At 44.9% G+C, this 71699-nt stretch overlaps 1 protein-coding gene and 2 long non-coding RNA genes across 3 annotated transcripts; 2 read left to right on the top strand and 1 right to left on the bottom strand.

The window, feature by feature from the left end:
• Window positions 1-16166: 16166 nt before the first annotated feature.
• On the bottom strand, window positions 16167-22620 carry SIX3 (SIX homeobox 3). The gene is made up of 2 exons (XM_064414454.1): window positions 20003-22620; window positions 16167-17661 (listed from the first exon to the last, which is right to left on the bottom strand). The coding sequence occupies exons 1-2, from the start codon at window positions 20767-20769 to the stop codon at window positions 17469-17471; spliced, it is 960 nt and encodes a 319-aa protein (XP_064270524.1). The 5' UTR covers window positions 20770-22620; the 3' UTR covers window positions 16167-17468.
• A 1630-nt stretch (window positions 22621-24250) lies between these two features.
• LOC135297174 (uncharacterized) lies at window positions 24251-33626 on the top strand. Its single transcript, XR_010359224.1, has 3 exons — window positions 24251-24378; window positions 25236-25359; window positions 30996-33626. It is a non-coding gene; the product is annotated as an uncharacterized LOC135297174 (long non-coding RNA).
• A 4784-nt stretch (window positions 33627-38410) lies between these two features.
• LOC135297175 (uncharacterized) lies at window positions 38411-51872 on the top strand. Its single transcript, XR_010359225.1, has 3 exons — window positions 38411-38928; window positions 39929-40043; window positions 48396-51872. It is a non-coding gene; the product is annotated as an uncharacterized LOC135297175 (long non-coding RNA).
• Window positions 51873-71699: the final 19827 nt, after the last annotated feature.

The following is a 71699-nucleotide window of genomic DNA, read 5'->3' as shown; positions in this document are numbered from 1 at the left end:
AACTTGTATCATGTCAAAGCTTCAGTTCTAAAATGCACAGTATTTCCTACACCACTTATGATTGCTAAGACCAAATTAGTCCAGCCAGAAGTCAGCAGAGACCAGAAAAATGTCACTTCAATATTTTTGAAGAGAAGATGAGCCATGAAGAATTTTCTGAAAGTGCATATCACAAGGGTAACACCATCATTCATTCAGAATTCATCTATCCAGTCTGCAGCATCAGATTCTGCACAGAGATGCTTTGGTCCCCTATGAAAGCAAAGCTTCATTTTATACTTCCCATTGGTAGAGGCATGGAAAAAATCAAAGAGGAAGGCAGTTGACCAGATGTAGTTCAGTTGAACAGACTGGAAATTGTTTAATGTTTTCTGAATGTAATTTGGAGGAAAAAGAAAAGTTTTCAAGTATTGGAGCAACCATTCATTGGGGTGCACATGTCTGCAAGGAATTTAGGGACTTGACTCTCAAACAGGTAATTCTTAGAATGCACTCAATAACATTGAGTAGATCCACATGGGAAGGCTGAGTAATTCCCAAATGGATGTTCAGTACCAGGAGCTGTGTTTGCAATTCATGTGTAAAGGTGAGCAGCAAATGTTCTCCTCTCCTCTTAACCTCACTGTAGTTCTGAAGACCAAACAGCATTCATTGCTAGACTATAAACAGAATATTGTTTTCCTCTTCTTAAAACAAAATAAGAAAAATAAATCCTATTTATCCTATTGTGTTTTGTCTGACAGTAGGAATATCAGCTTACATGGAATATTGCTTAAGACATTCATATCTCAATGGTTGTCCTCTGAATACTATTTAAATTAAATGTAAGTTCCCTTGTTTCCTAATACATACACATATTTTAGCACATAAATCGTTGTACTAAGAGTTACCAGTTTCAGTGTAAATTATTATTTTGTGGAGCAAACACTTCCTGACCTTCTATTCACTTTATTATCTGATAATTAGAACTTGTTATAAAAGTTCTAAGTTGTCAATTTCAATACTGGTTAATGAAAGTTCTGTGAATGTTCTTTGCAAAGAATACTGGAGCATTTAATTTCTAAGCTCTTGAAGTACTTCCCTTTGGTTTTATAATTTATATGAAGAGAATAGAAAAGTTGATATTATTGAGTCAAAAGAAATCCATACCAGCCTGGAGTGTTGCAAACTTACTGAAAAAGAAGATTCTGGTTGTTCGTGTAGATATTCAGGAATACGTAAAATTTCAAAATTTTGCCTCTTTGTTGTCTTAATAGAGAAGTTTGAAATGTTAACCTTTGCATGGAATAAATTCCTTCAATTTTGAAATCTGCTGAAGATGTTGAATAATAGGCATCAATTGACTTCAAAGTACCACTTACAAGTGGTACAAGAAGTAGTACAAACCATCTCAGAAAAAAAGAATTGTATTACTATGAATTAGTGATGCAGCAAGATGTTCAGGCTACTCATTATGTTTCACAGTGTCATATGTTGAACACTATTTAAAACAACAATAACATAATTTTTCCACTGGGCTTTGCAGAATCCATCTTGATGTCTTTCTTTATACAAGAATCTGGGCCATTCCCTTGAATAAATTAATCTCTGGTTTAATAAAATCTAGCCAACAGTCTCAAAACAAAGCTCATTGCCATAATCCCTGAATCATTTGCAATGTGTAAAATGACACAAATCTTTTTTCTGCACCACAACTCAAGCTGAGAGCACGCCTCAGCTGTGTCCTCAGTATGCTTGCATCTCAGTCACAGAGGACCCATATGATCATATGCTATACTGCCCAAAAAATAATTTTCTCATGTGCAGAGAGGCATTTAACCAGAGATACCGTGTAACATCTTCTGTGGCCATCTGTTCCACCTTGGGAGCACAGGTATTTTAGAGTAGCACACAGGTTAAATGCACACAGCCAGGATGTGCCTTGGCACAGCCCTGTATTGCTGTGATGGGTACATTGGGCAAGTGGAAGTGAAAGTGGCTAGCAGATTAAAAAATGGGTGATCATGGACCATAAGCTGTCATGTGGATGTCACACTGCCAAAGCAGAACATGATATCAATATGTCCTGCTGAAAAAAAAAAAAGCTAAAATCTTCTAAAGATAATGTTCTGTTTGATATTCATATATGCTGAGGCAGGATCTCTTTGAACAGGCAAACCCAGAGTAACAGCAGTAAAAGAAAAGCAGGTAGCTGGTAACTTCCCTGGATGGCTAGCTAGTAACTCAGGAGTCAAAAGCTGTCACATCTGCTTTCTACAGGTGTATAGGTGTAAAAGCTATACTGTCACAGTATAACTTTTTCAGAAACAAGCCACAATTAAAGACAGGGTCACCCGCAGAGATCTCATGGAGATGGATGTGACACTCTACCACTGTGTGAGGCCCTACTCTTCTGGTCGATAGCTCAGGTGCCTCATACCAGACTGCTCCTCTGCTCAGACCTCATGGAAAATGCCAAAATGCACAGAGAATGTAGGGGGAGTGGGAGGGGATCACCAGGGTATGCCTGTTTCATGGAACATTGTAAGTGTCTTTGGTCTTACTTTAAAAATCTACAGTCTCAAAATACATATTATAATTCTTTGCATATCCTTAAAAAATCCTGAATGCTTTGTTTGATACTGAAGCCGAGGCCAGGTGGGAAGCTGTGGGTTGTGCTTTATTCATTGATTAGCTATCTGAAGGAAAGTATGGTGTGTCCTGAGTCCATTTCCTTGTGTTCAGACCATGCTTTTCAGATGTTTTCCATGCTGTTCAGCTGGCTTTTCAGAATAAGGCACAAACAACTTAAGGTCTCTGCACTGCATCACTTGCATTGTTGGTGTTCTCCTGCCAACTGGAGTTTTAAACTCTGCATTCTTAACCTCATCTGGGTGAAGATCCCTGCTACCAAAGTCAGGTGTCCCAGAAGCTGTGACATGATGCCAGGGGATGGTTGAAATAGTCAGGCAGATTTATGGATCAATAAATGCAACTCGGAACTATTACCTCAGAAACCTATTTCCTAAAAATTAAACCTAAGGCATTAAAGGAATTAGGACTTAGATAAGCCACTGCCCTAGAGGAATGTGGACCATCCAGTCAGAACTCCTTTCCTTAAGCTGGAAACATGGAAGTAGAAAGGTTTTCTATGGTTAACTGTGGCTATACCCTGCCTTGTGTGGAGTAAGAATCAACACCAAAGTTTCTCACCTGGCAGGGGACAATGGAAGCAGCAGTACTTTAAAGATGGTAAATTGCTGACCCTTGAGTGAGGCCCCACAGGTGGGCTCTGTAAAGAGATGTTTGACCTAGGGTGGCTGATGGATCCAAGGTCTAAAACTTCTCATTGCCCTCAGAACACCCCAGGGCTTCTTGATGCCTTCAGAAAATTCCTATACACTGTGACTTTAAAGTGTGGGCTTTGTGAAGACCCCTATGATCCCTCCCTTTACTGGAGGGATCAGAGGAACCTGGGAGGCTGAGCTCAAGCCTCCACAGTTAAGTAACAGCCAAGCCCTCAGTGGATCTGGCCCAGAAAAACTACAGGTGGAAATGGAACATACTTCTCTAGAAATTTCTCCTAACCATGCATTCCTCCAAGAAGTTTTTTATGCATGTTATGATTTTCATGGGATATAATTATTAAATGGTGGCATTGTTTCAAATCAGCAGTCATTTTGAAATAAACAGACAATAACCTGAGGTGATACCTCAGGAAAAAATGCTGCTGCTATAAAAAAAAAAGTACTTTCTAGAGAAAGTGCTTGCAAAATGCAGACAAAGACAAACTGATGTTACTCATGCAGAATGACATACCTCTTTTGCCAAGGTTTGGGGGTGGAGTTCAGATTGATACCGAAGAGGGAAAGGGAGTAGGGAAAACTTTGGCACTGGTTGCCTTTAAATCTGACCCTGGTAATGATGTAGGATATCTAAACTTGGGATTTTTCTGCAAAAGGAATATTTTTTCTTAAAAAAAAATATTAAAAGCTCTTAGCACCAAAAATATGAAATAACTCTCTTATTTGTATGAAATCAGCTTACACTTAGAGCTGGATAAAGACAACTTAGTTCCACTAACTAAAAGCATCGTCTTCCCTATGCTTAAAATTAGCGGCGTGGTGACCTCGCAGTGCCACTGGCGACATTATCACGCCTTTCCTCCTTAGGTGCATTTCTCACTGTTTGCCATAGACCTTTTTCTTCTCGGCTGTGAAAACAGAGGGAAATTTCACGGATGAGGGGCTGCGGCCGTGGGACCAGTAGATGGCAGCAAGAACACGCAGAAAAGGCTTTCCTCGCCCAGCTGGGCAGCCTGGAAAGCGGTGCAACTTTAAACGGATTCAGTATTTGTCTTCCATATTTGGAGAGTGAAAAGTATATGTGACAATTAGAGGGTAATGCAATATTACAGTGCAAATAGGAGAGCGAAATGACTGTGTAACCACTGAATAGCTCCCTGATTTAATTTGTTTGTACTGACCTAACTTCTCTGCAATTGCAAGTTCACCTCTGAGGGACTTGGAAAGAGGGATGGAGACCTGACTGCTGCCAGTCACCAGGAACTTCCCCAGCCCTCCTTCTCTGTTACACTTTCTGTGCAGGGTAAAGATGATTAATGCTGTTTTTGGGCTGAAACGTCGCAGAAATCTGCAAATGAAAGAAATATCTCCCTTTACACTCGGCCATTGTGATTTTTTTTCTACATGGAAAATTCTGCTCTCTGTTACAGATCCTTCTTTAAAAATAAAATAAAATTAAAAAAAAAGAAAAAAAAAACACCAAAACGATTAAAGCATGAACACAAGCCCAAAATATGCACAAGTATGTTTTTTTTAATTTTCCCTGAAGGGACCTAGGGTCTGAGCTGACTCACCATGTATTGTAGTAATTGCAAAGATGGAATGCAACAGCTCCAGAAAACTGCCAAGAAGCAGGCATAAAATCTAGGCATCCGGGAGGCAGCTGGGCTTCCTAATTATTGGCAAATATATTTATATATAAATATTTTGCCAAGCGTGATTTGGGTTAAGAGTTCCTGTGAAGTGACCTTTTGCTTTCCTTTGTTTTGTGTCTGTACACATGTCCTAGATAGATACATGGGGAGAGAGAGACAGACACACAGACCGAGATAAATGAACGGATTTCACACAGCCCTCCAAAATCCCAAACGAAGCCTAAATTAAATGAAGAGGGATATGAAGCGAGGCATAAGTGCAAGCACAGATTTCAGAACTGTGAAAATATGTCAGCAGAGCATCATTTTTTGGTTCAGGCTGATAATCACTCCCTGCTCTCATTATAAGATCAGAAGGGCCATCTGTCCTCTCTGGATAATTTGGAGCTCAGATACAGTGAGCACCCTTGTTAGAAAATGACCCTCCTACTCTGTGTAATCACAAGCACTTGCAGCCCTGGATCCGCACGAAGCTGGGGAGGAACAGATTGGTTCCAGATCAGTATTGATTATGTACAGATTTGTGGTTTATTTGGTGCTACATCTGGGTGAAGAGGTTTTTATTTGGAAGGGTGGTGGGGTTTGCTTCCTGCCTCCGTTTTCCAACCTGTCACCTTCACTTCTTCAGACTTTCCTCTCCCCTCCCGAGATGTAACACTCGGGTGTTGCATGAGACGGAGGAGTCTCTTGATTTGGTAATGAGACAAGTAAGCATCAGTCTGAACAATACAGCTCGGGAAGCTGCTTCCTAAGACGCGATCCCTGTTTGCAGGGAGCTGTTTCCCCTCTGATACACGGTTATTCCCGAGTGACTGACTCACTCATTCACAGCCGCAGCAGAGAGCTGTAGAATTCGAAGATTCTTCTACGTTTGCTCTGGACCTGCAGACACAAACAAGTCTTAGTGATCCCACTGACATAGGACAAAGTCGTTAGCCGAAGGGAAAAACCTTCGGAACATAAGCTGCCTTCCTCTTCTGACCCAGATTCAGTGACAAAGTCCCACTTGTCCCCCCCCCCGCCCCGTGTTTCCAGTCGAGGAGACAACTTGATCATCAGAAGGGCAGGACCGGAGTGAAAGTGCCCCTTTTCGGAGAAAGGCTGCAGGAATTCATACGGGAATATGAAATCATCCCACCATTCTTGTGGGGACCGGTGTGTATCGTACTGCTAATAGCAGAGCAAACACGACAAACAAGACGGACAGTTTCAGGACATGAGGACGCGGGGAAGTCGCAGGTGGGAGGAATCCGATTTTAGCGCTAAGAGCTTCGTCGTCTCTAACGCCCCGCTGTAAGAGACTTAGGGTTTCAAGAGGTAGTTTATTATTATTCCGACGGTAGCGGTTTCTCCTCATTTGTAAGACAATGATGTTTAATATTCACCGAGGAGTACTGAGGTGGCATTTGAACACCCCCAGCCCCGCTTTGGGGGCAGGGTTCCCGTTGCACAGAGGCTGCGCAGAGCCCGCAGGCACCGCTCCCGGCGGGGCCACCGGGCCGGGCCGGGCCGGGGTGACCCAGACTCGGCAGCAGCCGTGGGATTGCTCCCGGCAGGCCCGAGCCGGGCATCTTCCCAAGCGGCTGCAAAGCCATCCCATCCGCGGGGGCCGGCAGGTACAGAAGGACCTCTGCAAACTCGGCCGAGTTCAGAGCACGGTGTTCGCGCAGCCGGCGGGGACGGCGCTGCCCCTCCGGCGCCGTCGTGCCCGGCTTTCCTGCGGAGTGGGGGGAGAACACCCCCGGACTGGGGCGGGCAGAGGCTAGGCACACTCGGAACAACATTCAGCAGGCATCCCAAGATCGCTTTTTTTGCGACTGGCATCCATAAAACATGTCTGATAAAAATCAGAACAAAGCTGAACCCAGGTAACTTCGCTGTAGATGCTGGCTGGCCTTAAGGACATTTTTGGGCAATGAAAATAATGTCTCCGTTGACTTCAGATAGGTCTCTTTGTCCAGCAGATAAATCATTTCAAGTGAGGTCTTGCTGGTTGGGATGAGGGGGAGAGTTGTGTTTGGTTTGGTTTTTTTAAAGACTACGAATCTACCTAATCTTTAGCCTCCCTCTCCCTCTTTCCGTAATTTCCCTCACTAGGAAAGCTTGTACGTGTTTGTATAAAACTCGAGTACACAGTGGAGAAGGACAGGGAATGAAAGTGGGTGCAGGACATCCAAATTCTAACAGCAAGTAGCCCCGAATATGTGAGCGATACATGTATTTTTATTCTCGCCGAACACTTCTACATGCGCTACGCAGGGCGTTGGGCTCTCTATCTGCTCAGTCCTGCGTACTCCTGTGGAACAAAACGCAGTGAAATCGCTTTACGTGCTTATATATATGCGTGTGGGACTATACAGACAGATAGGTAGATAGACTGCACTCGCATAATCTGCCCGTGTCTATCTATCTGGGAGGATTAGTTATCTCTGCATCTATTGAGAATTAACAAGGGCGAGAGATTATGTATCAACGTACAGACAACGGCTATGAATATGAAACCTTACGTACATAGGTAAGACGGATTCAGTCAGCCACTCAGCTGCAAAGCTCCTCTTTAAGGCTGCTCTGTCTTATCCTCTCAAAGCCCTCTGACAGCTTCCTCCCAGTACCTTCACCAGGGAATAAGGAGAAGCCTCGGCGCTGCACATCCCTGCTTTTCACATCCGAAAATGACAGACATATGTCACCGCCGTGCCTGGACTTTGCTGGAAATGGGCCGCCTCCCCCGACCCCGCCACACACACCTTTTGTTCCAGGCAAAATAAACAACTCGGAGGAGCTGGGAAAGGGTGTTATGCCAGAAGGGGAGAGACAGCGGGAGGGCCGCGCTTCCCCCCGCCCCGGCCCCGCGGGTGTCTGCGGCAGCCCGGCGGGAAGGGAGCGGGGCGCTGCAGGGCGAGGGTCCCTGCGGGGCGGTGCAGGAGAGGGGCGCGCCCGGCCGGGCGGCGGCGGCGGCGGGGCAGAGCAGCGGGGCTGGCGGTGCGGGCCTGCCGCACCTCCAGCTGCGGGGAAGGGCCGGGGCTGCAGCCGGGGGGGAGCAGAGACAGACGGGGTCTGAGGGGAGCAAGAAGGGTAGCTGTACGACCGGGGGGCCGGGGCGCGGGGCCGGGGCCGGGGCAGGGGTCGGGGAGGCGCACGGCGAGGTCTCTCCGCGGCGCAGGACTGTATTTTGCGGCAGAAACTCTCTTGAGCGCAGACAATGGAGCGGGATGTTTACTGCGGGCGGGAAGACAATTAGCAATTCATCGGGAGAGATGTGTCACCCAAATGTCACGGGGAAGCTAACATGACATCTGTTTTAATGGCTCCGTGCTAATAAACTCCTCTCGAAGGGCGGCTTTGTGGGGACGTCAAAGATTATTTACAGAATGAGTCAGTTTCCAAACGGGCTGAGGCGCCGTCGGTGGCGGCGGGACCGCGGCGCGGCGGGGACACGGCGCCCGGGACGCCGGGCGGGAAGGACCCGCAGGGACGGGACAGCTGCCGGCAGAGCTCGGCCCGGCCCGGCCCGGCTCGGCTCGGTCCCGGCGGGGGGCGGTCAGAGCGCCGAGGGCAGGCGGCAGCCCCGGGCGGGTGTCCTTCCTTCCTTCTCCCCGCGATGGCTGTGCCGCGACGGCAGCGGGACGCGCGCTCCGAGGGGATGCACGTCCGTCTCCCAGGCTTGCCTTCTGCTTGGCTTTGCCCGGAGGATGGGGGAGTCCCGGCCCCGGGAGAAACCGCCCCGTGCTGAGGGCCCCGAAGCTGCGGGGACAGGGTGCGCGTCCTGGGCCGCAGAGGGCGGGCGAGGAGTGGCCCGGCCTCGGAGATGGAAGTGCCTCGGCACCGGGAAGGAGCGAGGCCCCAAAAGAGCGGCCGGATTTTCACCGAGTGCCACATCCTGCGTTATTGAACAAGGCACGCTGCAGTAAAACACATAAGTAGACAAACTGAGAGAATCCATTTAGAAGTTAACGCAGTGACTCGCTCACAAGCACACAGTGGGGGGAGACAATTTAATTTCCCTCAAATCCATTCAAAGATTTTTATGTTTAGATTGTTGTTTAAATGTCATAAAAAGGTTCTTTAAAATAGGAGAGGGGGAAACCCATCGAGCCTCTGGCCACTGGCTTATATTCCTGTGCCTCCTCAATTTTCGTCCTCTGTAAGGACAGGTTGGAGAGGGGATGTGTGAAATATATCCAACTGTTCTTGCAGATACGTATGTGTATAAAGACAAAACGTGTTTCTGTGTTCCTGTCTCTCTATATAGGCATATATGTGCATCTCATCTCTGCAGAGAATGGATGCTGCACCTTTTTAAGACAAGCAGAGCGAGCCAATCCAAAAAGTCTTTACTCGGGCAGAACTGACGCTGAACGTAATAGCAGGTTATTGCAAACCTGTCCTCGGTACTTATTAATCGCCCAGATCAAATACATTAATGGATAGCGAGAATGAAAATAGGCTGAGAACCGTCTGTCGTCCTTTCAAGGGCAGTGATAAGGCGGTAGTGACACCGGCGCTGAACGGAACAGCGTGCTCCGTAACCTGCAGAGGGAAAGGAGGTGGGCCAGGAAGTAGGTGGGTAAGAGGAAAATTGCCATTGTCAGGATAGCTAAATGCAGTTTTAGGTGGCCCACAGGTGAGATGAGTAAATAAGCCTCAGATCTACTTTTCTTCCTGTCTCCAAAGGTATTACAGTCTCAAAGACGGCTAGGAAAGGCAAGCACTGGTCCCGTAGGTGCGGGATTGCCCGGGGGACAGAGCCGCGGGGAACAGGGGCTCCTCCTGACGGGGACCCCGGTGTCCCACTTCCCCCCTTCCCACCGGGTTCATTCTCTCCTAGCCCTGAACACATCTTCCCATTTTAATACAGACCTCGTGGCGGGGATCTGCTTCCCCGGCCTTCGAAGGGAGCGTCGTCCGGGCCACCGGGGACACCGCACCGGCGCTGCCGGGGACGTGGGCCCCGGGGAGCAGAGGAGTGAGGGATGGTGAGAACACCAAAGTTGCTCCTACACGCCCTTTACTTACTTGACTGTCCCCATCTCCCCGCACACGCCGGTTCCGTGTGGTTGCCCGGTGTGTTCCCATCTGTGCCCGTGACTTTTGGGGAGCGGGGAAGAGCCCCCGCTGCTCTCTCCGCTCATGCCCTCGCTGTTGCGCTTCCCCCGGCGCCGAGTGCGGGCAGAGCCTGCCTGCTGCGGACACGGGGGGCAACGGGGCGGCCCCGGCAGGGCGGGAGCGGCGGGGAGCCAGCCCCGGGGAGCTGCGGGTGGAGGGGGCGGCCCTCCTGCACAGCCCCCCCGGCCCCCAGGGCTCTGGGAGTAGGGGGAGGCAGGGGAGGGATCCCGCTCTCCATTCCAGCTATTTTCAGAGCTTGGGAGCAGGGTAAACAAAACGCTCTTGCTATCTCCTCGCGCAGATAAGGCAAGAAGTGGCTTTCTTTAATAATATGATTGAAATGTTAGGGGTATGATGCCTCCTCGTTAGTAATATTGGCTTTGCATGCAGAGCACAATCCCATCCCTCTAGACTGCTTAGCCAAAACAGAGCGTAAACTCTGTAATTAGTAACGTGTTCCATCATTAAAGACCCCTGCTGAGAATTTCTATTTAATAATGGTCTTAAATTAGTTATGATGGTAAATACTCATCTGGAAATTCAACATCTAAAACCATCTACAATCTGGAAATGCTCCAGTGTTGCTGTAATCTCCTGTAACACAGAAATGACTATCACATTCAACCATCGCATTAGAAATTCGTCGTACCGTTTGGTCCACTAATATACAGTATGGATGTGTTAATTAGGTTAACCCATAGACTGTCTGCTTCACAAATATTTAGAAATAAACAATGAAAGCTCCTTTTTAATACGATACAGCCAAGGAAGAGAGGAGGAGGGGCGGATTTGACTCTTTCAGTTGGAAAGTCTTTTGTTTTCTGATAAGGTGGAACTGCAACGTCGGGCCCAAGAGTTCACCAACACAGAGCCAAGGGCACGGACCCACGGGGACGCACCCACGGGCATGCCCGCACACCACCTCGGCCGCTCTCGGCAGCACCCACGGCTCCTCCTACAGAATGAGGCTGTTATCATTCACCTCCTGGCCTAGGCAGACCAATTCATGCCACACCTTTTCTCTTTGGGGTTTATTAGGGTTTTTTAATTTAATTTGTCCATTTTAGGAAACAGCTTATCCCTTCTCTGTCGTGTTCCCTATACAGAGGGGCTTGGCTCCAGCAATCTTTCAAAAAGTGCTTTAAAAGGATCCAAGGAGGAACAAGGAAGAGGCAGCAAAAGAGTAAATAAATAAATAAATAAATAAATAAATCTGGCTTCCCCCCTGGCTGTAAGGGGAATTAAAGTTTCACAGACAGACTGTGATGCAGGTATAAATAAGTCATTCAGGTACGCTTATCCCCACTGGGGATATAAAGAAAACTTATTTGTAATAACAATAGAAAATCAGTAACTGAGATAGCTGGGGGTAATGGCAGGAGCGAAGGGAGGGAAGTGAAGTATGTTTCTGTATTTACCTAGACGTCTAAACGTTTATCCTCTCTAGCACTAACCTTTCATGTTTAATGAATGAATCTGCATTGCAGGTTTTTTTTTCCCCCTCCATGTGCCGGCTAGTTTTAAATCTGCAAGCACCACAAAGAGGCCGTGATCCCATCTGCCTATGATTCCAAATTAAAGTTCAAACGGATGGCTTACACACTGCTGATCCTGTATCATAGCCTCTCGCGCCCCTTCAATTACTATTTAATAGAATTACAGTGTAAAATCCCAATAGTCTTAAAGAATGTTTTATCACAGACTGAAGAGAGAGAATATACAGACACCTCCAATGTTATTGAACTGTATTACTGACCTATTTAGATATTAAAAGGGAATATTCAGTGTTCTACAAGATATTACAAGAGCTCCTTTAATCTGAAAACACGCATATGTGTGTACACATATATATGCCTCTCTGTGTGTGGACATTGTACACATCAGTTCGACCCCACCAGCGAGTGCACACATGCAGCCACGCTCTGTGGGGTGTGGGTTCAACCTTGTCCACACATCCACGCAATAACACACGCTCCTCCAGGTCGTGCTGAAATTCGTGAGTTTTGGTAAACTGCAGCATAACTTTATTGTTGCCAGATATTGCTAGAGAGGTTAATCCAGTGGGGAAGCAATTCTGAAAAAATACTCTAAGTGACCTTATTTTTAAATTAACTTCCCTTAATGATGTTTCCATGACGACTAAAAAAAATCACACCCACCCCCCCCCCCAAAAAAAAAATCCTAAAAACCAAACAACAAACCCCAAAACAACTAACCCAATCAAGTATTTGCGGTATAGCTAGATTCCCCTCTAATAACTAGGACTGGAATTAAAGTCAGTCGCAGTCCGGATTTGGCTGTTCTAAGTCTTGACTTCTAGTGTAGTTCTCGTCTTACTTTTTCTACTTGTTCGGCAAAGGACCTGTCTGCCGCAGGGAGAAACGATTCTGCCACTTCACCTAAGCGAGGTGATTCTAGCCATGCACTTGGGGGTATTTACATCTACACTTTATTCAATACTCTTTAACATCTTCCTTCTCTTGCAGATCGCGAGGTGCCAAGCCACTTCGAAGCCTCCTGGTCTGAAACCACCTTACTTTCAAAATAAAAAAGAACAGCGTCGAAAACAAAACCTCACAGCCCTCCTTCCTCCAGACACAGCAGCACAAATCCCTTTCATATCATTTAATCACAGCTATAACCCGACAGCTCTTGCCTTTTGTCACTACTGTGCCAGAAGATAATATTTACCATGATTGTCGGTAATATCTTTAGTGTTTTCCCTTCCCAACTCCTTGCACATACAGAGACACACAGGCACCCGCCTCCCTGTCTTCTCCATCCTTTGGTCAGTTTGCAACTGGATGGTTTGGTTCATTTCCTCCTTTTTAAAACACCATTTGCGAACTTCTGTGTGTCTGGGCTCTCTGCGGGGTGGTGATGTGGCTACAGACCCTCTGCATTTTGTACCGTGCGTGTGCGTGTGTTGGTGTGTGTCAGTCTGCACACCCGTGAGCGTGTGTGCGCTCTAGAAAAAGGCAATGTTTGTCTGTCCTCTCCCTACACGCGGAATCCAGGCCAGTGCGATGTGGAGCTCAATAAGAAACTGCATGAATAAACACGAATAGAAAGTTGTGCTCAGCTAACCGAGGAAATCAGAGCAATACCAGGGCACCAACGTCCACATTTCTTTTCACTTCGGGCCGGGGCAGTAACCTCATCTGGGTATGCTAAAAATTAAGGGCAACGGGCAAGCAGATCCAAGTCCCTCGAAAAGGCTGCTGTAATTGATCAGACAGAGGGAGATGGGTTGACCGAAGCCCACGCCTGACCGTGGAGGGCCAGCAGCAGCCGCGGCCCAGCAGGCACACAAAGGACCCCCAGCCACGCTAAAGGGCTCGGGCAGCGACCACGGAGAGAGAGGGAGGGAGGGAGAGAGGGAGGGAGGGAGGCAGGTGGCGTCGGTGGTCCCCAGACCTCCTCGCCGGGTGGACCCGCAAATCGGAGCTGGCTGGGAAAGAAGGCAGTGTTACAGCAGTGTTATAGGCGAGGGGGGGGTGGTGAGGGGGTTAACTATCGTCTCCAAACTGCTCCGGAACCGGCTGGTCTCGGCCCGACTTCCGACGGGCGGGGCGGGGCAGTGCCCCCGCGGCGGAGGGCGGGGGGCGGCGGTGCGGGACGGGGCCGGGGCAGCGGGGCCGCCCCGACCGGCTCCCGGGGAGGCAGCTCGCTGGGCTGCCGGGCTCCGGCCATCTGCCTCTTGTCCTCCGGCTTTCTCTTAAATATTGATCTGACGCACTTCAGCTTCTGAGTCATTTCATCTTAATCAGCGGCCGGGCTCGGCGCGGATAACAAACTAATGCTGGAGAGGGCCTGTGGATAATGCCGGGCCAGGGGCAGGGAGGAGGCAGCCCTCGGGTTTGGTGGGGCTCGATAGGCCCTATCTTCCCGGGGCAGATGGACTTAGTGGGTGAGAAGGCTTAAACGCAGCTTTTCATAGATTTACACCTCAATCAGCCATTCAGGTTTTTTATGCAAATCCTAAAACAACATCATTTATCCATTACGAAGCCCGGCTTTGAAACGGCATATCATTAGCTGCGCCCTTGGCACCCCGAAACCATGCAGGCACCGACGCCTCCTGTATGGGATGTGTCCTCTCCCCCCACAAACCCCACCGGCCCCAGGGAGAGGCGGACAGCTCCAGCGCGGCTGGGGCAGCTCCCCCGTCGAGTTTGGGCTGGGGATCCGACCGAAGGAGCAACTTTTTTGGGGATGGGGCTGACAAATGGCGTGGGAGAGTAAAGGCCCTGCCCTTCAGCTTAAGCTGTGCTGGAGCCTAAGGCCAGGTGCCGGTGGGGCGAGGCTAAGGGCGAGCTCTGGCCTCCCCTAGCAGCCACGGCACAACGGGGCGATGTTCGGGAGGCTTAATCAGAGGGAAGAAAAATCCAAACCTATCAGTGTAAGGCTGAGCTGAGGTAGATTATTGCTGCCGGCCTGACGCCTTCTAGCTGCAGCTTCGAGACGCAAAAATGAAAAGAAAGGAAAAAAAGTATGTCCCAAACTTTCACGCCTCTGAATCCTTTCAGGTATTAAATTCTGTTAAAAACACTGCCGGATGAGAACGACGCTGCTATCAGAGAGGAACAGAAATATTGCCCTTAAAAACAATGTACCGACATCAAAGATCTTCCTACCCAGAACTGGGGGTCACTGGAAAGCCAGTTGGTTCTTCTAAAGGCCTCTCCGCTGCCTCTCTGCCGGTGGGGAGAGAAAAAGCAGCCCAAGCTCCAGCGTGAGACCCGGTGAGGGTGCCGGCCGCTGGGGAACCTTGTATCCCCTGCTGGGTAATATTTTTCCCTTCAAAAAGCCGCGTGGGGGGAGGGGAAGAACCAGGTCCGTCACAGCACCCACGCGGAACACGGTAGCCCTATTGTGTGTCTGCCCCCAGGCAATTCCCGTCCATTTCAGTGGGAAAATTCCTACGACGGGAATTTATTTTCTATTAACTCCCCACTCGTGTTGGCGACGGGCCCGTGGAGCGGAGCCCGCGGGGCGGGGAGAGGCACCGGGACGGGGTGGCCGCTGCCTCGGGCCCCGCGTGTCCCCAGCGCGGGGCTCCCGCCACCCGCGGGACGCGATCCCTGCGGGCTCACTGCCCTCACACGCGCGGCTTCCCCTCGGGCCAACCTCAGGTGTGCCAACGTGCTCGCACATCGGTTTAGTCTCTAAAATCACCCATTAGTGGCTCGATCTAAAATCTCGCAGCCTATGGCGGTTCTCCCAAATCCACAGGTAGCCTCTTGAGGCGTGGGGGGAAGGGAGGGAGGAGCGGGGAAGAGCCCAGGCGCTTTCTCTCCGCAGAGCTAGCTCGGACTTCACTTAAAAAAAAAAAAAAGGAGGAAGAGAGAATTCGGGCAACACAAAGGTAGATCGGAAGACCATATCAGTTTGGAAATGGTCAAGAAATTCCAGGCACGTTTCTCTCTAAATCCCTGGTAATATTCAAAATTGTATTTTCAAGTAAAAACAAGTTTAAAATTCACCTCTTGCTAATTCACGGCTGAAAAAATCTGCCCAGAGCAAAGCAAAACTTTAAGGAAAAAGAAAAAAAAAAAGTGGGGGGAAAGGAAAGAAAGAAAGATGCTGAAATACTGTTAGTCATGCAAATAAAGGTTTCTTTCAGCACATTACAATATACTCCGGATTCGAGGGGAGGAGCTGCAACCCGTTAAGGGCGAGGAGTTTTTGTTTTTGTTTTCATTTAAAGCTACAAAACAAATCCCGAAATGTCTTAACCGCTCTCTGGAGACACCCATCCTTGCAGACAGGCGCTCGGAGAAAGCTTTTTCGCTCGCACTGCACAAAAAAAATGACCGGGGTGAGGGGAAACGATGGAGCCCGCCGTGGCGGAGGGGACACGGAGGGACACGGCCGTGCCTCACGCCGCCGCCGCTACCGCAGCACTGTGTCCCCGCTGCCGCCCGCAGCCTCCTCGCAGGGTCCCTCTGTCCCTGTAAAATCCCTCCCGGCTGTCCCGCCGAGCCGGGGAAGGCAGCGGCCGCAGGGGCGCAGGGGCCGCGCAGCGCTGCGCGCCCCGCGGCGGGACAGAGAGCGGGGCCAGGAGCCCACGGGGAAGGAGTGATTTTCCGTGGCGGACAGAAACACCAACATCGCTGGGTAGATAAGAAAATGGAATACTGTATTTGATTTAGAAAGTTTGTACATATAGATAAACACGCAGTTAAGGAAACAATAGTTTAAGCGTCCTACGTGGAGTTTAAGAGACCCCCCAAAGCTGCTATGAAATACTCAAAATAGCTTTTGCATAAGATAACTACAGTTGCACCCTAAGCTTTTTTTTTTTCTTTTTCTTTTTTTTTTTTTTCTATCGCTGAGGTCCCTTTTGGAAACCTAGCACGTCAGATTTTGACGGCTAAGTTTGTGCAAGGAACACCGAGTCAAGGAAAATAAAAAAGGAGAGAGAGAGAAAGGGTTGGAGGGAAATAGAGAGAGGGGAGGAAGAAAGAGGAGAGCAAATATCATATACAAGCATTTCTACACATATATTACAAACTGGGAAAATGACCGCATCATTAAGATATACATAATTCATATAAAATTTTGAAATAAAAATAAAAATCTGTTACAGTCATAACTATTCTTTTTCCACATTTATAACCAGTACCCACACAGGCAGTGACAGAAGTGTAGAAAAAAAGGTGCTTACGAATAAAATGATTGTCTGCGGAACAAAAAAACAGAAAATTGCATCTTGGCTGGACCATCACTCGGACTAAAAAAAAAAAAAAAAAAAAAAAAAGACAAAAAAGACAGAAAGAGAGAGGAAGAGAGAAAGAGAAATAGGACCAACAAAAAGGCGATAAACATTTGTTATTTCCCTCTTCAAGGAGTTCCTTTTAAATTTTTTTTTATTTTTGATTTTTGTACAAATTCGATCGGAGTTTGCATTTGTTTGTCTGGTTTCTGTTTGTTTTCCTTTACTATAGAGAATATTTTTTCCCAGATACAAATTTAATCATCATCATCATGCAAGTGGGTGAAATGCGTCCATGGAAAAGCGCAAAGGAGAAATCGTGCTTGTCCTAAAAAGAATACAATTGTCACTTTTGCTTTGTTTTTTTTTTCTTTCTTTTTATATATATAATAATTATTATTTCCCGCCCTCCCCCCCACCCTTCCCGCTGCAGCACCAGCGTTTGTGACTGTTGAAGTTTTAGCTCCATCTCTTGGTGGTGGTGTTGGCTGACGGTGATGGTGGTGGTGGATTCTCTGATCCCTGTCTGTTTGTTTGCTATTATGTTTGGGTCGGGTTTGGCCTTTTCTTTCCTCCCGGCTGTGTGTGTGCGTGCATGCGTGTGTGTGTCCTGATTCTAGGTTGCCTCGGTTTGTTTTGCTCGGGACGGGGAGAGGGTGCTTGGCTGTTTGGATTTGGATTTTTTTGTTTGTTTGTTTTCCGATATCATACATCACATTCCGAGTCGCTGGAGGTTACCGAGAGGATGGAGGTGCCCGTCTCGGCTCTTTCTGTCAAACTGGAGACGCTGGTGGTCGGGCTGGCCGCCGTGGACGGAGACTCGGCCGAGCTGTGTGTCGGGCAGCCGGGCTCTGCCAGCGACCGCATGCCGCTCTGTCCTATCGCCTGGTGCTGGAGCCTGCATCGCGCCGGGAGACAAAACAACAGCACAGCCCCGCTCAGACACCGGGCGCGGCCGAGGGACGGCGCCCGCCCGGCCCTGCGCCCTCCCGGGCCCGGCCCGGCCCGCAGCGGGAGCCGTGGGGCGCGGCCCGGGCCGCCGCTCTCCGCAGCGCGGAGCGGAGCGGAGCGGGGCCGAGCCGTGCGGCCCCCGCCGCGGGGCACCGAGCCGGGCACGCTCTGCCACAGGGACCGCGGTCTGGAGTGGGACGGGACGGGGAGCGCGGGGACAAGCGCTTCCCCGTGCCCGCCTTTGCAAAGCGCCAGCAGCGCCTTCCCGCTCCGCGGAGCGCCGTTCGCTCATCCCCGCAGCACGGCGGGCCTAGGAGAAACCGTGTGCGGCTGAGCCCCCGTGACACTGGGACACCGCGGAAAGCTTCAAGGAGCAGTCCGCAGCGGGCAAGAATCGTACTGGAACCCCATTTTGTGCTCTAGCCAGCACCTGCCTAAATATTTCCCAGTGCACAGAGACTGTGAGTCTGCGGTAGGGAAGGAGGGAGGTCCTGTCCCAGGGACGCAGCGCTATGAATAAAATAAAAGGAGGAGAATGTGGAACACAGCGCTTCTCTCCCCTCGAAATTTAAGTCCTTTTTTCATCTGAAAACCATAATCAGCTTTAAAGTGCTTGTGCTTTAATTTCTTTCATTGTTAACGCTTAAGGGAATATTACCTTTGAATTTTTATTTATTTTTTTAAGAGGCAATAAATATTTTAGCTACCCTAACGCATTGCAAATATTCCTCTGGGTCCGTTTATTTCACTCAAAACCCAAAGAAAATCTAATTCAGGGATAAGAGGTAAAAGTCCTGGACTGAGCAGCCAGCCTCAACCTCTAGCGCCTAGGATTGTCTGTGTGAATCAAAACACACTCTTCGCTCAAATGTTTCTCACTGGGGTATTTTTTTAAATTTAACTTCCTGCGAAGAACATTAAAAATGTAGCCGGCTTATTCTACATTTCTCATTATTTTAAGTTGTCTAATTTCAGGGTCTTTGATTTTTCTCCCATTTACAAATCCTGGTGCATTCATCTGCTGTCAACAGCGTTGAGTCAACAAAAGCATCCGTAGGCAACTTCTGTTTATTTACAGTCCTAAGCTGATCTGTTTTCCATTTAATGGAAATTAAATAGCGAGGCACTTTTAGGTTGCATTTCTCCTACAGAATCTTTAATCAGTAGCACCACTGCTATAATTAGGAGGAATTTAAGAGACAGCATTTATAAGAACAAGTTTTTGTTTACACGCTTACAGTGGTAGCGAAACTTAAATTAAAATAAAACCAATGTGTCAAACTAAATTAAGGGTCCATTTTCATTTGCAAAATAACTTTTACGACAGTAATGAGAAAGAAAGAAAAAAAAAAGCAAAAGAAAGGAAGAAGGGTGCCTCGCTTTTATCATGGCAAAGCGGAAAGGAAAAAAAAAAAAAAAAGAGAAAAAAGACACCGAGAGACACGCAAATAAATGCAAGTGCAAATGCACAGGAAACACACGACCAGGAGGCCAGGTCGCCATGTGGTGTAAACACAGAAATGGAGATGCAGGGGGAAAAAAGATTCCCGGTCTCTTAAATGTTGTTTTGTTTTTGTTGTGGGCTTTTGGGGGGTTTTGTTTTTTATTTTTTCTCTTCTCCATGAGCCAAAGAGCTCTGGGGTATGCTCGTGCTGGTCCCGCCGCGCATGCAGAGCAGCACGAACAATTGGAGCGGAGCCGCGGGCTCCGCCGAAACCCGCTCTGAGCCGCACAGCCTGCCTCGGCCTTTCGGCCGGGGAACCGCGCCTGAGAGCGGCCAGGCGCAAATCCCGGCAAGCCGAAAGCCAAACCGCAGCCCAGCCAGCCAGGGCCCTGGGGTTTCGCGTCCCCGCGCCTGCCGCCGGCGCAGGGAGGGGAGGGAGGCCGGCAGGGTCGGGCGCTGCCCCCGCCGCAGCCGATGCGCTCCGCGCATATCTGCACACACGCGCGCCCGCGGAGCTGCCCACGCCCGCCGGGAGCCCCAGCCCTGTCCGCACCCCGAGAGCCCGTAGGGAGCCGGGACAGGGCTGGCGGCACGTCAGGCAACTTTGAGCCGTGCCTATCCCCGTCGCGTCCCTGCGGCTGCCGGGAGAAGACCTACCCGCGCGGCGGGGGGACCGATTTCTCCCCGGTGGAGAGGAAGAGGAGGAGGAGGAGGAGGAAAGGAGAGGCAGAGGCGCGCTGTCGCCCAGGCGGCTGCCGAGCAGCGGAGCGCGGCCGTCCGCCCGCACGGTCCCGCCGCCCACCTCGCCCCCCGCCCCGGAGAGCGGCACAGCAGCCCCACTGACCTGTTTTTAGCCGCCGCTGCTCTGTCTCTTTGCCTTCGGTTTTTGAACCAGTTGCCTACTTGCGTGGGGGTGAGCCCCGTGGCCTGAGCCAGTTCCCTTTTCTTGCTGGGGTTGGGGTAAGGGTCCTGCAGGTACCACTCCCTCAGGAGGCTGCGAGTCCTCTCCTTGAAGCAGTGCGTCTTCTGCTCGCCATCCCAAATGGTCCTGGGCAGCGGAAACTTCTTCCTCACCCTGTATTTATCAACCGGCCCCAGCGGGCGACCCCTTAGCTTCTCGGCCTCCTGGTAGTGCGCTTCGAGCCACATGGCCTGCAACTTGCCGTGGGACTCCTTGGTGAATTTGTGGTTCTCCAGGATGTGGTAGAGGTCTCGGAAGTTGCCCGTGTGGAAGGCCACCACCGCCCGGGCGCGGAGGATGGACTCGTGCTTGTTGATGGCCTCGCATGCCCCCGGCGCCACCGGCAGCGACCAGAGGAACCTCCCCAGCCTTTCTATGTCTCCAGTCTCCTCCAGCGTCTCGCAGACGCTGGCCACTTGCTCCGGGGAGAAGTTGAGTGTGGGCAGCTGAAACATTGACAACTCTTCGTGGGGTGCCCGGGAGCTGCCGCCTCCACCGCCGCCGGCACCGGGGCTGCAGCCCGAGCCGCTGCCGCTGCCGCCGCCGCCGCCGCCGCTGGCGAGAAGGAGGGAGCGGTGGTGCGGATCGGCGGCGAAGTTTGGCAAGAAGAAATGGGTGGGATAAAGCTCTAGCGGGGACCTGAACACCATGGGATGACCGGGGAGAGGGGGAGATAAATCAAGGAGAAAAGAAAGAAAGGGAGGAAGAAGGGAGGAAAGGGCACACGCACCGCGCACGCATCCACACCCGCACACGCACACACAGCCACATAGAGGCACGGGGGCACACACACTCACACGCACACGCGGGCACACGCACACGCGCGCTCACACACACCCCACACGCACACGCACTCACACACACCCGGCCCCGCGCCGCCGCCGAGTCAGGATTCAGTGATTCAACAGCGATCGCCCTAATGACAACAGCCTCATAATATCTCCCCTAAATCCACAGTGAGTGCAGCGCTGAAACATTTTGTTTCGCTTTTCTATTGGTCTTCTGAGTGTCGTTGTGGCGTTGCCATGGCAGCCGCTGCCAATCACTGTCAGCCCTGCCAATCATTACGGAGTACGTAAGGAAGGTTTTTACCACTTCGCCCAAATGCACGGGGGGGAGGGAAGCCGGGCGGTTGGTGGAAAAGCCTGGTTTGTTGTTTGGATTTTTTTTTTTCCTCCTTAATCTTTGCAACTCCTAATCTCAGCACTTCCCCTTCTCCCTGTCTCTCCCCCCTCCTTCTCCACACCCCTCCTAAATAAGGGATCAAATAATGCGAAAAGCAGTGTGCACATATTTGTTGAATGGGATGAGCAATTAGAGGGTGGAATATTATTGTGATCTTAACGAGCCTCGTTAAAGCTAAAGGAGATATGGGGGGAAAGTAAATGGGCCAGGCTGGGATACACGTTCGGATAAAGGGCTCCTAACTGAGACAATTTACACATGATTTGCACGTAGTTTCACTTCATTCTGCCTATCTGAGCACTAATAGTGCCGGGGAAGAAAAGAAAGATGAGATCATTAGACCCATCCTCGCGCCGGTGACCCTCCCAGAAGCAGGCACATACAGTACAGGCTGGGTTTAGCCCTGGTTCACCGAAGAGTCTCTCCTCCCCTCTCCCGCTCCCTGCCCCTCTCCGCGGAAGGAGGGATCCGCTGTCTGCGGAGTTCCGCGGCCGCTCCGCCGGGAGCCGCCCAGGGCGCCCAGCCCGGATCTGCTGCGGCCGCCCGGCTCCGCCACCGACCCCAGCGGCGCCCCGCTCGCTGCCTCCCCCGTCCCACTCCTCGCTTCCCCGCCCTCCCGCTCCTTCTCGTCTTCCCTTTCCCTCTCCTTTCTCTTCCTTCTCTCCACTTTGTTTTTCTTGTATTCTGGCTTTCCTCCTCCCACTCGCCTCACCTCCCCTCGCCCCTTCCTTTCTCCGGAGCCCAGCGACCTTGCGAGGTTGTTCCTCACCCCCAATTCCGCCGGGGCTTTACCCCGTGCCTCTCCTTTTCTCCGCTAACTCTGCCCCCCAACTTGCAAGGCTCTCGTGCGGGGAAGAGGAAAGGGATGCGAGCCAAAGTGGTTTTGAGTTTTTAAAAATTTTTTTATTCATTTTTAAAAATTATAATTATGAAATTGAGAGCAGGGAAAATATCCGTAGTGGTGGTTTGAGTCCATCCCTCAGTAAAACACAGCTGGGTCGTCAGACCTTGCTACCGTGCAACTATATTTATTATTAGGTATGTTGCTTTTAAGAAGATTTAATCAGCATCTTGAGCTGGTAACTCTTTTGTTTGGTTTCTGTAGCTATGGAAGTGTGATTTACAGAGATTTGTACGGGTCATGGACATCTTTCCAGACTTACTGTGTATATTTAGACAGGACTTTGCTTGGTGTTAAAAAGTGTATATTTTGAATAGGTTCACACACAGTAGCAAACAATACCGACATTGTAAAGGCATGTACAACGAGTATTGAAACGCAGCATCCAGACTTCAACTAATCTGCCCTCAATAAAGCTGAAATAATTATCCTAAGCCGCCTTTCTAGAAGAAAAATCATTCAGGAATTCAAAACTTTTTTAAAGATCTTTTCTGCATTCCGATGGAGATCGAGGGGTGAGGCTTGGAGCCCAAACTACTTTCAGACATCAATGGAGGGAAGGAGGGGGGGAAGTGAGATATTACAATTAAAATGTGAAAACATAGCGTGACTTGCCCTATCCGAAGGATAATAATAATACTGCTATGGGTGGTAGAAGTTCTTTAGCTGCGCTCCAAACTGGTTGTGATCCTTTCACAGCGCACTCCTCGTGAAATAATTCTAAGTGGCAGATGAATAGGTCCAGTTGGAAGAGCTGCTGGACTGGAAGAAGCTCGCTGTATGACACATTCATCTGATTTCCACTAAACTGTCATCGGTGTGCTACATGGCTTCATAGTTCTAATGGAAATAATTCGCCCTCTTAATTTTTAGTGATCTGCTTAAGCACTTCTGGTAACAGACTTGGGAAAAACTTCTTTTTACACTCCCACCTTCCCTGGCTCACATTTCCAGTTGTACAGCTAAGGAGGGAAAGAGACTTCTCAGCCCCTCTACAAATCGACTTGGAGGTATTAATTGGACAACAATATGTTTAGCCAAAGATTTTAATACACACACACACACAAAATCTTTTTCTTTGTAATCCTTTCCTTTTATGTAAAGGATTATGGAGGGGAGAGTGGGGGGAATTCCTGCGGGAGTTTCTTAATATTTGATTCCATTTTCTTCGAGCTGTAAATTAAACTACCTTAAAATGTATTTCCAGAATAACAATCAAACCGACTCTGTTGTTTTGGGTTGGGTTTTTTTTTGGGTTTTTTTTTTTTTTTTATCTCACAGACTATCATACACTGGTCGTTCAGCTTTAGGTTGCAACCCCTCTATTAGTATTCCTGATGAATCTCTGAAAGCTTCTACATATATTCTTTCTTTCTTTCTCTCTTTTCCTTCCGCCTCTCTCTATTTTCCTTCCCCCCCACCCTTTTTTTTTCCTTTCTCCCCACCAGACATATGAAACATGTAACAGCTGCATTTCTGGAGAAAATCTTTCTTTTACAATATCCTTCCGTAGGGTATTTTAATGCATGTACTCCGTGTGCGTGTGTGTTTATAACCAAACAAACCCACAACCTTGCCTATCAGCTAATACCAAGGTCTTCCTGAAGCCCAGTCTCCTCTCTGAGCCGCGAAGGTCCAGCACGGAGCCCTGCTAGCCAGAGGCTCTTACGAGGACGGAGCCAGCATCCTCAAACATTTCCGCCGGCTCTCGCGGCTGGAAGACGAGGGTCACCGAGGCGCGGTGGTCCTTCGCCAGACCTCGGGGAGCAGCCCCTGCGTTTGCCCAGCCCGGCCGGGGATTCAGCGCTCCCCTAAGCCTGTTAGGGACACACTCTCATGTCCTGAAATGTGCAAGCAGATAATTGTTGGCGCTCCAGCTTTGTGTGAGGAGGCCAGGGTGTAAATGGCTTTTAATGACTGCAGCTGCTGGCTGCAAACTGTCAATGGGCTCGGCTAATACCGAGCCCGGGCGCCCAGCCGCCGCCGCCGCCGCCGGGCGGGCGCGGAGCGGAGCGGCGCGGAGCGGAGCGGAGCGGCGCGCGCAGCGGGTGCCCCGCGGGGCGCGGAGCCGGGCGCGGCCGGCGGCAGCGGGAGCGCGGCGGCGGCGGCGGCGGCGGCGGACGGGGCTGGGCAGAGGCTGCCCTCTCGGCCGGGGAAATCCTTTCCGGATCCTGTAAGTTTGTTACGGGCAGGCGGAGGTCCCGCGGGGCAGCGCCCCGGGGGTGCGCGGCCTCCCCCTCCTCCCGCCGGGCCCTTCCCCACCCCCGCGCTGGGGCCCGGGGTCCGGGGCCGCGCAAGGCGGGGTCCCTCTGCTCTGACGATGGCCGTCTTCTCCAGGCCGGGGAACCTGCCGTCCGTTTCCAGTCAATCTTACTTGGTCCCACATGATTTATTGTTTCAGCTGCTAGAATGATGACATGTGGCTCTGCAGGGCAGGGGAGCAACCCTCCCCTTCTCCCCAAAAACCTCCCCCTAAACAAACCCGGGCAAGCCAGTGCCCTACGAAGTTGTGTGCGTGTGTGTGTGTCGGGCTGCCAACCTGAAGGACTTTTCTGGGGAGAGGAAGGGAAGCAGAGAGAGAAGCTCTTTTATTTCACTGCTTGTTTTGATGGTCGCTCCCAGGAGGCTGCGATTTTCTGCTGCCTAGTTAGTGCCCCTTAATCCTGACTCGGGAGTGACTCAGTAGACGTTTGCAAGCTCTGATTATTTTTTTTTTTAATCGGGGGAGGCAGTGGTTCAGACGGGGCTGGGGCGTAGCGGTCGAGGTACGGGCGAGAGAAAAATGCAGCACTGCGGCCGCGGCGAGGGGGAAGCCAAGGGGGGGAGAAAGGGAGAGCCAGGGGCAGGTAAAGGAGAACCCATCGCCTCGGTCTTGTTAGGCTTTCTGTATCATTAATACAACGATTTAATTGGATTTTTTTCAGTCTTCAAGGGCAAGCGCTGACAAATCTGTACGGATGCTATCTTTAAAAACACATCTATCTTCCTCCTTCCTTCCTTTCATCTTTCTTTCTTCCTCTCTTTCTTTAGTCACGATTTCCCGGGATAAATGAATGCGCATTTGATGGGTGTGTAAGATGTGGCCCATCCGGCTGCCGTAACAGAGCTCTGTGGATGCGGTGTGTGCTGTACCGGCCGTGATAACAAACAAGTGGCAAGTGATGTTTTTTTTTGGTTGCTTGGATTGGCTTAAGAAGTCGAGGGGTATTTAATTAGTGGTCCAAAATACTGCTTCAGCTTCCAAGTTAAACTTCCGGGGACCCCTCCCACGCTTTATTTTGCATAAACACCGAGGCTGGATGAGGGAAAAGTGAAATACCAACAAATTTTAAATTACTTTAAAAAAAAAAAGTGAGAAAAGGAATGCAGCTCGCCTCCGTGGTGAGGTGACGGCTTGGGAAGCAGAAAACTTTCCCGAGGAGGTGAGAAAGCCGCAGCTGCCTCCTGGCTGGGCTGCTTTCCCCCATCCCTCTGGATCTGCTGGCAGCTCCTGCCAGTCGAAAGTTACCTGCTCTGCAGCAGAAGCAGCCGTACAGTCGCTTGCTCCTGAATTAAACACAACTCTTAATGATGTAGCATTATCAACAAGGGACACTTGATTGACTGATCTAGGTATGATATATGTGCTTGGCGTCTAAATTAAATATTAAGTGAAATACTTAGCTCTAATTAGAAATCGTAACCTAGCGATGAAAACTTGAAGAAACAAATTGCGGGGGGAGGAGGGGACAGGCTTTAAACGCTGCGGAGAGGAAAGTAGCGGTGATGTGTACAGAGTCTGACATATTAGCAACAAGCAGCAACTTTGAAATGATTGACGTGTCATTAAAGCCATCAGGCTGATTTTAATAAATCTTCAAGAAAAAAAAAAAAAAAAGGAAAGAAAAGCGAAGTGGAACTTCGCAGACAGGTTATTTATTAACCAGCGCATTACATCCGAGAGAAACACAATTAGAATGGGGGAGAAGGAGAGAAGGCGGGGGAAAGTCTGTTGACGAATTTAGCAAATAAACGTCCGTAAAACAGCGACCATCCAGCTCGGGGCTTCTCTGGGAGATGGAGATGTCAGAGCCAGATGCCTTCTCCCCCGAGTGTGCCTTCCCAAGGTAAACAAGCACACAGTTGTCTCAACTTTCTCCTTTAGTACAAAGTTCCTGGTGCGACGGAAAATTTGAATATTTTATCAGTCTCTTGTAGTGACCCTCATTAGGTGGGCATCCTGCTAAGGCCTTGGCGTTACAAGAAAGCTGCCCAATCAGAGCATTTGCACGCCTTGTTAGCGATGGTTAATGAAGCTTCCCCATGCACTCAAAGAAAGGCCCCCTCGATGTAGATTTACCTTATGTCAACTCGTTACTTCTAATGAATCGCATCAAAATTCTTCCCTGAATGGGGCCGAGGCGCCCGGACCGGGATCCCCTCCCCGCCCGGCGGAGCCCACCCCTGCCACCGCCGGCACTTTAGCGGAGAATCCGGGACCGAGGTGACCAGGCGCAGTTTGGCGGAGGGGAGGGGGAGAGGAGGCCGAGGGAGGGGACGGAGCGGAGAGCGCGGCCGGCGGCGGCGGGGGCACCGCGGCCCGCGGGGGGGCTCGGCCCGGCAGCGGCTACCGGCGGGGCAGCGGCGGCGGAGGCTTCGCTGCTGGCAGGTAGACGTTCGCTCTTCGCCTCTAATTTCCAGGCTCCCCCCCACCCCAACCCCCCACCTCCCCGTCCCTCCGGGCTGGCATTTTAAAATCAATTAGTATTTTCAATTCTTGAGGTGAATTATTCAAACAAATGTTTGGGAGACCCTGAGGGAGAATTTGGCCGTGACAAAAGGTTTGATTAGCTTTATTTCCCCCCAAAAGCAACAAAGGCGTAGGGCTGCGAGAACAATCCGCTACATCAGGGCATGTTCAATTAAATGAAAGTCATTAGCTTCGCCGTGAAAGCACTACCTTTAAAATCAGATGGGGCGGGCGGGAAGGGGGGAGTGGGTGTACTCTGATAATTGTGGCTGGAGGATTTAACACTCCCCCTCCCCCTATACACACAAAGCCCTCCAAAAAGAAGAAGAAGGAGGGGAAGGGGGGGGACCCAAACCCAACACTTCACCCTTTGGAAATTTGTGCTCAGTCTAAACAATAGGAAGCCCATAATGCAGATTATAACACTCACTGACTCGAATCCATTATCTGCCCTCCACACTGTCTATATATTGATTTCCATATACTTTCTATTGCTCTCAATGACTGAGCAAAGCTCCAGTTAAGAGCCCGCGACACACAGGAGCGCTGCTTGAACTACATCTCACCAATACGAGCCGGAGCCGGTTGTAAACACGAAATGCTCCCACTCTCCCGGTGTAGCTGTGAACAAGCACACTGCCACCCCTCCACCCCCGGTGCGCTGCCCGGGGCCCCCTCCCGCCGCGGGGAGCGTGCGGATCCCCTCGGAGCACGGCTAGGTGCGCACGTCCGTGCCCGCGGGAGAAATCCCGGGAGCCCCGTCCCGGGAGCGCCGGGGCCGCATGCGGGGAAGGGGGTCTGGGTCCCCTCGGGGCACAGAGCCGGCATCGCCGGGCGGGCAGGGCTGGGGAGCTCAGCTCCCCGCCCGTGGCCTCCGCCAGCAGCCCCTCTCCCGGAGACCTGAGCTCTTAATGAGGGATGACGGTGGTTTCTTTAACTTTGAGACCTAAGAGAGCAGAACTTTCCCGAGGCAGGATGCTCCGGACGGTAAGTTTGATATTTAGATTAAGATCACTTCCTCACGGGCTCCTGAAGCGTGCGTGTGGGTACGTGAATGTGAGGAAGAAGAGGAGAGGGAGCAAGCTCAGCTCAAAGTGACCATGAGAGAGAGAGAGAGAAGAAACCACCAAGAGCACGACTTGATTTTTTTGGGGAAGTGCTCTCAAAGGGAGGTGGGATGGGAGCGGGAGGCCGCCGAGGCTGAGACGGGGAGCGCAGTCGAGCTGCCCCTGCCCCTTCGCAACCTTCCTCGGCAGGGCATCGCTCCAGGCGGAGGGTAAGGAGGTATCGAGAGGGTTAAAGCGCCGGGAGAGAAGTAGAAATTTGGAAGCAAATATGTGTTGGGGGGAGGGGGAGTAAAGCGGTTATTCTGCTGCTGTAAAGACCCCAAATAATCCACTTGGAACCTGTATAGATCGGAGAGATCCGGGACAGCGTCTTAAATGGTCACATCTCCTCTCCCCCTCCCCGCCCCCCCCCCCCCTTTACTTTAATGAAGATTGTTAATTTGCTTCGAGGCAGTGCTCTGCGTTGATAAGTCCTCCCCAGCTAATATGTTAAAGTTTAAATACCAGCAGGTGCAAATTCACTCTACTTAAGGCTATAAAAATAATGCCGAAATTCAAGAGCACAAGAAGTCAGCCTTTGTATTGTGATTTGTAAAAGGGAAATTGCGCTATACATAGCCAACTATTTACCAAAAAAACCCAACCCCCAAAGCCCTGAAAGTGCTAAACTCTTCTTAATGATGCCGAAGGTGAAGTTGTTTCATATTGGACAAAATGGGAATTATTCTTTGTCATGTAAATCACCCTTCACTTGACCTCAGGTTAGAGGATAATGTTCATTCTTAGTTCACACTAAAAGTTATTTAAATTAGAGAGCCTGAAGAATCATTTCACCAAATCCGTGTAATAAAGTGAAGAGGACTTAGGGATCTTCATTCAAAAAACCCATGGGTTAGGAACGTGTACTTTAAAAATTGGTATTTGCCACAAACCTCGAGGATTAGGAGGTTTTTATTTAATCAAGTTATGCTCCTAGGATTTCCTGAGAAATGTGTATATAATTTCGCGTAACAAGATTAAAAGAAAGGAAAAGATACGAATCAAAGGAGCTATAGATACACAAAAGACCTCCAAGTAACAATTACTGTAATACATATTTTAAAATAGGAAAAGAAATGAAAAGATATTTAACAATTGGGTAAAACAGAAATGAAGGTTTGATAAAGAAGATGCAGCTTGCGGTGCTATTTCATTCGATAAATATACTTTTGGCGTGGAGTGACAGGATGTGTTATTTTGACACAAAATGAAAGCGTTACTGCAGATACAGAGACACAGATATACACGAAGACAGCTGTATACACTCATTTATAAATTAGTGGGTGCACGTGGAAGGAAATCTGAGCGTCTCTACTTTCCAAAGCAACACTGAAAAATATCCCATAGGTGAGGTACTGGGCTGAGGTAGGTTTAATATTGAAGTGCTGGAGATTATTGGAAATCAAATAAAAATTCGACACGCACAAACCCATTAGAGGATTTAGTGGTGAGGAGGGAGAGATTTTCCAGGGCTTTTGTTGCTAATGTTTCAATGCTAGGCGCTAACTTTAAGAAAAGTGTCAGTAGAATAACAAATTGAGGGCATGAAAGGCCACGGAGAGAAAGCAAGCAAGGATGCTCTTGACTTCTTAGCAGTTGCTTAGAAAGGATCTCGAGCTTAATATGGGGACTCAATCAGCGGAGAGCACAAAGCTGGGCAGAGGGAAGTTGGGCTCAGCACGTGCACTTTGGTCAGGTCGCTCGAGCGAGCACCGGAGGGGGGAGCGGAGCCTCCCGGGCTGCGCCCCCGGCCCCCCGCGCCCGGCGGCGGCTCGGGCAGCGCCTGCCCGCAGCCCGGCCCGGGGCTGCCGCCGCCGCTGGGGACGGGGGTGGGCACACGCACGCCAGGGGCTGTGCTGAGCCCCTCTTTCGCCTCCGAGACAGGGCAGGAAAAAGCCGCCTGCCCGGGACAGGCGCGGGGGCCGCGGTGGGGGACTGGATGGAGTGCAACTTGTCCCCTTGCTGGAGCGCCAGCAGTAGGTTTTGTTAAAAGACTCTGTCATCAAATTCGGTCTTTCTGCGAGAAGCAGCCGATTTTAAAGCCCGTCTGTAAAGATTTTTAACAGCTTAACGAAATATCTGAGATAAGGGAAACCTGGAAGATGCTCCCAGGACATCAGACCTTAATGTGCTCCTTCAGCGGCGGAGGGAGCTCCATTCTGTTCCCTGTACGTATTATACTGCAGACAGGGTTCGATATATACTCTATTTAATCTTGCTCTGTGACAGAGCTGTTTAAGTGTATACCATGCCTACGTTCTTTGTATCAAGACCAAAAGGATGCATTGTTGAAAGAAAACTATTCAAAATCTTTCATCTGATAGAAACGATCCAGCAACTGTGAGGCAGCTACAGCACAATGGTTCTGTCTGCATAATAGGTATCTCATAAAAATACAGCATGTCATTGCAACAAAAAGTTAAAAGTCTTAAATGCATCCATCTTATATATTGCATGAAGTCAATAATATTCTAACCTCTCCTGCACCCCGCCATTAAATGGTACACGGCACTTTAAAATCGAGGGCATTGTGATTGAAATCCCAGTCTCTAGCAGAGAAAGAGGGGAGCAAGGTAAGTTAGCAAGGACCATTACGGATGTAATGACCTCAGGGTAAATATTCATTAGGAAGAAGGGATTCCTCTTCTAATACCCAGTCTATTTTCTTTGGAATGCAATATCACGGAGAATAATGTGGTAGCAAGACCCAAGATTTAAAAGGAGATTATTACCAAGTGTCTTGGGAAGAGTTTGGGAGACCTTTTTTTTTTTTTTTTCCCCAGACACTTTTCTCAAGTGGGACACAAATGCCAAGAATAGCGATTTAAAAAATCATCTTCCTAATTTTATTCGGAAAGCTAGAGAAGCTTGCTCCTTGCTTAGCCCCCGGCAGCAGAAAGAAGAGAACATTTAAGCAGCTCCGTGAGCAGCCCTGCCTCTCTTTTCCCTTGGTAGGTGCACTTAGACGGCGGCAAGAGAGCCTGCACACCCCCCGGGGACAGAGTTTGCCTCCTGAACTACACTTCTCTCACTGAAGAACAGTAGCTCCGACCTCCAAACCAACTGGGACTGGCGCTTTGAAGTAGCTGCGAACAGTGCTCCCGTGTCTCAACATGGTCACGTAGGAGATTTGAGCCTTTTAATTTCCAGACACAAGGAATAACTCCCTCGGAGCACCGGCTTGGTTTAGGTGGTCGATTGTTGGGTGTTTCGGTCAGAGTTTTTGATTTTTTAAAATTTTCTAATAAGATAGCGAGGGAAGATGGGTACGGTTCCCTGGTAGACACAGAAACATAGAGGGGAAGAAAAAGCCCAGCCGGGGCACATTTGGCTGCAGGGAAGCTGCCCGAGCCGCTCTGTTGTCCCGGCGGGATGGCGGCCGGGGGCTGCGGGCGCTGCCCGGCCCGGCCCTGCGCGGCAGCCAACGGGCGCGTCGCCTGGTGTGACCTTCAGGAGCACATTTCAACTGCTAAACACCGAGAAAAGTGCTCCTCTCTCTCGCAGGCGCCATATTACCGCCGGGAGCCGGGGCTGGGGCGGGGGGAGGGCGGGTGCGCAGTTAGTCTAGTTTTACGCAGTTGTTAATTCAGACTGGACGAGCACTCGATGGCTCCATAAAAAGACAAAAAAAAAAAAAAAAAAAAGAGAGTAGTTTGGGATTATTCTTTTCTTCTTAGCCCCCCCTGCTATCCTCCCTTTTCCAACTACCCTCGAGGGGATACGCTTTGTAACACTGATGCCTGCCCTGGGACCCCACGGAGCATTCTCCCCCTCCGCGCCCGCTGGGAAAGGGGGTGCGCGGGGCGATCCCGAGAGCACGGGGTGTGGCGGGGGCCCTGCCCAAGGCCCCGACACCCTCCTTGCCGGGGGCCCCCGGCACCCCCAGGCAGCGCCCGAGAGCGCCCAGCTTCCCCCATCCTGCTGCTTGCCGGGGGGGACTGGGAATACTCCCTAAGCCCTCTCCCTCCGCTCACACCCTGTTTGTGCTGGGAAGGTTATGAGGCTCAAAATCAGAAAATACCCCCAACACCTCTTTCCCCCGGCGCAAAATGATTCCCTAAGCTGTGGGTCTACACTTTGCTGAGCTCTCTGCCCCCTCACTTCTCACAGAGACCTGCTCCTCAGTCAACGGCGCTCTTTTGTCTTTTCCCCTGCCTTTTTTTTTTCCTTTTTTGTGAAAAAAAAAAAAAAAAAAAGAAACTACTAACCAACCCCACCCAAAACCCGACAACAACAACTTCTGTAGCTCTGCAGAAGTGGAGGAAACAACCCCGCGATCGCGGCAGGGACACAGAGAAGCCGGACAGAGCCGCTCCTCCCCTGGGCCGCGGGGCCGGTGCCGTCCTAAAGATTCAAGTCCTCTCAGGATTTCGGAACAAAGGCAGCCCAGCCCAGCTCCGCCACGCACGAATCTCCATTGTAATCCTGGGCTTATCCTTTCCCCCCCTCCCTTTCTTAATTTGCCCTGTTTTCCAGCCTGCGGTTCCTGAAGGTCAGATGGAGAGGTCATAGCTCGGCATCCCCTATAAATAGATTTTGATATTTAGACAGCTATTGCTACTCGATATTAACTTACAGGATAATGGCGAGAGATACCGTATGCGCTGAACCTGTTATTCACGAGTGAGCAGCATCTGTCGAATACAATTCTCGTCTTTTTGCCCTGTTTGGCTGTAGCACACATCAATAGGGCGAAGGACATCTTGAGGCTGGGGTAGGGACAGGGAGCAGGACGGCTCTGCGGGGGCAAAGTTGCAAGTACAGTGTTGAAACTATACGAGGACTTAGAGAGCTGAAGTCAAGAGCCAGGTCGGCGCAGACCGGCTCTGAGCGAGTGCAGGACCAATTCAAGAGCGGCTGGCGCAAAGATTCCAGCGGGCTTTTGGCACTTCACATTAAAATATAATGAATACTGCTGAGGTGGAAGGGTCTTCCCTCCGCACATTCACAGCCCCATTTCCCCCATTTCTGATTTTTAAAATCATAGGTTCCAGGTGGATCTGAACCAGAGGCTCAGAGCTCACCACTAACCCTTTCGCTGTTTACAGAGCATTCAGGAGAAGGCAAGGTCTTCAAGTGTGGGCAACACTTTGAAGGGAGCACTAACAGTTCTCGTTTCCTTTTCACAGAGCATCCCCTCTTCTGGCTGTTCCCAAATCCTTCTCTGCCTTTCACCACCTGAGAGGCAGAAAGGCCTTTACGCTTCCAGGTCCTGCGTCCTGGCACTTCACTTTGCAGTGCGATTAAAATGAAATTCACGGCCGGGACTCTGGCTGAGGCTTTAGAGCAAACCCACCCGCAGCCGGGTGCCCACCGGGATGCACCGATCGGGGACGGCCAGCACTTTGGGAACTTTGGGAACTGGAGGGCAGCGGCGGTGGCCATGCCCCCGCGGACGGGGAGAGGAGTCTGGCCAGGCTAAAAACACCATTTCTCCCTCGTTGTGCTGGCTCACGGTCCTGCTCCTTCTGCAAAAACGATTCCCCTTATCGCTGTCGAGACTGCAGCTCTAGAAACTAGTTGTGATCAAGATCTTGTGCAGCAGGACGGGAAGTACGCAAGCGTTTCCATCTACTTACCTGGGCATGGGAGGGAAGGGGGGGAGGGTGGGGGGTCGTGAAAGGCGCCGATTGTGTGTGGATTTTGAGGTTAAAAAGAGGTAACCTGGGGAAGGGGAGGGAGGAAAGGCGCTGAGTGGCTTAATTTAATCAATAAAATGTCTGAAATAGTTGTCGAGATTTGATTCTCCCGTTTGCGAGTTTAACTTGCCCTTTAATGCTCATGTGTAACATCTGGTACTGCGCGTGTACAAGTGCGTTTTGGGGGTGGTGTGCGCTTTATTTTGAGAAAAGGTATAATTGCCAAGGAAGAGAAAAAGAGGCAGTTTTAGGAGGCTACATCTTCCTAGAGCCTTGCGGGTTTACAGCCAGCTCGGCAGCAGTGAAACAAACTTGCTGTCAGAAGTTCACCGACGCTCAGGAAGGAGGAGCGCATCTCGCTGCCCGGCCGGGGACCCGCGGGCTTTGTTCCGCGGGGAGCGGAGCCGCGGGAGCTGCCACGGCTGTCCCTGTGTCCCCTGCCGGCAGGCAGGCCGCTGGAGGAGCTCTCTCCCGGCGGGGCAGGGTTCCCTTCGGGCCGGCCCGAGGAGCCGCCACCGCCCCCGCCCGCCGAGAGAGGCGGCAGCGCTTGTGCCCCGAGCCCGACCGAAGAGGCAGGCGCGACTTTTCTGTGTGTTTTTACGGCTCGCCTACGAGGGAAGTGCCGTCTCTTTCCCCCTCGGTCTCCTCCACCCATCTCTTCTCCCCGGGAGCTCCGGAGGGAGCCGGGAGGGGCCCGGCTCGGCACGGCCCGGGCACACGGGGACGGTGCGGGGCCGGCGCAGCCCCCCCGGAGCGGCAGCCCCAGGGCTGCAGGGCAAAGATCTTGTGCTCCCTCCGTCCCGGGGCTCTCCTTGACCTGAGCTGCTTAGGGCGAGCTCTTACGATAGTCTTTCCGTAAGAAAAATCCGAGTTATTGTGAGGTGCAGTCCCCATGCATTTTTAACCATAGTGATTACTAAATTAATAGCAGGCCCTAAGACAGATGTCAAAACGTCTTGAAAATGTTTATCTGTGAATAATTGAGAAGGTGGTAAGACGCATTATCTGATTGTATAATGAAATATGTATGAGGAACAGCTGTTTGCAATAGTCACCTCCCGTTGTTTCATTAGCCTAGAGCCTCCTCTTTAAAGAAGCGCTTCCCCGAAGTTGGCCATTCAGAGTCCGCCGCTTCCACCGGCGCCGGCGGCCGAGCCGGAGCCACAGCGGGGAAAGGCTAACCCGGTGCTGTCCCTAGGCCGGTCCACGGGCTGTCCCCGCGGCATTTCTCACTGGTGGTCGCTTCTGGAGCGGGCGGGAAGAGGCGCGGATGGGGTCCGAAGATGTCTTGCCGGGCAATCTCAACCCGAAGAGGACGCCCTGAGAGGAAGGATCCTAGATGCTCATCTCGGAAGCGCAGCAAACAGCCATTTATTAAGATTTCATGCCGAGCAGCGACAGCCTCCTCGACTGCTTAGCGTTGACATAAACTTCCAGACGTCGAGCATATGCTGTTGCACAGCATTGTTTATGTGTGGTACCAGATGTTGCTTTGCATCCTATTGTCTGGAGACAATGTTTAGTTCAGGTTAAAATATCTTTACTTAAACTGCTCAGTTGGCCATTGTGTGAGCATTAGTGAAGTGTCATGGAGAGGTAATGGGAAGTCCGGGGAGGTTAGCTCTCCGAGCATGGCCAGAAGGTCCCTGGTTCATGGTGGGGTTACAGCCACCACTGTCATCTTTTGTTTTCCCTCCTCAGAGAACCCTTGTCCTTCCTCTAAAAGGATGTGCCCCGCTCTCATTCCCTTCGGAGTTTTCTCCACCGTTTCATGAAACGGCCCGATGTTTGTTTTTCTAGTTCCCCTAAATCGCCCGAAAGAGGAAAGGAAAGCACGCTCCTGCGTCACCGCCACCCCAGGCCGGACCGGTCCGGGCGGAGGGGGCGGCCCCACGCCCCCGCCCGGGGATGCTGGCGCCGGGGGGAAAGCGGTCCCGGGAGCAGAGTTCATGCTCGAGCCAAGTCGGCGGCTCCCTCCCCCCAAAACGCCAGGCCGAGCCTCCTTCCCTCCGTCCGTCCCTCCGTCCGTCCGTGGCCGGGGAGCGGCCGGGACAGCCCCTCCGGGGGGCAGCGGCTCTCCCGGAGCCTTTTCTTCCCTTTAACCCCGCACTCTGGGCCGGCCGCGGCAGCTGACCTGTGGCAAGACTTTTGCTCCGGGAGAGAGGGGGGAAAAAAGCTATAGACTTTAATCGGATTTCTCCCCAAACACTTCTGGTATGTTGTTGTTATGCATCTATATGGAGATCATTATTTATAAATGAGCGAGTACGATCGGTCGCAAAGACTTTAAGAGCCCGGATTTGTGTCATTAAGTTGAGGGCGGGGTGGTGTGACTTGGCGGGGTGGGGGGCGAGCGGGATGTCACCTGCCGCCCCGCTTTCCCTTCAGCCAGCCCGTCACCCCGGGCCAGCTCCCCGCTGGAGGCGGTGCGGGCCCGGGGCTGCGGCCGTGCCCCCGCCAGCTCCCTGCTCCCTGCCTGCATCCACACAATGCAGGCAGCTTTCCCCGTGTACCCCGTGCCCCGCCAAGAGTGGAGAAGAGGTGAGAACATTTCCAGCAGCAGCAGCAGCAGGTTTTGTTGGTCACTGTAGACCCTATCCCCTCTGCTCCCCGACATTTGTGAAGCCGCTTCAGGGCACAGTTAACATCTCTCTAAATGCTCGAATTAAACAAAAAGCCGCTTTGTGTGTTTCAGCATCGAAAGCGGAGGTTTGCAAAGTGATGCACTGTATAATGTAGATGTGTTTGTGAGATTTTCAGCGTTTTTGCCTGTGCATAATCCCTTATGCCTTTTATTATAGCCCTACACATTACAGTTCATCTGTAGATACTGCTTCAGAGGGACCTGTTGCACACAGTGGTGGTAATTAGTAACCTTGGTAACAGTTTTAAATAAAGGTTATAACAATGATGTCAACTGTTTTTATTCATCATACCGTAAATGGGGTCTCAATATTATTGTGCCTGTAGAGGACAGTGTTTAAGAAACAGTCATGAGGTTCCACTTTACTTATTATAATGTGAGTTATCACTTTTTACCTTGTCCTTAAGTAAACACGATCATGGTTCTAAATAGTATAAAGATTTTCAAACTGCTGAGGATTCTGTAAACTTTAATTTTCTGAATGAGGTAGATATTATTATGAATTAGACTTATCAGGCTCCAAGTACCCTTATGAAGAAGATTGCAGTCTTCCAGAGAAATACCTCAGAATTAGTACTGCTTAGAAACCGTAATGAGTAATGTTAGCAGTGGCTATACCATTAGCCTTCTGCACAGGCTATCTCCTCTATTAAAGCTTACAGAAAATGCTCACAAGCTGAAAGCTAAATTAAATATAATTGCTTTTATTTACCTATTGCTTTCATATAATTAAAATATTTTTAGTTACATTTATCAGACAGCATCCACTTCGAGTATTACCTGCCACATCTATTAATCCATTTTTCTGTATTAACTACACCACCATTAGCTATTGAAATATGTATATATACACATATGTATTACCTATATTGTCTTTGTCAAGATATGTTTTAGTTCTCATTAACAAAAAATATTCTTGTGGAAGAATCTCTGAAGCATGTTTTTCATGCACATTTATTAATAATCACAGTTGTCAAGAATTAGATATGCACAGATTGCAAACAGAAAGAAAATATTATATGCAAAATGAAATATAGAGTAGAATAGAGTGTAACTATTTTTTCTCCTTAAAATAAAAAATTTACAGACTGAAAATCTGAGCTATTAAGCTTACTTAAAAGATGGCTTTGTTGGTTTAATTATACTGTAGTTATTTTATAAATATGTTTCAAAGGAAGCTTGCCATATTGAATGTCAATGAAGCCTGTAAAGAAAAGACTTACAAAAGCTAATGCATACCAAATACCAAATTTTAGTCATTAGCATTCCTATTTATTACAAACTAGAGGAACCTATTAACAGACAAGAATTTGTGTTTAGCTAGCATTACAATGTTTAGCCATTAAAATAAAAAAGGGCAAAAACTTACAATCTTCTTCCCCTGCCCTTTAGAATTATATGTTCCTTTTACTCACACAAATGTATCAAAAAACCTGATAACAGAAACTGTGATTCTTCATTATTACCATCTGTACCAAAGCAAAGCCTATATTGTTTTATTAAGGCAAAATTTATACTTTGTCAAAGGACCAGGGCTGTCTGATCAATCAGTTCAAATATTTTGCACATACCTTAACATCTGCATTGGAAGGACTTCTGGCCATGGGGAAGCACAGGTTGGCTTCGGGCTGATTCAGGCCTACAGGGCCAAGCCTGGAGGCTGCCAGGCCTGATCCAGAATCAGTGGGCACTTCTCTATCACATTCAGTAGTTTAGGTCAGGTCTCGGGTGTGGATAGCAGCTTTCATGCTTAGGATGGAGGAAGGAAGGACTAAACCATTCAGGAGGTTAAGCAGGCTGCTAACCAGAAGTCTCTTTTCAGTGCTTGTCACAAAATCAGCATATTTATTCATGTGCTGCCTATTTGTTTAAGAATTTATTTAAAATCTCTAGGCCAAGCATTTCTACTTTTCAAATACCCTTTAGGAAATTGTATTTTTGTCTCTTTTAAAGACAAGTGTGTGGAAATATACTAGCCCTCAGAATTTCTGAAAAACAGTTAGGCATATTATTATGTAGCATATTAAATTTCAACCATAAATGATAAATAAGCTTACTCGTGCTTTTCACCAAACTGTACACTTTTGTGTAAAAAGAGAAGTTTTGGGGACACTGATATTCATGATGAGGCAACAAACTGACAGATCTTTTCCCTTTTGTTGCATCCCACACGGTCCTTGTCTTTTCAGCTTGTGAGCTAGCATCACTCCTAGAGACTCTGTTGCGTGTATTCAAATTGACAGAGAGATTCAAAACAAGACCAAAGAAGCAGCACAACATCTACAGAACTTCTGTATGACAGATGCTGTCAAATGCCCGTTTTGCCTCAAAGATTATTTCAGTTTTCAAAGAATCGGGGGGAGACGGGTGGAGAGCGGTTCAGGAAAGTTCAACCCATCTGTTTAATCTTTGTTTTCCAATTTTCATTGTTAATTTCTAAACCAGGCTTTACACTTAATTTAATAAAGTGTTTGGCTTGACTAATAAGGATCACTTTTGATTTTGATTTTGCAAGAATAGAGTGAAGACTAGTACAAAGAAAATTCATTGTATAAACATCCTGTCCAAGAAAAGAAGATTTGCCCATACTCCATCTACAGGATTTGTGAGTACAAGAAATTTGTTCTCTTCAAAGATTTAAACTCCTTGGCTTTAGGATGCCATTGTAGGGCTGGTTGTTTATAGCTTTTACATGAACATATGGTGAGAAGTTTGACTGAAATAGTTCTACAAACAGCATATCTTAGCATGTATGAAATATTTTGAATAAAAGAGTTCCTGTGTGACCCCATTTATGTGATCCACATTGCTGCTTTTCACTAATGAAAACAAAACTGATCTGAAATTTGCATGAGTGTGATGTCTGGGGATAACAGTCTCATGAAATCAAAATGATGCAGGCTGTCTCTGATTTTGCTAAGATAAATTAGAATCTGCAAGGAAGAATCTCATGGAAAATTAAGTATAAAAGCATACAGGGTTTCTGAAGTTTTAAGAATCCCTATTTTTTCCTGGGAGTTTTTTTTTTGAGTCAAAGATCTTCAGTTTATTATCAAGGAAGAGCAGTGGTTTAAGAGACTGCAGACAGCACAGATCCAAATAACTCTGAAGGAATCTTTATATTGTCTCTCAAGTGCTGTAACTTTCACAAGGAGGGCTTTTCTAGCACGTCTATAACCCAAAATAGAACTGATCCATAGATCTACAACTCAAATGCTGCTGCAAAGATAGATGTCTTACAGGTCTTTCACTTACACTTAGATGGCACGCTAGATAGCTACTGCTAGAAGTTTTTTGGCAGAAAAGCTTTAATTTGCAATGTTGCTGCTGACCAAACCCAAACTGATTTAACTCTAAGTCCTGTTGCTAGAGTGGCAAATGTATTTAAAGGAGAAATGGTAGTAATGCAACAGTTCTGACAGTGAAGTTCGGACAAAAAAAAAAAAAAAAAAGAGCAGCCCTATGGAAGAAAAAGTGGTCTGATGAATCACTTCTTTGTTCATACTGTCCCTTAAATACAAAGCAGAATACAAATGTTTGAAGGAAAATGCTTCAGTTGTTGCATTCTCAGCAATGCTTTCTCTTTCTCACTTTAAACCATCCAGAGTCCTTTGTAGCCACATACAGCATGCGACAGAACAATTTGGAAAAGATTCATCTATCAAGTTTAACAACTTTCTGGTGTAACTTCAGAGAGGTTTATTGCTTATTCATGTGGAAGTGAGTACACCCAACTTGTTTTGCCTGGTTTTGCTACTTTTGCTGGTTTGCAGGGCTGTTCTGGTAGCTGCAAATGGCTTCTCAAGTGACATTTGCTGACATTCAGTAGTGTATATTTATCAGTATTCTTCACCTCACTTCTATACGTGTAATCTATTTTATTTTGTTCCTCATAGCAACCTCCTTTCCACTGTCCATGGCCTGAAAATGATAAATGGCACAGTGGCATATTTCCCTAGCTGTGCTAAAATGTCACTGTGAAAAATCTTTAATGGACTAAGTGTAGCTTTTCAGGTTATAACTTGTCAAGTTATGGAGAAATTCTAGAGTTTCTCCCTAATCCACCATTCTTTGGTACCACAGCACTGCTGGCAGAGACTAATTACAAGTTACACCAGTCAGAGCAGGGCAAAAATAAATGAAGTAGAAACTGTTTGATCAAGGCTCGTTTTATACCTGCTTTCTGCACTTGTGCTGTGTTACCTGATGTGCTCTGTGCAGGTTGGTGCTGGATGTGCCTTACTGCTTATGCATGAATATGCACACATGCTGAGATCTAGGTTATTTCAAAGAATTTGCTTATCACTGTAGCACTGGATATGCTTATACTGCTCCTGCATCTGGGGGTGCCAAGGAAAACCCTCCAGGCTGGCCAAAGTAATGAAATGCTCTAAGAAAGAGTCTCTTGTGGCACCTCTGATTAAAACGAACACTAACTGGAAATAAACAGATTTTTTTTACAAAAAATATTGTAAAGATTGTAAAAAAATTGTAAAAAAGAAACAGTGTCTTTAGAACTTTAGAATGCTTTCTTTCCTGAAGTGTGCACTGCTGACCATTATCACAGACAGCAACTGGCCTAATTGAGTAAGGTAAATCATCTGAAACTACACATACTCATAACCCATTAATTCCTCTTGTGCTACGGATTTCACTGTTTTTTAATTCACCACTTCCTAACCTGACCTCTGTGGACTACAGATCAGATGGATGTCTATAAGGCCGTGATAAATATTGAAATGAGTATGTTTATCAGATAAGATTTTGATTATGATGAACACAATCAGCAGAGATTCTGACACTTGTCATACTGTTGTCCTGAAAATTTTATAAATTATTTTTTAAATTAACAGCCTCTCCACAGGTGAGAGGACCTAGTGTTACTATCCTCTTTTAGTTTAGGTACCAAAATAGGTCAAGGGAGGCTGACTTAGATTTTAAAGCAGCCTCAGAACTACAATGTACCTGCCCTGACTCAGGGATCTGGAAGACTATCCTGCTTTAGGTTTCTATTCATTTTTCAGCAGTACTTGATCAACTTTTTGGACAAAACGCTCAAGTCCAGAATGTGTTAGTGTGAGACAGAACAGTTTTTGAGAACATTCACTCTAAATCTGACTGCAGGTGGTACTTGGGTGTCACTTTTCCTTAGTTTTCCCTGCCTTTGCAATGAACGCTTAAAAGAAACATCTTAGTTCTTTTCTTTAAAAAGAAACATACTTCCCTGTTCTGTGATCATAAAACATTGTGCCCAGATTTCCTCTCATGGAAGAGCTAGAAAGCACAAAAGGAACTAAATGCTGGAACCAACAAGAACGTTTGTTTTGCAGCAAATGGTGAATGGTGTAATTTATCTGACAAAGAGGGCATATTTGGCATTGAGGAACAACTGCACCTCTTTAGATCATGCCATGAAGTAGGAAGTAGCTGAAATTATTTTTATGTGATTTTTCTATTACTTGCATTTAACTGGTATTTTTTTACCAGTGAGGACAAGATGTTGTAAATCTTGAAGTGACAAGCAGCATAAAACACTTGGCTTTTGAAAAGAAGCCAGGGTGGAAGTGTTTTAGAGTAAAATCTACCTTCCTCTTCTCCCATTCCCTACACCAACTTCCACCTTATTACAAACATGCGATCACAAGGCCTGTGCACTCTTATGCCAGTTCCAGAGGGTCCATATTTCACTCTTAGGACTTAAGTGTTCACATAATCCATGATGACTTCCTGCAAGGATGTGTCTCTAAATCCCTATGCCTACAAAATATGCTCAGTGGGGAAAAATATCTTTTCTGACTAACTTTAAAATCATGTCAGTCTTAGGAAGTGTTATGAGTCCATCAGCTTTCCCAATTAACACTTTCAGTGTTTATTTACTGTGTAGAAATAGATCACCCAGTATTTTCCTCTAAAACAGGGTTTAGACCTCACTTTGCTTTCAAGGAAAAGTTTAAGGGAAAGAAACATCTTCTAGTAGAATAGCTGAAAGCAACATCTAAGTAAGTTTTTCGTATACAAAGGAGGATATTTGTCTGAAAGTTTCCCCCCCCAGTTAAAACAATTGGTCTAAGAGAAAATACTGCCTTTTCCAGCATTTTTATTATATTCTTAGACCATACTACTAAAACAGCTAACAGTATTACCATGCTTTGCTTGTCCTGAAGGGATGAAAAAGAAACTTAAAATGCTTTTGAAATGAAGCCCTATTATGCTTTTAAGCCCTTGGCTAATTATCTGCAGTTGACACTCTCCTGGAAGCCAGTAGAAGCTCTGTGCTTGGATCTAGAAATTCTAAACTTTATAGGCCTTCCCCTTACACTGCTCCTAGAGGACAAAAAAAGACTTTTCTCCAGTTCACTCTGCAGCCCTCAGATCACCCTGAGTTCAGTTTACTGCATTTACTACTGTCCTTGTGAAAGCCAGATGAGTTATGTTCTGCCACCACTGTGGTCAAGCATCCCAGGAGCTCTAGAGAGCCTTGGGGTTTTCTACTGCTTCAAAGGCACTTTCTCCCCATTCAGAGGAGTGTAAATTCTGCCACTGACTGGGGTCTGAACGTGGCTCTGAGAGTTTTGCTTGCAGTGTTCTGGGGCTGCACCATCCTTTAGGAACACCTCTGCCTGCCCCACAGGCATGAGGCCACATCAACTTGCTCTTTGCACTTCTTCAGAGACATTCACCAAAAACTCTCTGGGCCTGAGGAAGCAGACCAGCATTGAGCCTTCATGCATAACTTGCCAGTTATTCTTTTTCAGCATGGCATTGTAAGGGATTCAGCTTTTCACATCTATTTATTTAGTTTGACTGCTTATGGTCTTTCAAATGCAACTGTCTTCTGTGTGTCCAAATGCCACGGGGGATGGTTTGGCTTTGTGAAAAGATGGTGGAAAAAAAGAAACAAAGCAGCTTCCCTAAGGGCTTATTCATAAGACACACTGCTGCTTGTGGCTTGTTTCCCATGGAGGACAAAATTTCTGCTAGTGTTTGACATATATGAAGATGCTACCCCTGCTCTTTGCCAGCATCAGAAGGGAGGATGTACTCAAAGATCTCAAGTTGCATGCAGAGACTATCAACAGCTTCAGATTAAGCACAGACAACATCACTGGGACCAAACTGGATATTGTATTATTGTCCTTTTTATCATCTTTTTTATTCTTGTGTGTTTGTGTGTGTTCAATAGTTCACTTGAAAAACAAAACACTGAAATAAAAACCACACACATTGTTCCTACTGAAGTGGTCTACCTGACAATAAAATTCAAGTACTTCTTTCTAAAAGGTGTTTCAGAAAGCACTGAAGTTACAGTGAGGAAAAGAAATTATTCATACTGGCTTTTTCAAAAGCACTTGCCTGATGCCCAGTTTTACTCAATTTTAGTAGGAGCAGAGCTAAGGCATGACCACTGTCCAGAGCAATTTCACACCTATAAGCATGGGTAGATTTCCTGGTGAACATTTGGGGTGTTGCAGACCCTCTCCTGTATCCTTGCTAGATTACAGGCTAAATTGAGGCCAAGTTTCTGCTCTGCTCCCTAATACATATTATGGGTGCAATCATCTCTGTGTAAATCCCTTTGTAGATTTGGGCCTGAGTGTTTTTGAAAATCCCACCCACATGGGACACCCGTAGGTCAAATGAAAAATTGCATAAGCTATTAACTAAAGCTATAGCTTATAAAAAGTTACCCACAAGAAAGGTACACAGGTTAGTGCTGCTCCAGGGCATCCTTAAGTCACACTTCAGCAAGTTATAAAGTTATCTTTGGAGAGCAATCAGACCAAGTTGTCAGTCCTGTAAGGATAGATTTATGTGTCTCTGACATGTCAGTTGTCATCTTTGCCACTTCATTGCGGCTATGATATTTCAGCAGGAGGTAACCACTGCTATTCCCCTGCCTGAAAATCCACAGAACTTTCTTCTGCAAACATTTATTACCCTGGATATTTTCCCATCACAGGACTGCATCTCTGAATTCATCTGTATGTTTTTTTAACTCTAACTCACAGGTTAGTTCTTGTTTTTCTCAAATTTTTCTCATTTTAATTTGCATTTTTGTAGCAGAAGGTTCACAGCCAAACATTTTTTCCCCCAAAAAAACCTCCATACTCTGTTGGCAGTTTTAGCAATATCATTTAAAAGAATACAGGTTTTTTTGTTTGTTGCTGAGGAAGTAACCTAGGTCATCACCCTGCACTGGAACAGTTACTGCCTTCATCGTGAAGGGGTCTAATCAAGAAGTTTGTTAGCAATCTGTACTATCAATGCAATATTGTCATTGAGCTTGCCTCCAGGGTTGGGCTTGTTTCTCCCTATATTCTCCAGAAATATCATTCTGCAAGTTGGAAAAATTATTTGTTCTGGATGAGTCTAAATTGAACAATTAGAGAATGGAAACTCTCAAAGTGAGTTTATATTTAAGGCCTTAAGTTTCCTGGAAGGTGAGCACAGTGGCAATGCCAACACCATGCAGCAGACTGTGTCCTGACTGCAGCTACCCTGGAGCCTGAATCCCCATCCCAGCTCCACAGCCATGCACCCTGGATTGGTGTTTGGTAGACAGAAGCTGGAGACACAACAGTGCGTGGCCCAGTACAAATCTGTAGCTTAAGAGATATGGTCCTCCCAATATTCTTAACTTTTGTACAAAATGCCCCCTGGAGACAAGTTTACAGAGTTGCCATCTCAGCAAATGACATTTTGCATATTCTTTGGAGATGCCACACGGGTAATGCAGTCATACTCAGCTCCAAGTGACCATGTGAATTGAACATGACTCAGCTGCTCTTTGGATTACACACACAGGGTATTTTATGTCAGCAGACAGTAAGAGGAGCTGAAGTGGGGCTAGAAAAAAGAGAAAATTCCCTGGGAATGGCAGTTCCCTTCAGCACTGCCATTTTGGTAATGCTGCAATGTTCTATGCAGGTAGGAACTTGTACTGGTGCATAGTGGAGATCAGATTTGTAACAACAGAATGTTTTTTGCAAGAACCAATATTTCTCAAGTATTTTTCCCTTTCGTGTGTTTCATCAGAATTAATACTCAGAAGCTACTAAGGAAATGTTCTAAAAATGGTAGTGATGTAGTGATATTACTTCTGCAAGTTCCTGGTTATTTTACTTCTCTCGTTAGATCATATCAAAACTTACTAGAGTCCCATATCACTTTCCTTCTAATTCTGTGCTTGAATGTCCTGTTTTCTTTACTGATTTTTTTTTTACTTATTATTCCTTTTGGATTACTGATCTGATTATTCCCTTTGACCACACCTACCTGCTGTAGTCTCCTTCCTCATTCTGGAGACAACTTGTTTCTTTTTCTCTAGTTACCAGAAGGTCTTCCTGCTTCTCGTTGGAATTATTTTAAAAATAAGTTCTCTTTCTCTTTGTTGTTAAGGGTCCTCAGATATTTGATCATGATTTATTCTGAAGTTGTTTGTCTCCTTTAGACTGTGGATATTTTAAAACTCAAAATACATCTGATTTCACTGTTAACAGCAGGCAGGGTTCAGAGCAGAACCAAATTAGGCCAAGTAAATCTACCCATGAAACTTCCCAGTCTTCCAGTGATGCTCCAGTGCCTTCTTGCAGCAAACATAAGGTTTGCTTTTAGAAGGTTTGTTTTTAATACAAACAAAGAAGCACAGATCCCACCAACAGAACATGTGATCTCCTCATGCACACTCAGGTTCAAATTCCTGACCTGCTGTCTCTCTAACTGCAGAGGACTGTGTCAATTCACCCACAGCCTGATAGTTATCCTTGGGCTAGGCACATGCCACAGTTTCTCCTGGAGGTGATCTACTTCCTATAACAAAGCATTCTTCAGAGTCATTATCTGAATTTTTGCTCCCTCGTATACTGGGTGAGCATCCCCACAACTGCACTGCAGAACTGCGCTGAAACTGAGCTGCACTTTCTAATGAAAATTCATTTCATTGCAAAATTCCCAATCAGCTCTAATTTGGAAGCCCCAGCTGAGCTCCTGCTGTGAGATATATCATAAGAGACAGATCTTGCTGTGAAGGGCTGGCAGGTTGGAGAGATGAAGGCTGAGAAGAAAAGCACAACAGAAAGGTGAAATGGCTTCCTCAGAATCACGCAATGGGTCAGTGGCGGTTTTGGGTCTTCTTAGTGCCAGCCACAACCTCTCACATCCTGAGCTTACAGACAGACTTAGCTTTCCCTGGTCATCTTTTCATTAACTAGATTATTCTTGCACGTAGGTTAACGCTTGGATTCACAAGCTCAGCAGTTTTGAACCTTGCTGTTTACAAAGCATCATGTACATATATATGGCAGCATCAAAAACTTCGAGGTAACAGATAACAAAGATGTATAACAGCATAATGCTTAAAAGCCAGACCTTATTGCACCAGAATAGGCAAGAGGACAAAGAAAATCAAGTATTGTTCTAACTAAAGTCTGCCAGCTGCTCTGAACAAGGTAAGAAATATTAGAATTTTGCAGTTTGGAAAATCTAGCATAAGATGGTGCACCTGAGCCTGTATAGGTGGTTAAGCCAATGTCATGGCTAGAATGTGATGCCTTACTTAAAATTAAACTTTTTCATATGCTTCCCTAAACTCTAAGACTATAAGAATTTTAAATTTTAAATCAATTTCATTTTTGTTCTGGCCTTACACTGATTAGGAACAGAATTAGAGATTACTTGCTGTATATTATAAATAGTATACCATTGTATTTTATTTATTTTTCCTAGGAGCTTTCTGAAACTAAAATTTCTCTTTGAGGACAGCTGGTCCATGCCCCTGAGGAAAAAGATGCTTATGTCAAGGCTTAGGTTAATGATTTTAATTTACAGTTTTTGTGGAAATATTGTTTTGATTCTGCAGATATCACTGTCTCTCCATTGTTTTAAAAAAGCAGCAATACTTAAATAAGGCTTTACATCTTATTACCCCAAAACACATTTAATTTTGTTTGACTAGATCATGTCAGTATGTTAATAGAATAATTGTTATTCCAAACATGCTTGGTGAACTTGAATACCAAAGTGAAGTTTATATGTTTAATCAAATATATTCAGTAATTCCAGCGGAAAATGCAGAAGTGTTTTCTGTCAATATTTTCTTGACTTTTGAAATGAGTATACATTGCCCAAATTGTCATTCTTGTGGATCTATTTTTTATCCATATCCAAGCAATTGAATTTATTTGTGTGACTGTTTACAATGGCTGAAAAGGGAAAAAAACCCCACAAGGTCACACTGGCAATACTTCTTGCTGGAAGTGCTTTTACAGGTATGTGATCAAGGGAAGGAAACATCCTGCAGATTTTCAAGCCATGAGTTGTCAGATGGGTCATAAAACCAGCTGCAATTCCCAAAACCGTACTGTATTTTTGGATGCATTACAAAAAGGCTGCCATTTCTCTTTTTTGTCTCTCATGCAACATTTCATCTTTCCTTCTGCATGAGATGATGACTTAAATCTTGTCTAGTTCCTTCAGAGAGCTTCAAAAGAGAAAAATGGCTTTAAAATATTACTTGATAAAAAGCCTATCCATAGTGCTGTCTGGTTTAGAAATCAAGCAGGGAACCTTGGGGTGAGAGCTGCCCATGGAATGGTATTGTGCAGGCATGGGCAGGTGGCAGGACAGCGTGGTATGAACGGGAACAGGAGCTTTGGGAGCAGTGGAGATTCTGAGAGGACACTTGCAGAGACATCACAGAAGTGGGATATAAAATGGAAGAATGACCTTGAGGGCACAGGAGCAGAACAGGGAAACACAAAGAGCCTGCAGGACCAAGAGGGAGTTAAGGGATCCTGTGAGGCTCCTTGCTGCTGTTGACCCAGCTACTCTCTGGATAACATTGTGGGAAGATGCCCAAAGGGAATTTGTAGAATGTGGTTTGTAAACTTTCTATATATTGATCACCAAACTCTCCACATTTTCTTGAAGCAACTTTCTCCAGTATGACTGCTTACAGACCTAGCCAGGAGAGAATATTTGTGGATGGACTTTTGGTGGGTGGCGTGGCTGGCAGAGAGCAGGTGAAGGCAGTGCCGCTGAGCTCAAGTGTATCATGTCTGCAATTTGTTTCAGGACTGACCCTGAACCTTCCAGGCCCTGGAAGATTTTCTGTCCTCAGGGAATGTGAGGAAGTGTGGAAACAAAGGGAGAGGCTGGAAGTATTTCTCCAGGAAGAAAAGATGTAAATATTCTTGTATATTGGCTGACATTTTTTAAAGATTTTGTTAAGTAGTACGGTTTTATTACTTCTACTTAGTAGAAAAACAAGTCTTCCTAGGATCACAGTTGTTATACATTTCCTCAGATTATCTTAGTTGGAAACCTCATTTGAGATAAGACATTCTTCTTTTCAGCAGTATAGCTCCTGTTAAGTTATTATAGAATTAAGGATATGATGATTTCATTGCTAACAAACAGTAAAATATAATCCAATGTTTTCACCACATTCAAAATGCCATAGAACTGCTGATGGAAGCGTGTTATTCTTGCTTCTAGATAAAGAACGTCAGAAAAGGTTGTTTAACATGAAAATTCACCTTTCCCAATTATATGTATTTTCAACATCTACAGTGTATTCAGAGTATTTTGTGTAGCTTCTCTGCTCTGAAAAATCCATGGACAAATTTTCACAGAGATAGTTAGATGACATAGATACAGCTATATCTGTTTTTCTTTGGGTGAAAGTGGCAGCTGAACAAAGCCTGTTCTTTCAACAAAGCAGCAAAGCAGCAGTATAGGGCCAGAGATGGAAGTCCTTCTGCTGTAAATCCACACCAATCCAACTAAGACCAAGCACTTGTGAATATTAAATTCACACTAGTGTAGCTGAGAGTAGAAATGGCCTTTGTTTTTGAAACCCTTGGAGTCCAAAGTGAAAAAAAAAGGAGCAGGGTTTAACCTTTAAACCTTTCACTGACCTTTAAGCAGTACTTTGGATTATATCTGCCCTTGTTAATCTGAAGCCACTTGCAAACATAACTGGCATTCCTGTTTTTTAAGTATACTTTATGTACATTATAGAATGGGTTAGCAATTGAAAAGTTTGGCTTCTGCTCATTGTGTCTTTATCACCTTTTAAAGTGATGCTTATCTTTGTAAACAAAATTTCATAGTAAGCGGCAACACAAGAAATGCTTTCTGTTGAAGTGTGCCATGTAAGTGATGGCCAGGCATAGATCCGTACTCTTGGAGGTGCAAACCTATATGTTGTTCAAGAGATGAAATGTTGTAGAATTCCTGTATTAATGTAGAATTCAACAAAGACCAGCTTTGCTAGCACCTCTTTCTATCACAGGTGAGTAGAAACTTCTGCAACATCTGACCAGACCATTATTTTTCCTTCTTTGGCTTTTCTTCTTTCTTTCACACTATTCACATCACTGGTTTGCATGCACTTTTTTATCATATACCTTTTTCCATACATATCTTCATTTTGGTCTATTAAATCCAAACTACAGGTACAAATGACATAAAATGAATTTATCTTGGGCAAGATCTCACTGTTCTCATAATCTAAACAGAGTTTAATTAACACTAGAAACATCTAATTCTTGTTATAAATAAAATAGTCTAAAACTGGTGATTGTAATTTCCCCTTTTCATTCACACAATGATTGCAAAATGTCTTGCCATTCACATGGAAATTTTTCTTCTAAGTACATCTGTCTTTAGTGGAAAAATGTCATGGGCAGAGCACAAATTTATAGAGGATATATATGTTTGAGAAATAGCAGCTATTTCATATTCTGTGTCCATCATTTGAATCAAGAATTTTCCTGCTGGATTGTTACAATAACAGAGAGGAAGTGATGCACTGCCCCTTAAATTCAAGCTACTCTTCAAGTGCAGAAATACTGGCCTTAGAAATTGACAAAATTACAAACAAGTTTGCCTTGAAGTATGAAATGCTGGAAATTGCTGAGACCACCTAGCATAACAGAGATATTCAGGCTGAATCAGTGTGAGAAACACCATTGTAGGTGTAGAAAGATAAATGTATGGGATTTGTTTCCCTGTAAAGTTTACCAGGACTTGACATTGTAAAGACATTGAGTGTCATAGGCTTTTAAAGAAAGAAAGAGTTGATAAGCAGAGAGCAAATACTGAAAGGTCTTGTGATGTAGCTGGTGAAAAGCACCTGTTTTCTATTGTGGATATTTATTTGAATATGAAAAGTACTATATATTTTTTTATCATCTCCACATCTCTTGCTATTGCATGTTGGAGAATGACTAAATCTCTGGAGAGGGATCAGATCTGTAAAAGTTGTCAGTTGTTAAGACAAGGTATTCAGTGAATAAATGAATTATTGTACTGAAGTCCTTTATTGAATATTCTTGTGTCACTGCTTTAGTTAAGTATCAAGAACACAGGCATTTAACAATATTACTTTAAATTCAAAATGCCTTGAAAGTACCGAGATTCAATTTGCAAATGTAACCAAGAATAAAACATGTGCCTTGGATTACATGTCACTTCTTGGGATGTTTTGACATAACACATTTAGAAATTCTTTCCTGTGACAGAAATGATTAAAATAAATTCCAGTTATCTATGACTTGTAATAGTCCAGTTCTTGGTTAGTTTGTTCTCTGCATCACAGCAAGCTCCAGCTGACATGCTCACTTGTGTACCAGTGTGGAGGCCAACTGCTTAAGGCTAAAGTGCTATTGTGTTCCTTGTGTGAATAATCCTGTTAGCAGCAAGGGAACACAGGCATGGAAAAAGCAGAAAATGGTCAGCAGTGAGAAAATAACCTGACTTCCTTCTCTTTTCTAGAGATGATCTGTACAGTATTTTTAGACAGATCTCTTGTGTGATGGTACCAACGTCTTCAAAGACTGCATCTTTTTATCTCCTCTCAGGGGTACCAAAATCACACCAGCTCTTCTATATGTGTTCACATGGGCACACTTAGAAAAGTAGATAAGCAAATCCATTCAATAACCTGTACTCTTCATCTTCAAAATACTGGTACCGATATAGAAAATATAAGGATACACAGGGAGCTACTTTTCTCTATGTCTTTCATGAAAACACACTTACTCTAGAAATTCAGTATATAAGGACCACAGACCATTGTTCCCAAAGAGCAAGCATGTCATAATGGAAAATATACACCAGAAATTTAGTATTAAATCTACTTTATTGAATATAATTAAATTAATTGCAGTTTCTCAATATCAAATTTTAGTATTACATGTAGTATAACATTGAAAAAAAGTAATTCAAGTAGACAATTCCTACTACAGAATTATGCTCAAATTTGCCACTCATATGTGTGGAACTTGCAGAAATCTGAGAAAGACAGCTTTGGGTTTACTAACAAAATGTCAGAATTAAACTTATCCAGGAGGGCAGGTAAGACTGCCTGTAACATTATAGTGTGTTATGTTAATAGTGACATTCTCAGAACAGCATGATTAGTTCACTGATCATATCACCTGCCCATCCATCTAGGCCAGGCAAACACTAAAACCAAAAAAAGATTGTTGCTTTTTGCCGTGCACCTGTTCTTAGCACATGATGAGAGGATTGTGAAGACAGTGATGGAACATACATCAAAAACTTGTTGCTTCATGCTCTGTGACACATTTGCTGTACAGGAATGAAACAGAGCAAAGGAATTTGGTTGTTGGGATTACAAAATCCAGAGCCTGGTTCTATAACCTGCTGATGATATGGACTTCTGTTGCACTTGGATGTGATTATATATTCACTGTCTTAATTAATAGTTATGGATGTTGCATGACATGGTGTTAACACCCTATCTGATAATAAAATGAGTACTGACATGTCAAGGACTTGGCTAAAAGGTGTTTTGATTTCTCTCTGATTGGTGCTGGATCTCACTGTTGATCTGTCAACTATTTTAGCTTCATCAGATGAAAGAGAAAGACGGGCAAAGGCAGGTTCTGTTTCCCACAGCATCCTGGAGCTGGTACCAGCTGCACAAGAGGTAAGGCAAGGTTAGAAATGCACTAAGGCAGCCCAGGTACCAGCTAACCAGTTGCTACCCCTCCTGCTCAAACCCTCCTGCTTTCCCACATTCAGTGGGTGGCAGAAAACAACAGCTGCCCCACTTCTTAGGCTATTGGCTAAGACCTGTGGGATTCATGCATTTGGAAGCTTCATGTGGAAAAAGAAAGTAGAGACTGAAGCACCCACACCCCAGGGAAAATGCACAGAAAACACCCCTGAGAGCACAGCAGGATGTGGAGCACCATCACCAAATTCTGTCAGAGAGCAACACCTCTTGCACTTTTATGATGTCCCTGACCTGAGAAATGTGTTCTGTGTGTTTCAGGGGCAGCCCCTCGGGTGAGGCAGACACACCCCTGTTCTCTGCATGGGACACAGAGGGAGTGAGACATGAGGAAGAGGAAAAGGAAGAAGGTTGCCCTGCCCTGGTGAGCAGGTGCTCTTCTTAATCTATACCGTAGCAAATTTCCCAGGAATATTAAGGCTAGAAATTGAGGAGCTTTAACCTGCTTGAGGCTCTGGGGTTCTTAGGCCTTTGTGCACACTTGTGCAGAGAAGAAGCATGTAAGACTTGCAGTTCAAAATACAGATACAATTAATGCTGATGTTTGGTAAACAGTTCCTGTCTTCTGCTATGCTCCTTTGGAGGAAAAAAAAAAAAAAAAGTAAAAGTGAGAAAGCAAGCAAAACTCCCACAATTTAAGTTTACTATAAGATTTGTCTTCCTCCCCTTAGAAACATTAAAATCCAAGTACATCCCAGTAAAACGTTTTCAGGAGATGGTACTCAGTACATGAAAAGCTAAGCAAATAAACTTTAAACATCAAAGTACCAGATCTTAAAGCTTGGAATTTAAAACTGCAAAGTGCACAGAAATAAAACCCTTGCGGACATGCTAAAATGTCTAATTCATTATTATTTCAAAAAAGATTAAAAAATAATTTCTTAACATTAAAGTGAAATCAAGCACTGAAGAAATTATTTAAACTTTCCATAGGAAAAAAGCACACTTTAGAATGCTGCAAGGGTATTGATGGCTATTAAATATTTACTTTTCTCTCTAGCTCACACTAGAAAGAGTAATTTGTATTTGGCAGAAACTGGCTGCAATTACATTAGTCAATCCAAAAGCCCAACTTGCTCATACAAAATGCAAACAAATTAGTTAAAATGGTCTAATTAGCAGACTGTAAAAATGCAAAGCAAGGCTGGCATAAAAATGTGTGCTAGACAAGTATACTTTTACAAAATAAACAGAAAGGCAAATATGAAACAGTCTAATAAATCCTAGCTAAAGGACTATAATGTGAACCCAAATATTTAGGGATTGTATACTTTAAAGAAAAGTTTCTATGGACTCTTAAACATTTTCTTGCAACCCACATTCTGTCATAAATACATGATTAATACCACAGCTGAAGTTCTGGGATTTCAGTTGAGCCCTGTGGGGCTGTGTGAGGGCAGGTTATATATACATTTTGTGTGAGAATATACACAAACACAGCTCCTAGTCAAGTTAATCAGAGTGCAAGATAGCTTTGGAGCACACAAAGAATATAGGATGTGGCCTATGGAAGGAAGGTCAAGTCATTTCTTTACATGTAGTGTATTTGTTTTGTTTCCACAATTAAGATAAATAACTGGAAGCATACGGAAGTGTGGAAACAGCTTAGATAAAAGATAAAACATGTTTGCTCTTGTGAGAAGAATAAACTGTGGGCATTGTCCATAAGGATATAGCTTACTGGCTGAAAAGAATCACTATAAAAACTCTCTTACTGGTCACTGGTATATTAGACCAGAAAGGGCTTTAGCATCTTTTGCTTCATAACACTGCTGCAGTTTCTTAGTCTGTGGGGTTTTAACTTTCCAGTTCCTACACTATACATATAATAGTCCCTCATGATTCATAATGTATCACATGAAAGAAGCTGCTGGGAGGTGATGATGTCAATTTGTCTCATCTCATCACATGTTCCTCTGTCCTTCAGCACAGTGGAAGCCACATTCTTTCTTCTTGCCACCTGACAGATGACAGAGGATGGGTGGCTTTGGCAAAATAGTTAGAGACGCACTGAAGAAACAGTAACCATGAACCTCCAACAAAATGTCATGTTATTTGGCACAAAGAACCTGTGTGCAAAAGCAGTGCAACAGCAGAGGTGTTCTGCCTACCCTGAAGAGAAGGTCACTCAATAGAAAGCATCCCTTGGCAAAAGCAGAGCAGTGGCCAGAAGGTGTGGTCATTACAGCCATTAGCACCCAGAGCACATCGGAGCTGACTCAGTTATTGCACTGAAATTGTTTTTGTGGCACCTTCACTCCCCCATGCTGTTCTCAGATTGCCTCTGTACCAAAGAGGTTCAGTCCACCACTCTCTCTCATGAAGAGTATTTATTTGGTGGGAAGGATGTCTCTGCTGGTTTCAGTACCACTGGAGGAGTAAGGTATTTGTGAGTGTAAAAGCAGAGCCCAGTAGAGATAGAGTGTTATTTGACTTAGTGTTCGACAAATGGCTTTGAGAATGGTACAGGTAACAAGCTACATCACAGAAATGGCCTTTTCCACTTTCTTACCCATCCCCAGATATTTCCATCTCACAAAATTTTCTATACATTCAGCATCTTGAATCCCACAGAGCTCCCTGGCAATGACTGGATAAAACAAGGATGTTGGATATATGAGGAAGAAAAGTAAATGTGGGCAGCAAAAAGGACATTTAAGAGAATCAAAGCTTAAGGTAAGAGAAAAGAAGTCCTATCATTTGGAAGGCTCCATTCTCTTGTAAAGAAATTCCACTGTGATGTCCCAGTTCTGTTGTTCCATGTCATGGGTGAGAGACAGGTGACAGGATGGCTGCTCTTTCTCTGCTATGCTCAGGCTGAGATTCCTAAGTACTGTGGTTGCTACATCTTTGAAGGAACCATGGGACTAAATACCAAAATTCAGTACAGTTCTCCAGGCTGGTGGCTGCAATGCCTGGTGTCCTCTGTTATGTTGCTGCCTTTCAGCCAACTGCAGCAAGGCCAGGTGAGTTTATCAATCTCCTGCCTGGTGCATGGCTTTTGTTCATTCTTCCCTATATCTGCTGGCAGCTCCATTATCCCTTAGTTGCCAGGAAAGGCATAGATTCCTGAGCTTTTGCAATGTTCCTTCTAGAGCTACTCACCCCTTGCAAGTAGCGCACTGGAGAGGCAGATGAATCTGAGAAGCGTGTGTTTCAGCCTGGTGCACCTCAGCCCATCAGAGCAGATCTCCCCCTCTTATCATGGCATCCATGGTCAAACAGCCCAAGAGGGGAAGTGGCATGTTTCCTGTTCCCTAAATCTGCTGGGAGTAGCAGTGCAGGGTCTGCAAACCAGCCTCATACATAAGACAGCTTGACTTCACTGAAAGCTTGACGCCAAACTCTACTCACCCCAGTGAAGAGACTTCCTCTAGACTCAGTGACTTTAGCTCATGAACAGGTTACATCTGGTTTTATTTTTGGTGAGAGATTGACAGTGGAATGAGAGAAATGATGCAGATACTGTATCTCTAGAAAACCTGCATAAAGAGATGTGAGTAGTGAGGAGAGGGCTGAGGTCATCCAGGAAAGGATAACAGGAGATGTATGAGAACTTGGGTGGATGGGAAAGTGAACACAAAGACACAGTGAGGAAAAGTGATAGAGACGAAAACTGAACCAGAAAGGATGTAAGAAATACATCAAGAAGTAATGTGTAAAGAAACGAAAAAGGCAAATGACAAGGAAGACTAATTGTATATTTCATTGCCTGAAACAGTGTCTGTAGCTGCAATATGACAGCACAAATCAGATTTGTTTCATAGGTAAACACAGCATGTTCACCATGGGGAAAAAGTGTGAGGGAGCCAAATAAGGAAGAAAGAATAAATGGTCAGTTTTCTCAGTGAAAAGAGGATACTGCTGGAGACCCACAGGAACCTGGGCTAAGATCTATACTAGCACAGAATTGCTCAAGATAGAAAAATGAAACTTATGTGAAGAACTAAAGAAAAAAGTCCTCCTGATATACACCTTTTGATAGACATTGAGGTGCTGGAGCATGTCCAGACAAGGGCAAGGGAGCTGAGGAAGGGTCTGGAGCACAAGTCTGATGAGAAGTGGCTGAGGGATCTGGGGGTATTTAGCCTGGAGAAAAGGAGGCGTGGGAGGGGGTGGTTATCACTCTCCAACTGCCTGAAAGGAGGCTGTAGCCAGGTGGGGCTCTGTCCCTTTTCCCCAGTAATAAGTGATAGGTCAAGAGGAAATGTTGCACCAGGGGAGGTTTAGACTGGATATTAGGAAAAATTTCCTATGGAAAGGGTTTTCAAGCAGCAGAACAGGCTGTCTCAAGGAAGTGGTTGAGTCAGCATTTCTGGAGGTACTTAGATGACTTTAGATGTGGCACCTGGGGACATGGTTGACTTGGCAGTCCACTTAATGGTGTGCGGTGGCAGTGGTGGCAGTGCGGGGTCAATGGTTGGACTTGATGATCTTCAAGGTCTTTTCCAACATAAAAGATTCTATCATTCTATCATTCTATGAGTGTCTGGGCAATAAAAGAATAGTCAATATATTCTATTTCAACAATGAAAATGCATGTAGGAAAAACAAACACATCTACATGGCCATGATCACTAAATTAAATTTTCATCTCAGGAAAGATGGAGGAAATATGTCAGCCCTGTGTCCAACAGCAGCAAACCCAATTAAGAACATTAGGAAAATACTGGAGAACAGATCAGGAACTGTTCTGCTGACATATAGCCTGTGGTGTACAGTCACATAATCTCAAAAACAATATGGTTAAACCTAGAGAAATACACTGAAAGACAGAGAGAATGGTCAGCTGCATTGATTAGATTCTGAATGAGGATGTCTTACAGAGTATAAGGCATCTGTGTGGACAAGAAGTGACTGAGGGTTGACACACAATGTCATTTCTTCAGTAGACACAGAGAAGGTAAATATGAAATATTATTTACAACTTATTGCAATGCAGGAACAAGTGGTACACAAGACATTACTGGGGAACAAACCAAATGAAAGAGAGCTTTTTTTCCCACAGATTAGGTAGCTGAAGTGTGGGACTTATTCATGTCCATGAGTTGTTGCAAATCCTTAAAGATAAGTAAACTCAGTAAAGACAATAAATTCTTGGAGGGCAAATCCTGAAATACTTACTGAATGCAAAATCTGTGTCTATAACAGTAGCAAGTGATGAACCACTGTGCAGTTACTTTGGTTTTCTGGAGGCAGAATATTGGGAATAGTTGTTTGGTTATTTTGTTTTATTGTTCCAATATGAATGACCTTTTTGATAATCTATGAGATACAAACTAGAAGTGCTTTTATCTTCGCAGGGAATACAGAGTAGCTTTAAGGAATCTGAACTAAGTAGGATGCTGCGGGTTAAAAAGCTTGATTCATTTTTTGCTGAAGAGAAGACAGCTTCTTTACCCTTTGGCTCTGAGGTGGCTCAAGGAACTTGCTGTACCAGTGTCACATAACTCCATGTCCTACTTTCACCAATCTTCTTTGCTGATTTCATTAACATTCTGCTACTCAGGAAAAAATTTGGTCTAAAATTAGATGCACATATACAGGATGATGAAATAAACTCTGGTTCCCTAATTCTAAAACACAATGGTTTTTTCTTTGTGACTGTGGACCAAGCAGATCTAGAATTCGTGAGGTGAGCATAATTTATTCCAGACTCATGTTGCAATAGTTTATGTTCTTGAGCCTTTGCAGATGTACAGTCACTAGAGAACTGTCTGCTGACAGGAGTTTTTACACATATTTCATCTAAATCAACACTCCAAATGTAACATTGAAGGTGCAGTGAGATTGTGTGGATTTGTAGCACTCCCTGGAGGACTCTGTGTCTAAAAACGAATAAACATTTCACAGTTCTCAGTAAGTGAAGATTTTCATAATTTTTGATGCATGCAATATTGACTGGAGTTCTCATTTCAGTATCATTCAGTATTAATTTCAGTATTATTCTACAGCTAATAAGTAATTGGAGAATAACTTCCTGCAAATGAATGATAAAAGTGAAAATAAATCTTTCTATACTTAGCTGCTGCTTTTCTTCTTTATAAACAAAGCAGCAAAATAGCATATTCATCGATAAGCAAAATGTTTTTCATACTAATTTAGAACTATTCAAGATATTGATATTTTATCAACAGAACAAGTAAAAAGAAGACAACTAAACAAGAACATTTATTTTATTACTTTATATGTGTTTAAGTTTTGTGCACCTAATATGAGTGTCGCAGGTTCAGTTGTGAAAAGTTAATTCTGCACAGTATTAATTGTTACAAGCTGTAAACTTACGTGGAGATGACAATTTCTAATGATTGATCTAAAATCAGTTAATACAAAGGAATGACTGAATATGGGGTTAAGATCTCAAATTTATTCCTCAAACAGCAAGATGCTGTTTTAAGAATGAAGTGACTATGAAATGGTTCTGAAAGGCTGGTCAGAATCCATCACTCCAGGTGCAGAAGTGCAAACATATTGATGGTATGTGTGGCCAGTTTTTACAGAGGTCTATGAACAACAAATTATCTAGATAAATAAAATTAGTTAGGGTTATGCAAACAAATATCAAATAAATCAAGGCCTCCTGCTCATCTATAAATACAACACCAGCACTTCTGCATGTTTTTTCTTTGTTTCTGTTCCTTTGGGTGGTTTTTGGTTGGTTGGTTGGTTCGTTTCACTTAAATAGGTGTCAGCAGACATGGATTTAATGAACCAAAATTTCCAAAGTTAGAAATTATTTGGAGAAAGGCCACAAAGTGTCTCTAACCCTCCATCACAGCCTTGGTCCCCACAGTCCCTTGGGCCAGCAGGTTGCATTTTTTGATATTGCTATGTATGATGCATTAGGAAGAAGACAAGTATAATGTGCATTTTTTGTATGTGTGATGGTCTACATAAGCAGAATATCATATGAAAAGAGGACATAGAAGAATTACATGTCAAATGCTTTCTTCCTTCCATTACCATGTCCAGCATAGCATGGTTCTATGCTAACAGACTAATTATGAAATTGTTATTTCAGTATATGGATAAGTGAAATACACCTATTTAATAATTCTTTATTTTATTTCCAGGAATTTCTGTAATATAAACCACTAAAATTTGCTATCCAGCTTCTATTTAAATATGATACTATTCTTTTACATCTTGAGGCTTTTTACATCAAAAACAAATACCAGTATGTGTTCACTGTGATCCAAACACAAATAGTTTAGCATAGAAGCAGTGGCATTGGGTCCCCTACTCTACAAACAACATTTTACACTCTAATGCAGAGAAGTTTTAGAGAAACTTTGCACATGGTCTGGGTAAAGGGAGGTAAATATTTAATGGGAGACATGGCTCTCCATTTTTTTTTCTGTAATCTAAGACATTAGGCCACAGACAATTGAATAATGTGTAGGATTTATTAATGTATTTTTCACACCAGCTAATCAAGCACTTCAGGAGTACCAATCCATTTGTTGATAAATTTACTGTTACTTTTAAACAGTACTTACAGGTGTGCAATTGGTCACCAGCAACAATTTCCTGCCTACCTCCAAGTGCCTTTTAGATGAACAAAACTCCCTACAGCAGCCTGTCCTCCCCGTGGGCAGTGGCTGGTGTGTCCTGCTCATGTTGGAAAGTTGGATGGTTTTTACAATGAAGGGACACACAGCATTCCTTGTCTTCTGCTGCATGGCACTGGAAGGGACAAATGATGCTTTTAGCACCATGGAAATTGTGCAGTGGCACCATGATTTCCTGAGACCACAGGGCTCTCCTGGAGGTAGGTGGGATATTGCCTGTGTACTCCAATGGTGTTGGCATGGCACATTCCAGTGGAAGTGACTGTCACCAGGGCAGGAATCACCCTTTCCTTTTCTACTGTCTTTCCTTTGGTTGTAGCTTTGGTTTAAGCCAAAGAAAATACAAAACTACAGAGCTCACCACCTAACCAGCCACACAGCACCTCCCCCTGCTCAAAGCTTGCACTGGAAATTGGAGCAAGCAGTAGGGAGTCCTGAACAAAACAGTGTAATTCCTGTAGGGAAAGCACTGTATTGGAACTGCCTATTGCCTTGGATAGTATGCCTGAGGAAGTTGTTCGTCTCAGGATGCCAACCACAGCTTCTCCTTCCAGCTTGCCACTGGGGAGAGTTTTCTCTCTGCATCCCTCTTTCCCCCCACTTCTTTTTTCCTTTGTCATTTTTGATATGTGCCATCAACTGTGGAGCATGCTAATAAATTCTAAATTATATGAGTTTGTCTTGACATTCTTTCTGCAACACATGGATTCAATCATGCCTACTGTCTCAGCAACTTAGAAAAATCAAACACCATTTCTTGGCCAGAAACTGAGAAGAAATATTAAGATTTTGAGCCAGCAGATGACATCCATTTGTATACAGAAATACTCGAATGAAAGACAGTAGGGAGCAAGATGTCACCTGGCTGGGACAATGGGTCTGAAACAAGTGCTCAGGTTGGTCATGGAAGTAAAAAGTCTCGGCCAAAGCTAGGGGCAATGCAGGGTGTGGTTCAAGGGTCCAAGAGGTCATTCTCCCATCAACATCCATGCTTTTCAACCTAGCCCTACAAACTTTGCCACTCTTTTTGCCAGCAGCTCTGCTCTGCTGCTATTGCAGAACTTCTCAAGACATGCACCACTAGGTAGCCCTCAAAAAGGAAAGCAACAAATGTGCCCAAGTTGTTTTCTTTACTGAATGCAGTTTTCATAATTGTGGATACAGTTATCTGATGGCTTCCCAAAAGATTAACCCCGTTGCATGACTAACAGTTTGCCACAGTACACAGCACATTCTGTAAGATGAAACCACCTGTTCTACCATGTAGTTGCTGGTCTGGGATATCAAGAAATACTTTTAATTTCCACAAATAAGAGTTGGAAGTCTGGAGTCTCATTCAAAATATTCAAGGGTTTTTTCACTAACCCTGAAAGTGACAAAGTCCTGTCAGTGACTCACTTTATGCCATATCTCAGATGTCGTGGAAAATTTATGTGCAAATCCTTGTATTCCATGCAGACTTTAAAACACAGAATTAATAGTCTGTTTTTTCTTAGATGTAGGAACAACTTTTACAAAAAAATGGCACACATGAAATATTGTTTTATGATATTTGAAAGCATTATATAGCTCTGGGATTCTAAGCCTTTGCACTTGAAACTGAATATGGCTGTTCAGTGGCTGAGGATAGCAAGTAAATCAGGTACTTTGAGACCTAACAAACATTTGTTCTAAAAGCTTCTAAAGTTACTAGATGCTTGGACAAGACACATCCCCTCTGAAATCAAAGAGTTAGGCAAGCATCCACTGGAGATTGAGAGATTCTATTCTCCAGCTCTTCCCTTCTCTCCCTGTGGAGGCTGAGGGAAGCAAGCATGGTGTTATGAGTTACTGTCAATGACTAAAAAGAAAAGTGTCAGTCTCCACTATCTATTTAGTATTAAAGTTAGCTCACCAGTTTGAGAGGCAAAAATGCAACCTGAAATACATAATGAAAGTGTGAAACATGCACAAAAAATTGTTGGCATCTATTTAGTGTGTGCCACTCACCTGGCTACATTCAGAGTTGCAGAAGGTTAAATCCCATGGTGCAGTGCTTTTGCAGAACACTTCCTTTATTTATAGCAGATGTAACACTTGGCTACCTTATCTCCATTGGCAGAATTCCTGCTTGCCCATAACAAGCCACTCCAGGCATATCAACAAGACCTGAGTCTATATTCAAAAGTGAAAGGGTATTTTTGAAACTTTGTTCTCCCATAGAAAGTCTTGGTGGTACTTTGACTGGTGATTTTTCTGTTAAAATTTCCAGTTCACTTCCACTGCTTGATACATTTCAGGAACCTCTTGCAAACAAAATCAACCACCAGCATTTCTTATGCAATCAAAATTTTCTGTTGTATTGTAAAAAAAGATGCTAGAAAGTTGCTTCTGCATAGAGCCCCCATTTTAGTTTCTTTACTTAACTCTTTCTACTGTTAATTAATCTGTGTGCCAATAAGGCTTTTTAAGTCCCCAGAGTCTTTAGTCATCATTCCAGGACTGCCTTTACTGTCTTTAAATTAGAATAGCTAAGATGATTTTGGTGTGACTCCCACAGGGACTTGATACAAGACACAGTCCAAGATCCAACTTCAATGTTTTCATAATGCCCAATTACAGAATCAAAGCTACATATTTGAGCCAAAAACAGGGAGCAAAGTTATAATATGATTATGCATCCCAAAATACTTAAGGGGTGACTGTCAGACACCAGCAAGATCTTCTCCAGCATCTTACTTTTGTGCTTAATTTTAAAAAAAGAAATCTAGTATTCTGGAATTGGTGCTGGAAGCAAATACCAGAAGACTTAGGTGTTGGGGGTTTTTTTAGGCTTAAATTGCAGATCCTCAAAAGTTACTTGGAAGTCTTGGAAGCTGGAGGGGAACTTTCTGCTCTTTAGCAATGTCAAAAGAAAAGTTTGTATATATCTGTAAAAAAAGAAGTCAATGGCAGGGAATGTTGTGCCACCTATGTCCAGCTAGACCATTGAAGCCCTTAATTCACCACTACAGTTTTTATCATTTATTTCAGAGGAGAGTCTTTTCTCATTTATTCCAGCATACACAGATGCCAGAAAAATATTTGAGATATATTCATAATTTTTCTATTAAACTGAAAAAAACCTGTGGCCTCAGCCCACAGGAGTTGCCTCAACTTAACACTAGAACTTAAGTAAAGGACCCTGATTCTAATCAGGGAATTACATCAGGTGAAGTGGAAACACAGTAAGGAATTCCTGACTGCTGGAAAGTTTACTGGACAACTCTCTGTTACTTTTTTTGCTACACTGTGAAACTTAGGAATTAATGGAGTAAAAATGAAACAAGGGTCTTCTATTTGCAATTTATGTGAATCAAGTTTTAGTGGAAAGGAAAAAAATGGAGTGGAGTCTGGGGCCTGTAGCAGTCTTCCAGAAAGGACTGCTCCTCTGCCTGTCCTACCTGTGGGAATATGGAGGTGCAGCCCACCTCCTTTGAAATGGCCCCCAGCCAGATTGGGCCTCAGCAAAGGAGGTGTTTCACACATGAGCTGTTAGCTGCAAAGCAAATTTTTATTACACTCTTTGTTTCTCTAAGACCTTGTTTCATGCATAGTGTGGTCAATTAGAAAATCCAACCAAAACAAGATCCTCATGGTTTTCCCACTGTCTCCACGGTCAATATACCTACATTTTAAGTAAAAGCTTCTCTTATCACGTCAGCTAGCTTGCTTATATATAATAGGCACTGCTGAGTAGTACATCTGGCTAATGATTATCTTTTACATGTTGATATTAGTACCTGAAGTGGGAACAGCTCATTTCCTGAATATGATTACCATTCTGAAATCTTATGCACAGGGGAAAAAAACCAATTCTATAAATTAAACAAGAAGTTCTGAGAACTTATATCCCCCAGTTCACATCCAGATACTAATGCATCTCATTTACTTTGTTGCTATTCCCTTGAGTTATCTGTGTCATGCAGACCAGTCTAGCATGTCATGTTAACTATCCACTGAAAAAAGCTAGAAGTGTACTTGTAACAGTGCCCTAAGCGAGCATACAAGGTAGGTAGAAGAACATAAAAAATTCATCACTGTTACATTTCAAGTTGCTGGGATATTTTCATTCCAATAGGACAGAACCCATGTTAGCTAAAGATGGAGCTATAATTAAACTGATATGGCATTCACAATTGCCTCGAAACCTGCTGTAGTTGTCATATGTTTCTTTTCCCCATCTTTAAACTATATGGAAATCAATTATCTCAACAAACCAGCTGTAAGGACTGTATGCCAACCACTTACACTTGAAGTGAATAAATTATTTGAAATTCATTATTGATGTGAACAACTCTCCAAGATTTAAAGCACCAGTCCATTTTCTGTGCTGAGATTCACATGGAATTTTAACAAGTTCAGCACTATCCTCCGTCATAAATTCGTACAGCAAACTGTTATGCAAATAGCTAGAGTCCAGGGATTGGCGAGCCGTGCACAGAAAATTATGCTTCAGATGACAAAGTGCCCATGAGTTAATGGTTCTTTACATTTAGTGACAAATTTGTTCCTGATTTACCCCAGAGTGACAGACACAGGGTAAAAGGGGGACATCGGAGACTGAAAATACCATTTGTGTGTCAAGGATGTTAGCAACCTGGAGTGGTGATAGGCACTGGTGTCTACAGGATATGAAATTGAGTTGATGTGATGTCATTTTGGCTCTACTGTAACCTGGTTATCTCTTGCCAAGACTTCATGTATGATTAGTCAGCTCGGAGAGGACAGCAAGCCTTATCAGGCACACTTCCTGACATTCCTGTCAACTTAAGAAATGTGGTTAAGGAATTTAAGATGAGGTGTCACATCTTCATATCAAATCCCATTGAGTCACCACCTACAAGTTTGAAGACTCTTTCTAAAAATATTAATGAATAGGAGAAAGGAAGTTTGGGCTGGATTTGACCTTGTAGTGCACTTTTCATGCTACATCTCTCTAAGTTAGTGTCTTTATTATGCATACATTTTCTTTGTATACAGAGAGAATAATTGCCATACAGGCTGTGGAAAAATAGTATTAATTAATACTAATGCAAAAGCATGCTCTGAGTTAGCTGACTTCTAGTCTGTAGAATAAGGCAACCTTTTATGTGCCTAAGCAATTTTAAAAGAAGCTCCTTCTGTAAAAACTTGCCATCCCATATATTTAACAAGGACTCTGTTTGGAATGGTTAATAGACAGATGAAAATACTAAGCATAACAATATTTTTTTCATCTCTTCAAAGGAGAATTTTGTACAATGTAATGGTTGTACTGTATACAGACTCTTTCAAGCTTCTTTTCAAAAGCAAGTTAGCAGCATGCTATTTTCATGCCATTACATTTGTCCAACTGCACAATTTGTATTAGTAAAGGCAATTGCATGCACTTCCTTCCAGTGGGGCTCAAAGTTAAAATTCATGGCTAAGTCAAAAAGATTCCTGATACTCTGTAGACCAAAAAAATGCATAAACAAGGCACAGTTAAGTGTCTGTCTATAGAACACCATCTGGAAGACTGAACATGCAAAAGTACCCAGTTTTTCAGCCACTGCCAAGGAATTCTTCCAAGAATTCCACAGCCTGGTAAGGTCCAAGGAGTCTTCTCAGGCAGAATACAACTGCTTCACAAACCTTGAAGAGTAGCTTACAGTCCCAAATCCTGACACAAGTTACATATTCATTCAGTAACAGCATTTCTGATTAATCAGTATAAATATATCTGTGCTGAGTAAGGAACCCAGGGAAAAATGGTTCTACATGGCACACACAGTCATGTCTCCTTCATTCAGAGATGACCCTGGTGCTGCAATGCAGGCCAAGAATGGTGTAGACAGTGTAAAGACATCTGAGAAAACATACAGAAGATTATAACTGGCTGTAAGAGCCCTGTAAAAGGAATAAAAAGTTATATTTTACTCTATATCTTTTGTTTTTTTCTGTTAATGAAAAGAGCAGCAATAAACTTTTTGCACTTTGCCTAATTTATTTGGTTGATTCTGCCTTTCACCAAAAAAGTCACTATTTGGCTGAACAGTTCTACAAGAGCTTTTTTGCTTTTCCAAAACCAGTTTGCAACATTTGAGAATGTGCAGCCTGAAACCCTGCTTCCAAATTGAAATGCACTACATAATAAAACACAAGCAGGAAGAACCAGTGGAAACACTTTGAATAGAGCAAATGACATAGAGCTTCAACTCTGTCCCTTTTCTCATGACAATAAAATGCTGAAACAAGAGCATCTGTGACCTATAGGATCAGCCAGCTAAGCCCATGAAGCTCAGAAATGTCCTCTGCTTGCCTTAAAGAACTGTCCAACAACCAGAACAGTTTCTCTTCAAGAAACAAATGGTAAGTCGTAAATTGTTTTGTGCACAATAATAGGCAACCTGCCCTTTACCAAACTTTCATGGCTATTTCAGAGTAGGCAGAAACAAACATAAAAGAATGGGAGGTGTGAAACCTCAATTATCTTGAGCTGAGTTATAGAAACATTTGGTAATTCAGAAAGAAAACATTTACTGCTAGTGTACAGCCTTCAGCCTGAAAATATGTAAAACGTTATTGACTATAGAGGTCATGAATCATCTTCTGAAAGTCTCCTGTGGAACAAAAATTTAACTGTGTAGATCTCTCAGTCTATAAGTAAACATGAGAAGAGAGCAATTGATGTACTCTTTAGAATAGAACATAATTTACAAATTCTTCAATCTAAATGAATCCAAGAATACCACTGGATCTTTCCTCCTTGGATCTGACAGCTGGGTTGATTTCAGTTGAAACAGTCTGATTTTTCTGGGGATAGACATTCATTTTTTTAGATGCTGGATATATTTGTGTTAATATTATCCTTAGAAGTGATACACAACTGTAACCTGCCTCTACAGTTCCTTGTCAACTACAACATTGTGGGAGATGGCCATGAAGGAAACAAGACTGGGATGCCTTGGGAGAACGCCCGCGTCTAACTCAGGGTGACAATCTCCAGGATCCCCTGCACCTCCATGTAGATGAGCTTCTGCTCATCAAATGTTGTTCACTCCCCAATTCCAGTAAGTTCTATGCTTCCAGTTTCCTCATTGGTTCTCCCCAGAAAGTCACTCCCCCTCCTCTCTCCCATTGGTCCCACCTGCGTCACCCCACTCCAGCTCCTCCCCTAGACCCTCTCCCGATTGGACTGTTTGTACCCTGACCCCACCTACCTGTCCGCAGTTATATGTCCCTGCGCCTCCCCGCTCTTTGATCTTGGTCCCTGCTTCCTTTCCGTGGTGGTTGTCTCCTGTTTGATCTCCTCACCTTTCAGCCACCTGGACCTTTGGACCTTCTCCAAATAAACCCTGCTGGATCTGCCAAGCCAAGAGTCCTCTCGTCTGTCTGGTGAGGCTGTCACTACATCATCCAGGGTCAGGTATCTGGTGGGCTGGGGGAGTTGTCAAAGCTGCCCAAAGCGGAGATGCTCTCGGTGCTGCAGGCACCCTGACAGCACCTGCCTGGGGAGGCTGCTCTGGCCGCTCCTGCACCATGTGAATATTTCCACCAGAAAATGGGTAAGCACAAGGCCATTGTCAATGCCTTCCAGTCCCAGCCCCAAAGCAAGACTGAGAAAAAAAGTTTTCATGCTTCTCTTACCAGTAGGACTCTAAGCATGTTTGCACCACCTGCAGTTGTCCGGGTACACTGTCCCACACGTCTCAAAACCAGCCACCAGTCTAAAATAAGCTGCTGGTATGAGCACACATCACCCATGTGTGTTGTGTGCACATAACTCCCTGGTCTTTATGTCTAATTAAGTAATTAAATCAACAGATGCTTGACTTGGCAAATGATGATGATCTCTCTTTCTGAAATTGTCCCAAAGAGGAAGAAAGAAAGACTCTTGGAAGAGACAGAAGTTTCTCCTGTAGGTGTTTCTGTGACAGAAGTAAGCAAAAATCATATTATAGGACAGTGATTAAGATACGGAAGGTGAAGAATGTGGGAGATGAAAGTTCATTGTAATGGAACTTCAGGTTAAGATTTAGTTCACCTAAATATTAGTGCCTACACATTAGGTGTTTGGACTGTGCATTGCTTATACTGCCTCCAAAGCCAAGCAGGAGAGACAGGCCACTCCAAAGGGCAAAACACCTCGAGTGAGAATTTTTCTAGACCAGAAGAAGGGATTTCCTCCCAATCATTTGACCATGGAGCATACTGTAAGGTGTCAGAACAAGCTATTACTCTATATTTCAAGGGCAATTTTTGTATATGGACATCTGGCTCGGGCTTTTCTCTTATTCTTAAAGTAGGAGCACTCATTAGAATGGAACTGATACTTGTTAATATTTGCATTTTTAAAAGTACATCGGTGGGATAAAGTAGCTGGTGATCAGTGCATAATTCAAGGCCAGACTGTGGCACTTAGCTCTGCAGGAGACAACATTAAGAGCTTATATTGACTCCAGTCTTACTCTTATTGAGGTCACTGGGTTTTACTACAGATGCCAAGGAAAAGTGGCTCAGGCCCAGATAATTGCAGCCATCAAGTCCTTGCCAGTGTGTCCAGGGAAGAGACAGTTGCCTTCTAACCTTGCTCTTTTTGTAAAATTTATTTTCCTTTATCACTGAACATTTTGATTTCTATTTTACCTCCCAAATTTTTCTGAAATAGCTTCTTCCTCTACTATTAGCCCCAGTGATTGCTCATGCACTTTACTGTGTCTTCAAACAGCATTGAAGTTCAAACAAACAACCCAACAAACAAACAAATAAACCAACCACAGAACTAACAAAGAAATGAATAAGACACACAGACTTTATCTGTAACTGCAATAGGTTCACCAAGCTCAGTTGCAGTCAGTGGGAAGTGTCATGATAGAAAAGAGTCCCTGCTCCAACTGCTCTTTTGCTGATGGTTAGGGACAAAGAAAATAATTTTACTTTTTTTCCAACACATTTGCTGTTCACAGTAACGAGTCAAATATGAATGTTGACATTGCATTTCATTGAGGTGAGATGAGAAGAAGGTGCCAGAAGAGGGGCCCTTCTACATGAGACAGATGAAAAAACAACCAAGCCAGAGGAAAAAATGGAAACAAATGGAAAATTTATGGGGATAGAGAGGGAGCAATTGAAATTTAATGCTAAAATATGTACATAGCATCTATTCAGGTAGGGATACATATTGGAATACGACTTTCTAAATATGCAGCTTTTGCCTTACCAGAATTATTTTAATTGTCAATTATCGCTTTTGAAAATGGGTGGGAGTATTACACACCTTTACCTAAGAAGAAAAATAAGTTTTATACATTTTATAGTCATAAGCTACCCTGAGAATCCCTGTAGTTAAATGGAGGACTTGCTTTGTAGATTCCAAAAGCTTTGTCTTCCTAGTTCCTGCACTTTTCTCTGGCAAAGGTTAGCCAGAGCTCTAGCAGAAGGACATTTGTTTTTCTACAGATGGGAGAAGAAAGAACCTCAGGGTCCTGGCCAGACATTATGCTGTTATCCATTCCCGACTCCTGATTTCCTTGTACAAGGTCCTTCAAGGGTGTTTACACCCAACCCATCCCCTCTGGGAATGTCGTTGTCGCGTGTGTTCCTGTAAAACACACCAGTTCCTCCTAAACACAGCCTGCTTCTGCTGTTTTTTCTGGGCCCTTGACAATGTGTCATCTCTGAAATGTCATTGCATTAACCTTTTTGCTATGTTTGGGGTGCCAGTGTCAACTGCAGGCGCCTCTGGAGGGATGTGCATTTGATTGGCAAGGACAGGATGATTGACAGCGGGTTAGTCTTCTGTCAGAGCTCGAGTGTATCACTGCGTGGCGAAGCCGTTCTGCTCAGTGCCACCTGTCCCCAGTCCCTGCCATGCTGGTGCATTTCTGCCCACTGTCAGGGACAGCTAACAACCGGTATTGGTGCCGTAGGAGCAAAAGCAAACCTACTGATCAGTGATAGAAAAGTCTCTACTTAGGCCAGTAAAAAAAAAGGCATTTTAATTCTATCTGTCTGCCTGTTTTGTATATTTACACATACAGGCACACCCTCAGCTAGTTGATTCTTCTGTACAAAAATGTGAGCTTTGAATAATTAATACATAAGACCTGATTCTTCGGTCTTTATTTTTCTATCTAGGAAGCAAATGAGAGTTTTCCTACATATCAGTGCTACAGATTAAATCCATTATCAGCAGCTCTGATTTGGATACCTGCAAAGTTTTAACATGTTCTAGCTTGTCAGTCTTACACTTAACTTTCTGCTTTAAAACTGAAGATATGGCTGAGAGTAATTAAGAAAATATTTAAATAGGAGGATAATTATTCAAGTAATTTGTCTTTTAAAATTAGCAATATGCTCTTATCTGTTGGCCTAAAAGCCTATGTGAAATTTTTGTGCTATTCAGACAAGTCATTCTATCACAGTCTTAAGTGAGAGGGTTCATTTGCATTCACTGATCATCTCATTACATTTTGCCTGTAGTCCTTCCTGTAATTTCAGCTAGATATGCTATTCTTCTCTCTTAACACCTTGGGCAGCGGCCACAGTATTATGAAGGTGGTGCTTCTCAGCTGCATCTGACAGCCAGTGAAACTGTTTCGTTTCTGAATATGTGAGCCAATTATTAAAAATTTCAGGGTTCCTGATTTCGTGCTTTGTATACATTGTTTTCAATGTATTTTTAGAAGTTGTGAGGTTTTAGAGGCATCTCAGCTTTAGGTTTTAATATGTGTGTCCATTATTAATGAGAAAGTTCCTTCTAACACTGGCTTTGTTTTTTTCTTTCCGTAAAGAAAAAAACCTCTGTTTCATGGAAGTTCTTATGGAAATAAATTGGTTTATTGGAAAAGGTGTCAGGAATCCTTACTCAAGATAGCAGTGAAAGCAACAGTGAAATATATCTATTTATGTTATACACTTGCTATCTTTTCAGTCAGGAAAGTTCTGTTGGTTTGGAAAGGATGTTAGGCTTTCCCCATCCCAGGGACTTCCACAATTGGAATTTTTTACTCTGTTACAGAGTGAAATTGATGGCTACAACCGTCAGTATTAATTTGCAATGAAGAGTGCAATTCTGGTTTTGTACTTTTCCTTATTCTTTTTTCCTTTCTACCTCTGGATATCTTCTGCTCATGTTGTTTGCCACCAATTTTCAGCTATATTTGCTATCTCCTTCATTTCCCCAGTTTTCTGCTGACTTTCCATGCTTCCTATCCATAGACCCATCTCTTAAAGACAGTTCCAACTTTTAAGTTTGTGTCACTGCATGACAAAATTTTGTCTGAGTATTAAACTACTCCATCAATTTCTGCTTTAACTCATCCCTGCTGATCCAAATTTGAGATGTTTATGATTTTCTTAATCTCACAGAACTGCTCTCAATAAATTCTTTGCTGAGCTTTTCTCATCATGACCTTCACGTATCCTTGGAGAGCTTGAGACATCCTCCCCACTACAAAGTTGTATTTCTCTTTGTTTTTATAGTTCTCTCCTTATGTCTCTTTTTAGCACAATCTTTTTCCTTCAGCCAAATATGTAACAATTAAGGGGCAACGGCTCAAAAATTTATCTCTGCTAGGTACTATCCTACCTTATCTGCAGCCATGTAACCCTGTACCTTAGCCTGTCTCCAACAAAAACCAATCCCCGTGTATTTCCTTAAATATTTTTGATCTCTTCAACGCTATCTGGGTCACTATTTTCTCTGACACTGAGACTTGTAACTGAGGACAGTCTTTGACTTACTTTCCAACCACACATACAGCCTGCATTATACTT

The sequence above is a fragment of the Passer domesticus genome, chromosome 3, assembly GCF_036417665.1.
Source record: "Passer domesticus isolate bPasDom1 chromosome 3, bPasDom1.hap1, whole genome shotgun sequence".
Classification (NCBI taxonomy): domain Eukaryota; kingdom Metazoa; phylum Chordata; class Aves; order Passeriformes; family Passeridae; genus Passer; species Passer domesticus.
This window is presented reverse-complemented; position numbering and strand designations above follow the sequence as displayed.

Coding starts and splice junctions, on each gene's coding strand:
- SIX3 (XM_064414454.1), bottom strand. CDS start 20,769: ATGGTGTTCAGGTCCCCGCTAGAGCTTTATCCCACCCATTTCTTCTTG. Junction 17,662..20,002: donor GCAGCGGCGGCTAAAAACAG/GTCAGTGGGGCT, acceptor GGCGCGATGCAG/GCTCCAGCACCAGGCGATAG.